At 37.5% G+C, this 67,892-nt stretch overlaps 2 protein-coding genes across 3 annotated transcripts; both read left to right on the top strand.

Annotated features, from left to right (window-relative positions):
- The first annotated feature begins 42,623 nt into the window (after positions 1-42,623).
- On the top strand, positions 42,624-46,683 carry prdm12b (PR domain containing 12b). The gene is made up of 5 exons (XM_058375438.1): positions 42,624-43,057; positions 44,408-44,598; positions 44,689-44,844; positions 45,122-45,236; positions 45,494-46,683. The coding sequence occupies exons 1-5, from the start codon at positions 42,838-42,840 to the stop codon at positions 45,916-45,918; spliced, it is 1,107 nt and encodes a 368-aa protein (XP_058231421.1). The 5' UTR covers positions 42,624-42,837; the 3' UTR covers positions 45,919-46,683.
- Positions 46,684-47,496: 813 nt separating this feature from the next.
- Positions 47,497-66,763, top strand: c5 (complement component 5). 2 transcript variants are annotated; one of them, XM_058375292.1, is made up of 47 exons: positions 47,497-47,653; positions 47,946-48,141; positions 48,370-48,520; positions 48,636-48,706; positions 48,787-48,881; positions 48,988-49,070; positions 49,162-49,252; positions 49,590-49,695; positions 49,800-49,932; positions 50,778-50,893; positions 51,008-51,202; positions 51,356-51,553; positions 51,646-51,852; positions 51,981-52,139; positions 52,316-52,442; positions 52,987-53,055; positions 53,261-53,455; positions 53,710-53,790; positions 53,883-54,077; positions 54,340-54,420; positions 54,535-54,726; positions 56,358-56,441; positions 56,640-56,831; positions 56,942-57,029; positions 57,134-57,216; positions 57,412-57,551; positions 57,738-57,956; positions 58,082-58,142; positions 58,250-58,339; positions 58,477-58,683; positions 59,724-59,802; positions 60,087-60,246; positions 60,658-60,756; positions 60,853-61,024; positions 62,171-62,376; positions 62,558-62,710; positions 62,827-62,889; positions 63,185-63,278; positions 63,363-63,402; positions 63,597-63,699; positions 63,781-63,855; positions 64,005-64,110; positions 64,237-64,320; positions 64,547-64,636; positions 64,762-64,845; positions 64,925-65,063; positions 65,185-66,763. In XM_058375292.1, exons 1-47 carry the CDS (start codon positions 47,586-47,588, stop codon positions 65,321-65,323), a joined length of 5,859 nt encoding a protein of 1,952 aa, XP_058231275.1. In that variant the 5' UTR covers positions 47,497-47,585; the 3' UTR covers positions 65,324-66,763. The 2 variants fall into 2 exon arrangements, 1 of the variants encoding a protein (XP_058231275.1); XR_009203148.1 differs by lacking the exons at positions 63,597-63,699; positions 63,781-63,855; positions 64,005-64,110; ... (3 more) ...; positions 64,925-65,063; positions 65,185-66,763 and having other exon boundaries at positions 62,831-62,889.
- Positions 66,764-67,892: the final 1,129 nt, after the last annotated feature.

The following is a 67,892-nucleotide window of genomic DNA, read 5'->3' as shown; positions in this document are numbered from 1 at the left end:
TAACTGCCAATTAAGCCTCAGCCCCTTAAGAGCAATTACACCCAATTACATGATGTTGTTTCAATATCATTTTGATTTGGTCTTTGGATAAACCAAAATGGATATAAGTACTATGCTTTTCTAACAGGATTCACAGTGTGACTATCTCCTCTATATACAGAACTCTTTTGCTTCATTATTCAATGCACTTTGCATGTACAAAACCATTCGTTTTAGCTAGGGCAACTCATTACTATCGAATTCATATACATGTATGTACACATTTGATTCATCAGTGAACATGAGAATGTAGATAAACACTAAAAGACCAGCTTTACTAATGAATAGGTCAGACACGGCCTAGACTCTACAGTAAATGTAGAGTGTGCTCTTAGGTTAACACAGTAAGGAAATGAACCCTACTCTCCTCCACAGATAAGCAGAGCCTAATTACTGGTTTAAGTTTCCCCCAGCCCCTCCTTGCTCTCTCCCTGACAATCCTGCCCCACATGAACGAGCATGTGACGGATGAGGTGCTATTAGGTGAGATGCGAATCGCAGATTATCAGACCAGATTAGGGTCCTCTCCCTTTCAGATACACACATGTATGCACACCTGCGGAGGAACCAGGAGCTCCCTCCCTTTGCCCACGTTCCTGCCCCGGTCCACTCCTCTGGCTGCTTCTTCCTGCCTCCCCCTGCCTTGGCAGCAACAAAGCCCCTGTGTTCTTGTCCCAGTGCATCTCCTAAACACTGCTGCATGAAGCCTGAAAGGAAAAAAGAGTGGACAATGCAGAGACAGTTCCGTCAGGTCAAAGGTGGCTTCACTGGCAACTGTGCCTGGAGGTTTAGATGAGGCATTCCTCTCTCACAAAAAAACAAAATGTCAGAAGTCTGATTGGGGAAAATGGATAGTGATCACTTCCTCTGGGAAAAATCAACATGTTGCTTGAAATATTCAGCCATTTATATCAACATGCCCGTTCCTCTGTATAAACTGTTTTCAAGAGTGTGATGTTTGATGGCTTTATCACACTCAAAAGATGTGCTGTGGCAGGCATCTGAGCCCTCAATTCATCTAGTTCTACCCATTGCTTAGTGCATTTTCTTGCATACTTTAAGTCATTGTTTCATTACAGTGGCTACTGATGGTATCATAACCCCTAAGCTTTTGCTGATTGTTTGTTTCATTTAAACAGTGTAACTGTACTACAGATATCCCACATAGGATTACGGCAGAACAAAGATTATTAAGGATTATTTGTGGAGCACTCTCAGCAGTCATATGGTCAATAATATTGACAATAGTGGTTGTGTTGGTTCTCAAGTGTTGGCACCTTGTGAGTGGTGGACAATACCTTTAAACTGATTAACTGTGCAAAGCAACAGATGAGTCAGTAATTATGTATTGTCTGTGCACACAAATGGTGGGTACACCTGATAAAAGGACCAGTGAGCGTGAGTTTTAGACTGATTGTATTCTTAATCTGTAGCCTAGCAAACCAGTATTGTTGTATTTATTATGGAGACCTCTAAAGCACTTCTGTAAGTCTGAAAGTGTGTAAGAGACTCTGCCAAATGCAGATTGTAAATGTAATTGTAATTAAACAAAGTTATATATAAGCAATACAGCATTGAACAACTTTTTCAAAAAGTTTGATTTTTGATTACAGACAGTGGACTATCCAGTCTTAGATATCACAGCAGTGGTGGGAATCAAGCTTAAAATACTTGCAGATATTGTTATGAGTCCTGTAGCTGCCATATTACACTCCATTTATATTAGAGAAGATGAAGAATAGATAACAGAAACATTGTCCATTGGCTACTTAAGATATAAACATGTATTTAAGACTGCCTGTCATCTACATTCTATTCATTTGCCTGTTATATTTGTATTTACTGCTTCTTAAAGAGTTTCTAATCATTCTAATCATTAACAATTGTTAAACCAATCAAACTGAAAGGAATATAAATGGAAGTCGAAAAGCAATAGAGATGAAACATGATTCAGGGGTTCAGAGTTAGCAAGACAGTAAAACTCCCTATAGTGCAAATTAAACAGTGGTTTCCTTGGGATTCTCTATCGGATTCTCTGATTGTCTTCCCATCCATGGGGCACATTCAATGATCATGGGATAAGCAGCTTTGAGCCTGTTGAGGATAAAGCAGTTAATGAAGATGAATTAATGAATAAATTCAGGTTTCATGCAACACTGCCTCCTAGTGTACACACTCTCTGTATATGCAAGTATAAAGGCTGAAATCTGTGGTTGTGTCTACACACCACACCTTCCTGATGCAACCTTCCTATTTTATCCAGGCTTTGGACCAGCACTGAGAGTTAACACCACATTGGGTGGGTTGGTTCCCTTCCCAGGAATCAAATCCGGGCCACAGTGGTGAGAGTGCGGGATCTTGTCACTGGACCATCAGGGATTTCAAAGCTTATGATAACGCATACAAAATATATACTTGCTTCTATAAGGTATGACCTTGTCTCTTCTTCCTGTGCAGCATTAGTAAGGTGTTAAGCCATCATAAGCCTCTTGACCAGCTTCAATATTCTTTGGCATCAATTCTACAAGTCTCTGTGTTCTGTTATGGAGAGATGAACACCATGCAATGAAGAATGCTGAACACATCAAACCAAAATCTCTCAAAGTTGTTCAGTTCTCAGAAGTTCTGGCCACTGAAAAAAGGCTATAGCTTAAGATTTTTGCATCATTCTCATCATAGAGATGAGCCTCATTATAGAACCTCATCAAACCACTCAGTGAGTCCTCATAACCTGTGGATAAGAACATGTGAATGTAGAGACCACTACTCTCAGGATAGAAAAGGTTCATTGTAGAATCAAGCTAATCAGTCAACTTTGTACTGATTTGCAGTGATGCTTCTTTTAAAAAGGACAAGTAGACCAAAATCATGCAGGTAAAATGGCTCCAAAAGCATTACATTTTCTAACCATACAATACTATAAATGATGCAATGAAATGAGCCTGAGAAAAACACTTGTGCTAAAATAAAAAATGGAGTATAAGACATTTGCACAGTAGTCTACGTAATATATAACAAATAATCCATACATATCAATTCAGTTCCTGCTGCCAGTTCTCTCTCGCTTCAAGTCAAGTCAAGAAGCTTTCATTGTCACTTGCACACACTTTGCAAGTTTGACAATATTGCTACCATTAATCTGCAAATCTCTGACCCATAAATAAGTTCTTTGTTGTTGTGATGTAATGCTGAAATGATCAATATCCACCTGTCAGCAGGACAACCCAATATTCTGGGGATATCATGAAAATGAGTCACATGAGAACTCACAAACTACTAAATGATCTATATTTATTAAGAAATGTAAAGACTTATACTCACTGTCCTCTTTAATAGGAAGCATATAAATGGGGTAAAAGTATGATCTCTGTGATCTTAACCAGTGCATGGATGTTCCAGATGGGCTGGTTTGAGTATTTCAGAACATACTGATCTCGTGGGATTTTACAACAGTATCACAGTATCACAGCAGGCTGAAAAAGTTTGTTGATGAGACAGATAGTAGAATAACCTGACTGGTTTGAGTTGAGAGAAAAGATACAGAAACCCAAAAAACACACATTACAACCATGGTGAGCAGAAAAGTATCTTAGAATGTACAACACTTCAGACCTTTAGGTAGAACAGAAGACCACATCAGGTTCCACTCCTGTCAGCCAAGAACAAGAATCTGAGCTTATATTGGGCACAGACTCATCCAATGTGTGTGTGTGTGTGTGTGTGTGTGTGCAAATATTTGTTATGCTTTGCCTATATTGTTTTCAGTTCCTCCTGTACTTCCTTCCTTTGTTACCAGGGAATGAAAATGAGAAGATGCAATGCAAGAGAAAAGAGAGAGGTTTACATTTAAATAGTACAAATGAGTGTAAGTAAGGTTTGAGTAATATTCTTAAATTCTGTTGTTGTTTATTAATATTGACTTCAGCATTAAGTCGTCATCTTGTTTCTTGATATTTGTTTATAAGTTCTTTATATTAAAGCAAATGCAGTGCACAAAAATAAACATATGAATTGTTTTCTGGGAAAGGTGATTCTTTGTGTTGGTTGTGCAGTGTTTCTGCTTTCCATAAACATCGGCAGCGAGGCTTTTTGCCAATTGTTCTTGTATTGCTAGCTGTATGACAATCACATAAACAAGAGCTTATCCATTCATTGCACTAGAAATTAACATCCTAATATGGCTGGCTTTGTTTTTAGCTATTTACTGTTATAAACACACACATTGTTTTGCCCACCTTAAGCCAAATGCAGTGAATGATTTTAGCCTATTGTGTTTAAAATTGTGTTTGTCTGGATAGCAATCAGCCCGGCGTTTTTTTTTACAATGACAAATATAAAAAGAGGGAATTTCGCCCCTGCTATTTGAATATTGCATGTGGTTTAATCGAAACAAAACAACACACACAATATGTCAGCCGTAAATATAAAATGTAAATAAGCACAGAGACATTAACGCATCAAGGTAACAGAAAGCATCAAACTGTTCTTTGAAAAAACAAAGACACTAATTATACTTTTCTTTTTACCGGTAGCGTAGCACCTTCAGTGAATTGCCTTTAGAAATGTCTCTCTTTTCAGGCTCCAGTGTATGTCTAACAAATGAAGCAACAGCAATTTGAAGGGATTGTTATTTTAATTAGAGCTATTAATTATGGCAATGAGGGAACTGTTTGCCCTCTGTGTCTTACCAGAGATGCTGCAGCCACCACACTACAACACCACAACGATTATTTTTGTTTTTAATGATTTTAGATGATATCCTTTATCATCAATACGATAATATTGAATCAGGTATCGTTCTGTGTCTGTATTTGTTTGAAAAGCAAGATGTCTGTGGTAAGGTGAATCCTCTCTCACATGCTCTATCAGCTTATATAAGGATATTTCATTTACAGAATTTAAATCAGGCACAGGATAGAAACCAGTAAACGGTGTAATAAATTAATGTAATGTTATTTTGGAAGGTATTAAACAGCAATCTGCAGGACCTGCCATTTTGGAGATGCTCAGACCCAGTCATATAGACATCACAATTTGGCCCCATTTTTTTGGCTTCCAACACATCAGCTTCTGGAGCTGACTGTTCACCTGCTGCCTAATGACAGGAGACAGTGTAACGAGATAATCAGTGTTATTCAAATCACCTATCAGTGGTTTTAACGTTATGTCTGATCTTGTGTAGAAAAGAATCAAATTTAGCTGAACATTATTACACTGTTTATTATTGGCAACAGGATGAATTGCCAGAGGAACCTGAACCAGTTTCTTCGCTGCAAAATTTGTTCAGGAATGATTTGAAGAGAGCTCGCATCTTACAGGGGTGCTGTACAACTCCAGGGGGGCTGTATCATGGCTGAACCTGTGCTTTGACCCCCAACCCTCCAAGAATGGGATACGCTAAGAAAGAATTTTCAGTAATGTATATCTGAGAAATAAAGGCAACTTAACTTAACTTAGAAGTCTGGTGGTTTTATTTATTCGTGTGTGTGTGTGTGTGTTTATAAGATTCTTTTAACCAAATATTTAATATTTCATATTATTAATAAATGCTAAAATATATCAAACTACCTACCAACAGAACAAGAGCATTTTATACTTAAAAACAGTCAAAATATCTGAATAAGACTTTTTTTATTGTAGACATACAACATGATACTAGATACAGAATACAGACCCTAACCTGAGCTCAGGAATAAATGAGCGACAATGGAGCTGTGATGAAGGGAAAATAGAAGGTAAGATGTTGGGTCAAACAGCCATATTTTGACCCTTATTTTTAATTACACATGAAACAAAATGATCATAGACATGAGCATTCCATAGCTTTACAAATGATTGGCCTTGGTGAAGTGTTTAACAGTGGCTTGTGTGTGTCCAGCAAATTGTTGACTCATCCACTGACCTTCTATAAGTAAGAATGCAGCATGCAGTTTCTTTTCTGTGAGAGACGTGCAGCAGGTAAACTTTTCGAATGCTTTAATTGGCCTGCAGCATTTGCTTGTTTCTGTGGTGCCTCCCTGCCACTCGTCTCTAGCCCTGTCCTCCCCCACATTATCAAATTAGCTTCACTCTCTGGAGGAGGGACAATTAAGGGCAAGTGCAAATGTTACTGTGTGTATGTACACGTGTAGGTTTACTTGCAACTTCCTTGTATTCAAATCCATGGTAGGGACATAGGTAAAATAACACCATACATAATACCAAAATGTTGTTTACACATTTCATTTTTGACAATTACATGTTTGAATCAATTATTGAAACAGAAATATGATATTTATAGCCAAACTTTAAAAAATAAAATGGTGTTTCTGTTATGCTGTTGGGGATATTTTACTGTCTACCTCGGTACATTTAGATTTATGGCATTTGGCAGATGCTCTTATCCAGAGCAACGTACAAAAATGCTTTGAGGTCTCTTTCAGTGAATACATAGATACTGGGTGACATAGTACTAGGTTACAGATTAAAGATACTATGAGTCTAAAACTTGGGTGGGAGGAAATAAAGCACACCGACAAATTTTTTATTTTATTTATTTATCTACTGAATATACACCGATCAGCCATAACACTATGACCACTGACAGGTGAAGTAAATAACCCTGATTATCACTTCATCATGGCACCTGTTAGTGGGTGGGATATATTAGGCTGCAAGTGAACATTTTGTCCTCAAAGTTGATGTGTTAGAAGCAGGAAAAATGGACAAGTGTAAGGATTTGAGCGAGTTTGACAAGGGCCAAATTGTGATGGCTAGACCACTGGATCAGAGCATCTCCAAAACTGCAGCTCTTGTGGGGTGTTCTGCAGTGGACAGTATCTATCTCTTTGGTCCAAAGAAAGGAACAGTGGTTAACCAGCGACAGGGTCATGGACGGGCAAGGCTCATTGATGCAGGTGGGAATTGAAGGTTGACCCATGTGGTCTGATCCAACAGATGAGTTACTGTTGAGGCGTTCACTTGGCCTTCAAATTCCCCAGATCTCAATCCAATCAAGCATCTGTGGGATGTGCTGGACAAACAAGTCAGATCCCTGAAGGCCCCACCTCACAACTTAGGTCTTAAAGGATCTGCTGCTACCATCTTGGTGCACACGTGCAGGGATCAAGTGGACTCTATTATGCATAATGTCATAAATATTTAGTTTAATATTAAATAAACACAAAAAAATAAAAATTTAAAAGTGCTAGTTTACTTAGTATTTCAGGAAGAGTATTTCACTTGTCATTTGAAGACTCTAGGGGAAGTTCATTCCACCACCCAGATGCCAGAACAGAGAAAAGTCTTGATGCATACTAAGTTGTAGAGATGGTGGGACAAGTCAAGCAGTGCTACAGGATCTGAGGCAGTGTGGTGCAGTGTGAGGAGTGATAAGAGCCCTTTGAGGTAAGGGGATGCTGGTCCGTTTTTGGGTTTTCAAGACAAGCATCAGTGTTTTAAATCTAATGAGTAATAAATAATGAATATGAGCTCAAAGTGCAAATATTCAGCTTCGATATATATATATATATATATATATATATATATATATATATATATATATATATATATATATATACACTATATTGCCAAAAGTATTCGCTCACCCATCCAAATAATCAGAATCAGGTGTTCCAATCACTTCCATGGCCACAGGTGTATAAAATCAAGCACCTAGGCATGCAGACTGTTTTACAAACATTTGTGAAAGAATGGGTCGCTCTCAGGAGCTCAGTGAATTCCAGTGTGGAACTGTGATAGGATGCCACCTGTGCAACAAATCCAGTCGTGAAATTTCCTCGCTCCTAAATATTCCACAGTCAACTGTCAGCTGTATTATAAGAACGTGGAAGTGTTTGGGAACAACAGCAACTCAGCCACGAAGTGGTAGGCCACGTAAACTGACGGAGCGGGGTCAGCGGATGCTGAGGCGCATAGTGCGAAGAGGTCGCCAACTTTCTGCAGAGTCAATCGCTACAGACCTCCAAACTTCATGTGGCCTTCAGATTAGCTCAAGAACAGTGCGCAGAGAGCTTCATGGAATGGGTTTCCATGGCCGAGCAGCTGCATCCAAGCCATACATCACCAAGTGCAATGCCAAGCGTCGGATGCAGTGGTGTAAAGCACGCCGCCACTGGACTCTAGAGCAGTGGAGACGCGTTCTCTGGAGTGACGAATCACGCTTCTCCATCTGGCAATCTGATGGACGAGTCTGGGTTTGGCGGTTGCCAGGAGAACGGTACTTGTCTGACTGCATTGTGCCAAGTGTAAAGTTTGGTGGAGGGGGGATTATGGTGTGGGGTTGTTTTTCAGGAGCTGGGCTTGGCCCCTTAGTTCCAGTGAAAGGAACTCTGAATGCTTCAGCATACCAAGACATTTTGGACAATTCCATGCTCCCAACTTTGTGGGAACAGTTTGGAGCTGGCCCCTTCCTCTTCCAACATGACTGTGCACCAGTGCACAAAGCAAGGTCCATAAAGACATGGATGACAGAGTCTGGTGTGGATGAACTTGACTGGCCTGCACAGAGTCCTGACCTCAACCCGACAGAACACCTTTGGGATGAATTAGAGCGGAGACTGAGACCCAGGCCTTCTCGTCCAACATCAGTGTGTGACCTCACAAATGCGCTTCTGGAAGAATGGTCAAAAATTCCCATAAACACACTCCTAAACCTTGTGGACAGCCTTCCCAGAAGAGTTGAAGCTGTTATAGCTGCAAAGGGTGGACCGACGTCATATTGAACCCTATGGATTAGGAATGGGATGTCACTTAAGTTCATATGCGAGTCAAGGCAGGTGAGCGAAATACATTTGGCAATATAGTGTATATATATATATATATATATATATATATATATATATATATATATAATTAGTCATTTTAGCAGGTGAAAGATCTGAAAAATTAAAACAAATAAATTGAAGGCACAGAAACAAAATTAGGTGTGACCAAATAAACTATTCTTATGGTCCAGAAGACTACAGAAAACAAATGTGATAGAGGACAGAGTAAATATAAAGTTTACAGCAAAATTTCAACCAAAAAAACTGTAACAACAGCCTATGAATTGATGACACAAAGATCAACTTATAACCGAATAATGGGGCAAGAACGGTATAGAGAAAGGAAACCTGCTCATGATGCATAACCCTATATCTTATGACATGGGAGTGTAGTTCACTTGTATTTGGGAATCAGTTCACTTGTATTTATTGAAGATGTGACTGTTGACAAAAGTAGCAGGATGAATTCTGAAGTGTATATGACTGTCAACTGCTCAGTCATTCTGCCAAAAACTTCAAAACTCATTGAACATTGCTTCACAATGCAGGTGGACAATAACCAGAAGCATACTTTGAAAGCAACTTATATGCCTGGGTGAATCACCTGACCTGAGTCCATTTGCGTTCATTACTGAAAGCACAATTGAGATTAAAAACATTAAAAACAGATTTTCCTTCCATAGACAAATTAGTGGATCAGTTTTATGCTCTTAATTTTAGTGCCTACTTCAGGAAAATACAAATGCTTTGCTAATAAAACACTTTAACAAGAACTGAGGGATCTGGTCTTCTGGTGTTGTATCCAATCCACCTGAATGTTTGTACACGCTGAGATGCTTTTCTGTTCACCATGGTTGGAAAGAGTGATTATATGAGTTACTGTATCCTTCCTGCAGCTTAAATCTGACCATTTTCCCGGCCATCATTCTTTTATTATTCTTGTTTTCCTTTATTCTCATTTTATCCACTCTTATATGTATCTGTGTGTGTGCATGTGTGTGTGTCTGTGTGTGTGTGTGTATGTTTGTTTGTGTGTGTGTGCGTGGGTGTGTGTGTATGTGTGTGTGTGTTTGTTTGTGTGTGTGTGTGTGTGCGTGGGTGTGTGTGTGTTTGTTTGTGTGTGTGTGTGTGTGCATGTGCGTGGGCATGTGTGTGTGTGTATATGTGTGTGTGTGTGTGCATGTGTGTGTGCGTGTGTGTATGTGTGTGTGCGTGTGCATGCGTGTGCGTGTGTGTACATGTGCATGTGCGTGTGTGTATGTGTGTGTGCGTGTGTGTGTATGTGCATGTGTGTGTGTGTGTGTGTTGTTAAAAAAAAATTGTGTATACATACATGTGTTTGAGTACACAGCGGTAGTTGTTTTTTTTTTTGCCTCCTTGACAGTGTTTGTGACTAACAGTGCAGTGACAGGCTCCCCCTGTGCAACACAACACACTGATTGGCAAATTGCCAAGCTTATCCACTCTAGTTCCAGCTCTGTGTGGCAGGTAGAAATTGAAAAATGTGAAGCACACTTTCCTGATGATTGCCCAGGAGATTACCATCTCCTCTCTCTGGGTTATTTTCAGCTTTTTCCTCTTTATATAAACGAAGTAAATACATAACTAGCAGCAACTAGCGTCAATTGTGACAAGCACTCTATTCACTGCCGAAGTGTTAGACACCGACTTCAAAAAGGCGAAGTGTCATATTTGTCATGGTGTTTTCACATGGATGATGGGTTGAGAGAATTGAGCGTCAGCAGCCGTTGCCCCATCATGATGTCAGTCTTAGGCTCCAGTAAAGCCTCTATCTGCCTGTCAGCCACTCTGTCAATCCTCTCATATACTGTGATGTAGTTTATTGGTTTATTTGCTTTGCCATTTTTATAGGAACAAATCAAGTTCACCTCAGTGGGAATGAAACGTCTTCCTCCAGCTCTAGATCTTCAGTATTGTGATGATGGTTGTCAGCTTCTAGGCCCTTTGAGTTCACAGTGGACACTGGCAGCCCCTAATTTACTAAGATTGGTCTGAGAGAATGTGGGAGAGTGGCAGCTTTCTCCCCAGCAGGTCTACCTTTCCTCTATTAAAATTCTCCCCCTAATAAAAGCAAATTTGATAAATGCCTTTTCTACCTGTTCCATTACCGCCCCCCTGCAGTGCAGTCACACAAGAGCCTTAAAAGAGCCTCCTACCAGAGAGCCCAAGCCACCAAGAGAGCAATTAAATAAAGTACATTTACTAGCCTGCTTGCTTCTCTCTCTCGCTCTCTCTCTCTGTCATTTTGCACCTTTAAACATTCAGAGCCGGCCACCTCATGCTGTTCTTTCCAAGTTACTGAAATGTGAAAAGATAGATGGTAATTTTGGAAAGAACTTTGGTCATCATATAACCATGGCACATTTTTTGGTACAAGTGAAAATGAAAATGTTAATGTTTTAAAAAATTTGTGCCATTTTGATTTTCTTCATTGATTATAATTTTTTTTTAATTACTTGATTTAATTTTTTTGGAATAATATTCTAGTTTAAGCAGAGATCCCCAGGCAGACTGCTTACCTTTCACCTTTCTCTTAGATGTAAAACATTACATTCTCACTGATAGATTCCATTGCCAGTCCGTCTGTTTATGTTCTGTTGACTTATTGGGTATAAAGGGGATTTTTTTTAATTGTTACATGATTTTTTTTGAAGAGTTACTGCACAGAGAATTGCTTTTCTCCCCACTTCTGCCATTAGGTCCTTTTTTTCTCAACATTTTCAGACACTTACTTCCTCACTTAGTTCACATTCAGTAAATTACTCTTAATCTCCTTCCTCCCAAACCGCCACAGTCAACAATCAGCAAACACACTGTCTCGTAAAATCATTCCACCAAATGTTCACCTGAGAAAAGACACTCCATGTTGGGAAAGAAGGAGGGTTAGAAAAGTGCTGAAGCAACCCAACCCAACCCCCCCGAATACCCCCCCCCACACACACACACATACACATCCACTTTCTCTCACTTCTATCCTTGTCGTTGTTCATGACACTAAGTTGACAGCTTCATTTTCACACTTAAATTTTTCATTTGACTTATTTTCTCTCTGTGTTATTCCACCCCCATCCCCTCCGTTCAGTCCCCCTCATCGCCCCCTACTCACGGTAGCAGCTTAATTGTAGGGTTACCGGAGCGCAGATCCCTAGATGCTGGGCAGTCGTACATGGCCCTACCCTGTCATTTAGCGACTTCAAGCACCACTGAGCCACAGAGATACTGGAGATTTTCACGGTGGGCCCTAAAAGTGGAGTGGACTTGTCTGCCCCTCAGCGGGGCCATAATGACAGATGCCTTTTAATGACTGCACAGGGAGCGGGGAGAAGGGGGAGAGCCACGGGGGCGCTCGTCAACTTGAAGGGGGATCATTTTTGTCACCAGTGTTAGACAGACATCAGCCCCCCAACCCACTCACCCACCCCAAACTCCAGCTCCTTCAGCTTAATTTTTTACTATATGATTCAGTTGGTTTTGTGTGTGTGTGAGCATTCTTGTAAGTCAATAAGAGCATGACAGCAATGAAAGTCCGTCTGCTTGATATGACAGTCATGCTGATTAATAAGCCAGATACATGAAGAATATTCCAGTGTTTTTCAATCAAATCAATAGATTTAGTCAACATTTGACTGTTTGTGTGAATTTCCCTGAATTTATTTATATTTCCCTCCACACACTTACATGTGAATATATACAGTATATGAGACAACAGAGCAATTTTTTTCCTCACCATTCTTATGTAGCTTTATCCACTGCAGCAATACAGTAAATAATTAAATTTATTACTTATTATAATGACAGGTTTGTGTTATGTTCACTATGAGCTGAACTTACTACACATCATGTCTTCTGTTCTTGTACATGTTCTGCTCAGCATTGTCTCCAAAGCTTAAAATATTTTATTGAACAGAATCTTAACAAATCTTAACTAAGAAAAGTCTTGTCTTAAATAATGATACTCATAGGATGAGATCCTATGAGATAAGGTGTATCCTTACTTACATAGCAATGTGTCAACATTATTATCTGCAGCACATCTCCTGTTATTTTATTTCTAAATTTACTCTAAAGTCTAAAATCTTCAAGAAATATGAATTCAGTTAGACATCAAAGCTGATGATAATGATTATGATTCCATCCATATGCACTACGTTGGAGAAATTACATAAGATAAATGAGAGAGACTGTTGTCTCTGTCCCCAGGCTGTGTATGTATATGCATGATGGTTGCAGCAGGAACTATAGTCAGCTCTGGGCAGCATAAGGAGCCAGATGGCTCTAGTGAAAGCTCCCATTGAGAAAGCCTGTCCTCAGGCCCTGGCCCAGCTGCTGGAGAGCAGGCTGTGGGAGCATAAGGTGAGCTTTACCTGCTTAAGAGGACTACACACAGGCAACATATGTGTCAGATTCACTAAGCTCCTGAAGGAATGGAGCAACAAACACAATCTAAACTTACAAATCTCTCAGGATTCCATAAAGACTCATTCATGCTATAGTAATTCTGTACACTTTACTGTTACTAACTCACCTGCACATTAAATACATCACTTTCCATTCTGTAATGTTTGCACTTTCTGAGCTGTTGCTACACGAAACATAACTGCACATCAGTAACATGTAGCTTATTGCACATTGTAGGAGAAGTGGCTGAGTTTTCATTTTCCTGCCAGTTGTATACTGGATATAGCTGGATGTGTACTTGACAAACAAAAATCTTGAGTTCTGAATCTTCCCCTTTAAGATCAGAATCTGCAACAGGGATTTGCAAACTTATAGCAAATAGAAAATATATGACAGTGAGGGTTAGGGTGTGTTTTTCAATTGTACAGTAGAAGATTATATGAAATACAACACTTCCACCAACTCTTGTTCCTCTGTGAAGTTCCTCTATGAAGAAAAATCATGAAGACTTAATAAAACTAGTACAGATTGTTATTTGGGACTTTTTCATGTAATTCACGTGTCTTCAGTAGCCATTTTATTCAAGTCAGGTTTGTGTTTCACAAAATACATTCCACTTCAAAAGTTTTAGCAATGCCAAGGACATTTTTTTATACACTGAAGACTTGTGGGTTTGAGCTGAAAAGATGAATGAGACAATAGATTAGAATTCAATTTTTATTTCCTGCTATTTACATCTAGATGTGTTAAGTAACTTAAACATGGCACCTTTGGTAGCAGATCACCCAATTTAAAGGAACACATTAAATTTTTAGGAACCAATTATTTGGCTGCATGTCCCTTGCTTGCAATAACTGCATCAGTCCTGTAACTCACCAAACTGTTGCATTTTTTGTGTGATGCTTTTTCAGGCGTTTACTGCAGCTACTTTCAGTTGTTGTTTGTTTCGGGGAGTTTTGAAATGCTGCTCATTTGGGTTAAGGTCTGGTGACTTAGCCAGTCTATCTTCCACTTTTTCCCCCGATAAAGTCTTTTGTCCTCTGAGTTGGCTGTACATTTTGGGTTGTTATCTTGCTACATGATGAAGATCCCTTAATTACATTTCTCTGAAAATTGGCAGAGAGAGTGTTCTTGTAAACTTCTAAATTCACTCTGTTGATAAAATCCTGAGATACATCATCAGTGAAGATCAGTGAGCCTGTTTCAGAAGTAGCCATTACGCTACTCTTTTGGATCATGAGCAGATCCTTTCTTTCTCCACACTTTGACCTTCCCTTAAATTTGTTACAGGTTCTACCAGATTCTTTCTGCTAATGAGTTTTTTTCGTCTAGTGGTGTGGTCTTCTCTGTGGAGGTTGTTGGTGATGTCATTGACTGTTGTTTTGGGGGTTTTCTTCCTAGTTTCTGTGATCAGCTGCTATTGTTTTTTTTTTGCTGACCCGTTCAATGTCTGTTTGCTACTACACTAGCAATTTCTTTCTTCTTCAGGACATTTCAAATGGTTTTATTGGCTATGCCCAATGCTTGAACAAAGCATCAATTAGATTTTCTGTGTTTTCCCATCCCCAAAATGGCTGAAACGTATCTCCCATTAAACAGCACTCTGATCTTCTTAAACAATAAATGCAGTCTTCACAAGTTAAACCTAGCACTCAAACCAAGAGTACACATTCAGAGCTATTAACTGTTTAAATAGTCAGTCAGTCTGAAAGGGTACATCTTGGCAACAAAATACATCTGCCATTCACATATTCCAATATTGTTGATCACCTGACACATCTATGTATATAGCAGAGGAAGAAAAACGTCTGAAATTCAGATCAATTGTCTCAAAGTCATCCTTGGTCCCAAATATTTAGTACCAGTACCTTCTGCTCTCTCTCTCTCTCTCTCTCTCTCTCTCTTTCTCTCACTTTTCAGATATTACTCTATTGATCCTCACCCTCAGGCCACATTAAAGGAGGTTTCATCTGTTTTAAGACCTGTCGAAATTCCTAGGTGTTAATCATTGAATGCTTTCTTTAAAGCTTTATCTAACATAATCACTCCTAAACCTATCAACAACAGGAACGTGTGTTCTATCATCTGCGTCCACAGACAGTATGTGATGTTGGAATACACTGTAGACAGGATGTGAATGTGACCAGCTCCCTTACACTGATATACTGAAATGAGTCTGAAAGCAACACAGAGAAACCTGAACATTCTCCTCACCTTCACTCTCCAGCGATAGGTGCTGAGTTTTAGGTGCAGCAGACTGCTCACGTTCACTCTTGCGATGTTTATCACGTCCTCTGTCTTCTTTGTCCCTCCCTCTTCATCTGTCTTTTGATTTCTGCTTGGCTACCCACCAAAGCCTTTGAGTGACGGCGTCACATTAGGCATGGGGTGATGCCGTCGTGCGGCAGAGGAAGAGAGAAAGAGAGAGAGCGAAGGAGATGTGGGAGCTCTTTGGCACAGTAGGTAGAAAGTACCGTAATTATAGATCACACACACTGGGGAGGAGAAAAGAACCCCATGCATGCGACTCACATTTAAAAAGAAAGGCGCAAATATAAAAGCAAGTGTGTTTTTGCTCCGAAAGAAAAGAAAAGGAGGACATTAGGTGAGAGAAAAGGAGAGAGAAGCTTGGGTGTGTAATAGAGGATGAAGAGCTTAAGCTGAAGCCGAAATGCTTGTTTGTGGCTGATACATGGAGGGCTTTGTAGGATCTCAGTGTGTGTGACAGTGTGTGTTTAGGCTCTTTGGATTGGAGATGCTTTTCTGCTGGTGTAGTGGAAATACTTAAATCATGTGTATTGTAGGCTTTTGAGATAAGTTGGCTTTTTGGTTAAAAAAAAATGAACAAAACAAGAAAACAAAACACATACAGCATAAAAAAACAGACTAATAGTAAATAAGATCAGATTGGTTATTTCCAAGAGTTAAAAGAGAAATGTATGCATAATACACAAAGCAATGTCGTTGTGTCTGATTGATTTTGTATTACAAAACCACCTCCTAATTAAATATGCCTCTATAACCAATAAGTATTATTGCATCCAACATGAAGACTCAGCTCAGCTTATTGGTAATTCCACATACACACTGTGTATTAAAGATGCAAGAACTTAAGGCTTTCTGATGTAACATATAAATGATGTGACCAGGTTAAGCCAATCAGAGGCCCAGGTTAGAATCCAACTCTCTTTGTCAATAGCATGTGAATTTGGATATAAAGGCTCATGTAAGAATTAGATAGATATGTCAATAAACAGAATAAAATCAAAGCATCCGACAGACCTCAGTGACAGGGTTAGCAACCTTGAGGGCAATGTCATATGCTGCCATTTCTTTAGTACAGCCTCTATTCATCGCTGCTCATTCAATCAAGCACAGGGAATCCATAGAGTAAAATACTGTCTGTGAAAAGCAGCCGTGTGCATAAATGAGTTTTGACATTGATTAAACAATGAGCTACTGCTAAATGCTTTTCCAAAGCTAATCAAGGGAAATCAAAGTAAAAATAAATAAAGAAAATAAAGAACAATATACAGGAAATAAACAGCTTGTTATTCAATTAAAATGTGCAGTTCTAAAAGAATACACTGTCAGCTGTCTGTTTCTTTTTTATTTTCTCAGCCATAGGATGTTAAAAATACATGACATTTCATCATTTTTATAAATACAAAAACACAACAAAGTTGCAGTGACTTTTTAATGGTCTAGATTGATTATAAAAGCTGTTTCATTCTCCTCATTTGGTGCTTAAGATATTTAAGTGAATGTGAAGGTCGCTGTTTATAGTGATGGCCTTGACAAGCTCTTTTCTTCATCTCCTGGCCTAATGGCCCTTAGTTGGTGGTGCTTACTCTGTCTGTAAAAGATTCAGGGCACCTGATGCACTTTTGTGCCCAGCATTAAATGCAATTACGGCGGATCTCATAAAAACAAGTTCACTTGTGTAGAAGAGCACCTTTTCATGCTAATCAAACTTTCCATTATAATTCACTATTATTGCAACATCCCTCTGAGCACATAAACATCTCAAAAAATCTCCCATAATCCATAACTATGACTGATAGACGCATCATAAACTCATTGTGTAAGCTTATAGCACATATATTTGAAAATCAAGAAAATATATATTAAAAGCACACAGTACTTGCCAATAAAAATAAAGCTTTTTAACTTGAGTGCCCTTTTCACATAACCGCAAGTCTTGTTTAAGACTTCACCAATAACTCACTGAAGTTCAAAGTCTGTCTCACAGAATAAATATTAAATGGCATCTAATCCAACTGCTTCTTATTGTGCGATTATTGTGTACTTTCAAGCAAGAGCGCTAAGAGTTACATTCTTACGTTTATCATTCGCTAAGTGAAACCAGGTTTCGATTTTACGGGGCAGTCGGGTGTGTATCTGTGTGTAAGTGTGTGAGTGAGATGGAATTGACTGACATTGCATATATCTATATGTATAAAGATGTGGGGTCAGGCCTGGTCGATAGGCAATCTCTCAGCTGTAGCGGAAGTGATGGAACTATTTGAGGCTGGAATGGCTCTGCTCTAGTGGAAGGAAAGGCTAATCTGGTGCAGATGGAAAAGACCCCAGCAGGTGTCCGCTGGTCATGCAACCTGTGCGGACATGAGCTGGGTGAGTGTGTCTGCATGGCAGATCACTCTCTATGTCCTACTCCTCCAAATAAGCTTTTTGGACTGAGATTTTTTTTTTCCATTTGCTTATCTACTTGAGCTTGAATGAAACAATTTTCTTTTGTGTGATTTTCAGTGAGTTCAAAATGCTCCATGACCTTTTTTTGGTTTGTTTGCAGGAGAATTTGTTTGTTTCTTTTCCTTTTCCATAAAATGCTTTTCTCTGGGTGAGGTGAGAATTTTGATTAAGACAGGTCAGTAAGTCAAAAATCAGCACATTCCCTGAGGACTCTCCCTAATGACTCTCCATCTGCCTAATTAAGCTGTAATTAGCTGTCTGATCCTATCTTTCTAGCACCTTATCTCAGTCTTTAACTAGGCTCTCCACTGCATCAGAACATATTATGATTAAGTGGGAGATGCTCTCATTATCTGCTTTACTAATTGAATGTAATCACTTGGACAAATGTTTGAAGTTTGAATCTGTCAAGATGTTGAGTTTTATAAATGAATATTGCAGTTCTTCCAGGATGCAGTGGTCTGGGAAAACCTGTCAGACATTCAATTTCCTGGATACACTGTTGTACCTTTACACAATTATAGAAGAGACATCATTTATTGTCACACTGGTGAGGATGAGGATGGGTTCCTTTTTGATTTGAGGTCTCTTCCTAATATTGTCTCCTTGCCACCGTCACCTTTTGCTCAATAGGATTAAACTGATAAATTTCTAATTTATATAAATTTCTGTAAAACTCATTTGTTAAAAAGTACTATACAAATAAACTTTAACAGAAATGAACTGAATGGATGTCACTGCAGAGGAATTCTGGATAACAGCAGTAAATGACCAAAAATCAGGCTTAGACAAATATTAGGTTTCTCTATCTGGAACACACTTTGATACCTGATCTACTTTAAGAAAACCTAACTATATAATCACAAGAACTATGTACAATTGTTTTATTTAATTTTTATTTTTGCCTAAGCTATTAGTCTGTAAACATTGTTATCTAAATTAGGGGGCAGTTTAACAAATGTGGCTATAAAAACAGTCATTCTGTCTGATTATGATTTATATATTTTATTAATTACATATTAAGTTAACTATAAGTGAAATCATTAAAATATTTTTAGACAATCAGTGTTTTGATGTCTTTCAGTGGAATTGGACTGAAATTTTTAATACAGTGTGTGACAGACAAGCATTTCAAGTTAGGAAAACATTTTCTGAGCTGCATACAACAAATCTGTCAAAATTTCACCTTGGGAAGTTTTCTCCCAGACATCTTTTGCTGCAATGCCGTGTCTCTAATCTGCTTCAATCACAGTTTGAAAGAACTAATAATACATTACACATGTGGCGTCATGGTAAAGCCTGATTGTGGCTCAAGTATAAATTAGTGGGAATAATTAAACACGTGCTGTAGCTCAGAGTCGGACTTACAGCAAATCTCGGTCTTGCTCTCAGGTTGCCTGAAACGCCTGCAGCTAAAGAGCTACCTGTCACAATGAGTGAGAAAAGTGCTTTTGAAAGAGGAATTAATGATGCTTGACTTACATCCATTATATCTCTTTAACAACATCAACACAGCCACTACTACATCTCATGGGAAGCCTTTGAACAATGACAAAGATATTAGGTGCTGTTTTGAGGGGAAATAAAGCTTGAGATAAGACACTTGTGCTCTCTTTGTACATTTCTTTCTCTTGTTTTCCTCTTAGAGATTGCCATTGAAAATGCAATTATTCACACAAAAGCTATATCTCCTGCAGCTGAAATGTTTATTATTAGCTATCACAATTATTATAACATTTATTATCAATTATTATTCATCACTTTGTGTTTTATGTTTGTTTTTATAAGCACAGAAACAGTTAGGCAATGCTTTTATGCTATACAAAATATAACACTTGTTTTAAATACTCTGCATGAAACAGCTTTTGAATGGTTTGTCTGATAAATTCTCAGAAGTATGGGAAGCCAGCCTAGAATCTACAGTAATCATTTATTGGTATTCATTTATTTGCTTAATTTTTTTAAAAAAACTATTTACTCTCTATATTACATGGCTGCTTTGCTGTGCGATTATTTCATTAAAATCTGTTTACAGAGGAGGTCATTATTAGTGCATGTGTGTGTGTGTGTGTGTGTGTGTGTGTGTGGCCCTGAACTATTTCTATTTCCCTGCACAATTTCCCACCATAGCTCCAAGGTAAGACCACTGGCCAGATAGTTGTGTATAAACCTGATAAGGGGAAGAAGATAGGTATACCTGATAAAGTGGCCTGTGATGGTTAACATTATTTAAATGCATGAGGAAACAACTTTTCTGCTGGGCTGCTATGGTGGTGCAAAATAATATTTAATGTGTATGTAATAAACCTTGGAAGACTTTAATCACTTGATTTTTAATTTCAATTTTAAGCAATACAAGGTTTCTTCATTAAATTTCACACTAACCGGTTTTCCTTAAACACAAGCACTGATTTTACATTTAGGAGCTAAGAAATAAAAGATCAGAATGTGATTGAAATTGTGTATAAACATATATATATATTCCACTGTGCATTTTTTAAAGAAAAATTTAGAACCTCCATCTGGTACAAAGCCTAAGGCAAGCAACCCCCTTTCCCCAACTAATGGACACTAAATAATTGTTTTTTTTTTGTTTTTGTTTTTTTATTATTTATTTATTTATTTATTTATTTATTTATTTATTTATTAATCTAGAATAAAAGCTTTAGGTAGTTCCTTTTTTTTTACAAAATGAATTGTAGTAGTATGAATTGAACATTTAGTAGGAAAGAAAAGCATTTTAGATAGATAGATAGATAGATAGATAGATAGATAGATAGATAGATAGATAGATAGATAGATAGATAGATAGATAGATAGATAGATAGATAGATAGTGTGTTGTGAGTCTAGCTGCAGTGCCAAAACAGTATAGAATGTTTGCTAACTGGCTAGCAGTGTTTCAATGACTTCAGGAATTAATGTTATACTGTTCTCAGCAACTGATGCCTTTTTTCACCAGTTTATGCTTTTGGCAGAAAGTGCAATTAAATGAATGAACGATGAAATTAAGATCAAGAAGAATGTTCTTCTATAAAATACTGTTGTTCATGTGATTTCATGTGATGTATACATCATGTTCAATTCAATTCAGTTCCATTTTACTTGTATAGTGCTTTTAGACGATATGAGGATGAAACCTTGAGAGAAACCAGACTCAAAAGGGAACCCATCCTCATCTGGGTGACACTGGAGAGTGCAATTATAATGATTTCTCTACGCTGTGTGGTCAAAAAGTGCAGTTGTGTAACCATTCTAGTTTTAATATGAAGCCTATCTTGTTGAAGTTTCATTTTTTAATTAATATTAAACTTTACGGTTGATCAATTCCTGCAGTACACAAGAAATTAAACACTCCAGGACATGCTGTTACTGGAAAATAATCTGACATCAAAAACAAAACAAACTCATGTCATATACCACCCCATTTTTATTTTATTTATTTATTTATTTATTTTGATAAAAGGTTCACTTTAGAAACTTTTCAAACCCTGTCAATTAACACAGTTCTTCAGTACTGATATAAATACTCTCACCATCCTATTTCAGGATCTGACCAAAGGGGTCAAGTTAAAACAAAACAATGTGTGTTTTTACTCTTTCCTAATGGGGCAGCATATCACAGGGGAAACATTAGCCATTAGCTGTGGTGATTCAGATGAAATCAGCAAGCCATATGGACACCAAAAGAGAATTCTCTCTCTCTCTCTCTCTCTCTCTATCTCACTCCTTTCCTCCTTCTCCCCCAGGACATTCAATCCTGGCTGACCTTCATGTGCCAAGGTCTTAGTTTCTTGACCTCTTCACAGTGTGCTAGATTCCACCAAAGCTAGAGAACAATCGTAGTGGGCAATCAGTTCCTAAATGAGAGTGTTTGGCTGCTGTAACCTAAGCCCTGAGCCAAGGCTGTATGGTTGTGAAGAGGAGATGGCTTTTTGACACAGGGTTCGGACATTAGTCACACTCTCTGCTCTTACGGAACCAAACTGAGGTCATTCAGAAGAAGTCAAAAACGTGATTTTTAGATTTATTTTAATGTTATCTTTCACATTATGAAGTGAGACATCTCTAGTTTTTTAGAAATTAAATATACTTTATTTACTTTCCATCATTTATTTTTTATTTACTCCTTGTGCATCTGAGAGAGTTATCAAGATTATTTTTGAAAATGTGTTTGGTTGCAATGCAACTCTTTTAAATGTGACTTTAAAGCAAGGAGATCTGCTGTGGTGGAATTCCCATGGCCACATCTCAGAGCTCTCATCCAGCGAGAGTAAAATATCTGTGAGGCATTATCAAGGTCACAGATCTTTTCCTTTAGGCCACGTGTGAGGCCACTGACAGAGTCCTAGTGTTCCCCTGTTCTGCAGGGCACAGGTAGATCTTATCAGGCCATGAAGTGCTCCTAATTCCCAACCATCAGATTACTCACCTGCTCACCTACTGGGCCACTAGGGAAGTCTCTGATTTCTCTGGTATTTTCAGTTGTCCTGTTGAGCTAATTTATGATCAGTACCACTGTCTTTATCACAGTTTTTGCCTCTTGATCTGACAAGCTATTTGTTAGTATTATTTTTGTATTTTTCTTTTTTACTTTTTGTGTTCTTTTGTATTTTTTTTTTTACATTTTGTGTTCTGGTGGATTAATATTTACTGTATTTTTACATTATTACTGTAGGTGCTACTTGTGATATAATGTTGCGGTTGTACTTTTGCTTAGGATAGGCCAAATATGTTTTCATGTTCTTTCCCACTTCCTTCCATATTAATGCTGTTATAATATAATCAATAAAATGTCGAAAAAAATAATTACATACCAGACCTGACATTTCATTGCCCTTGAAGAGTTGAGGAAGAATTACAGTTAATCATGTCCTAGAGCCAAGGTTTCATCAGTTTTTTAGCAGAAAGGGAACTCTTTAATTGTAAAATAAATTGAATCGCTCGACACAAGTGTTTATTACTTTATTAGCATTTACCCACTACTGAAATATTAGGGCAATTATTTATTTATATTTAAGTATATTAATTAATATTTTATCTATTTTAGGAGCCTTAGAGCTTTTTATGTTGTCTCAACTATCTGTCAACAAAATGCATTAAGTCAAGGTTGACATTATTTATAGGCATTATTTTTAGTTTTGAGGATTGGATTAAAACTATTCAATTCAAATTATTAGAAAAAAACATTAAAATACTAACTCTGAAAATGGCAGGTAACAAAAGAAAAACAAACAAAATGAAAAGCACAGACCTCCCTGGACCTCCCATGCTTCACCAATCCCTTGGCTCCTTGGACCCTACAGTGAAAATGTGCTGGACACAAATGAACAGCCACAAACATATATGATAAGGCAGAAATCCTATTTCTAGTTCTTATTTTTAATTTTATTTTTGAGTGTAGTTTATTTTATACGCACAGTCTAAGCAGGACTAAGCCGGGGTTTTATTTCACTGCAAATTAAGTGTTTATGTGACAAATCTCAAAAATCTTGAATCTTGAAGAGAAAGTTTTTAAGTTGGCTGAATGACTGAAATCTGTAAGTGATATCTAATCACAAATTAAATGGTTTTTAGGGAACAAGACTGGAGTTGATCTAACTGAACCTCACCTCACCGTCTCTTGATCATGTATTAATTGGAACACATTCAGATTGTGTCATCTCTGACAACAATCAAAAACATATACACAAAACTTTGCCTTGTTTTTTTCCCTGAATTCAGATCTTTTTAATGTACAAGAAGGTCAGATTTTTTTTGTAGCATTAAGTAAATACATCTCTCTCTGGCTTTATGTTTAGTCCATAGTGTTATTCTAAGGAGCACATTATTGACCATTATTTTTCTAATCGGTGCCTTGGGGCATAAAGCATTACTGTAATTTTTGTAGAATCCTGAAATATTAATATTCTACAAGATTGCAGTAAGCTGCCAGTAAATTGACTCATTTACCTCTTTCCTGTTACACACAACCCTCAATCCAACCATTTAGATTTGCTGAACAAGCACACAGCTGTTTTTAAATGCACTTTATCTTGAAACTAATCATACTCTTTTTCTCATAGCATCACTAGCCTAGCTCTCTCTGCCTCTCCAGCAATGATATACGTATCAATCAGAAAGATGTCAGTTCTTCTGTTTCTCTATCTCCCTCCTGCAGAGCAGCCACTCTGATTCTCAGACTAGATCCAGTCTAAACACTCACCCGGACCCCACTTATATGGACTGGAGTGTGAGTGTAGTGTCAACTATTGACCAGAGCCTGAATGGCAGTAAGTGTATGTTGGGGGAGAGCAAGTGAGGGGGCTAAAGAGGTCTCTAACCTCTCGCCAGCTGCTTGGCTCTTCAATGGCTTGTGCCTCCACCACACCCTGGGGTGGTAATAATGCAACACCAGCTTATCCTAATCAATATGCTCATTTCACTTGTGGGGACTTTTCAATTCTCCAGAGTCCCGTAGTTTGTTTGCCTGTTCAATTGTAACAATGTTTGGTTGTGTTTTGTGGGCTGAGGCTCGGGTAGCTGCACTTGAGACAGTTATGCTTGTGTACTTAACTTTTAGAATTGAAAATGTATGTTGTAAATGTTCTGTCTGCTGACTGTATTGTTTATTGATTGAGATTCATGGTTGTGTTTGTCCTTGCTTTGAGTTATTCTTTCTTTCAGGTCCAGTGTTTGTGCGTTGGATTGGATTGTGCATATGTACATTTGTTTGTATGCTTATTTATGTGTTTATGATTTGTGCTCATTAGGGCATATGTCATGTTTATGTTTAGTAACGGCTTGATCAGACGTGTATAAAAAGGCTTTGCCAAGTGGAAAATTGTCAATGGTCAATAAAGTGCTCTTCAAACAAAAGCATGCCAAATGCAAGCATAAGAGTGCCTTAGTAAGCTGTGGGGGACACATCTGACATCAGTGCATTCCCAGTCCTTCTATATCCCCTCAGCTCCTCTCCTGCTCGGAAAAAAACAATCCAAATGAGTGGAAAATAAATGTCATCAATGGCTAAATGCTCTTGACTATTCAGGCATTTCCAGATGGGACTCAGACAATATGAGAGAGACAGTCTGTTAAAGTCACATGTTTCTAAATGATAGAAATAAATAACAAAAAGAGAGAGTGAATACTTGCAGTTTTGGATAGACAATAGTAAGCCAATTACTGCTAACAAATGAGATGTAACGTAGAAAGGCATAATGACTGCACTAAAATGGTCCTTATCTAGGAAATGGACTGACTTCTTTAGAAAACTGTTTCAAGGACATGGAGGCTTCCATTAGGGGAGAAGAATGGATAAACCAAGGATGTTAATAGTCTGAAAAGAATTGGTTGCATATATAGACAAATATAAGTGATATCCTTTGAGGAAGGAAAATATATTTTAACCATTTAAAAAGCATCGGTTGACTGTCCGTTATAATAAAGCAGATTATGGCAAGTAAAGTATGCCTTGGTATGAAGTGCATTAGTCTTTGCCCTGTTATGCAGTCCATTGTGCACAGAGCTAATTAAAAACTGTCTGAAACATTTATTTACTAATCACTTCAGTTATTTAGGTAGCAGAGCCAAGTATAAAATATAAAGTATAAAAGTACAATAAAAAATATTATTGTAGATTTTTTTACAGATAGTTAATGCATGTAGCAAATGTTCATAATAAGCCTTATTACCTAGTTAGTCCAGTCTAACAAACGTAACAAATAACATGGACATTATCACGTGATTTTCACGTGATTTATCAAGTGACATCTTGATTAAGTGATCATATGGACAAGTATAATCATTTCTCCTAGAAACTGTTTCTGGTTAAATAAATGTTAAAAATTATTCTGCACACGTACACACATTTAGGAATATATATATATATATAGTTTTGTGTGAGCATGCATTTTGCAACAGATGGAGCAAAAGAAAGAGGTGAGAAAGAAGACGGGGGACAGAGTGGGTGGGGGGATAGGGCAGGGGCAACCTGAGGTCCCCCATGTCCCAGTCCCAAAAAAGGAAATATGGGGGAAACATATGTAATTTTCACCACAGGGTTCTGGGTAATTGAGTCATTTTAAATACAGATACGTAGATGAATAAAAGGGAAGAGAGAAGGTAATAAGATGGGAGAATACACTCAAGAGATCAAATTGAGGATTTCTTCCAAGAACCGCAACTGTTTTCATTCTTTTCATCTCAGAGCTTTTATATGTTATCATTTCAGCCAGATACCTATCTTAAGTAATTTTGTTTTCATTTAGCTCTCTTTGTAATGCCCACCTTTTGTCAAAATGAAAGAGATTTGTCTTCTTTGGCCTTCTCATTTTTTGGGGCCAGATTTTAGCAACTGATTGCTTCTGCCCTTGGCCTGCCAAATGCATTTATACTAACTGCTGGATATAAATATATAAAATTAAGGATTATTGAAAAGATTTTTCTCTTTGGGACATGTCCTTAACACCATTATCTGTGGATTTACACTGTTTTAAATTTTGTAAATGTAATTTTGTAACATGTATGGATGAAATGATTTATTGGATGATTTTTAGCTTCTTTAATTACTTCTTTAATTACTTTAAGGGACACTCACAGTCAACTTCAACCCTGCCAGTTGCAATCTGTTCATAAACAATATTACATAATATCATTCCTATTCATTTTCTGGCAAAATCAGAGTATTCTTATTCAGACCCACATATTCTCCTTACACACACACACACACACACACACACACACCAATACAGTAAACAGTAAGAATACATCTCTTATCTGCTCTGTCTCTCCCATTAGTGCCATCTGGACCTCTAGGCCAGGTGTCTGACCGGGGCAGGTATAAGGTCAGCTATGTCACGGACATCACACCATGGGGTCAGTGGAGGAGCTGCAGTGGGAACAATTTTTCCCCAATCTGGGGTTGGGTTTCTGACCGCATGAGCGCTGTTCAGGCCTCCCTAATGACAGTTGCTCAGCTACTATAATAAAAGAGACATTGTATTTAGGGGTTCAAGCACCAAAGATGCAGAAGACTTAGTGATTACATGGTAACAATAATGATTATTAATATTAATATACATTCCCTGGGCCTCTATGGAAGCCAATAGAATTATTTCCACACCTTGATCACTGGTTTGAAAGTGTGAGCCAAAGTTTGACACACATTTCCGTCCGTAACCCACAGTATTCTAATTCCAGATTCCTATTATTTTTCTAGTCATGACGTTCCTACAACATTCCTACAAGTAGTAGTGTTTAATTTTTTTTTTTAAAGAAAACGGTCGATGTGTTATTGAGTGTAAATTAATTACATTACTGTTTTTGAAAAGTAAAATAGAGTTGTTTGACATGGTCCTTGAGTTATAGTTACACTCAGCTGAGCTGACACAAATTTTACACAACATTATGCAGTTGCCTGTGACTAATATTACAGATCTAGTAAGTTTGTATCTACAGCACAAATCATTACATAAAATAAATTATTAAACCCATTTTAAAACACACACACACAAATGCAAGTTGAGAATACACTGTTCACCATTCAGAAATGGAACAATGGAAGCATCACATGGAAGGTTTGCACAACTTCGTCACAAATACTGTTTATTTCCTCTAATTTCTTTGGATAATCTCAGCTGTATACTGTACATCTGGATTCCTGCTTTGTGACAATGTCTATTGTTAAAAGTGCCACACAACTAAAATTGAATTGCTCTGAATATAAGACCACTGGCACTGATGTCCATTTTTTTTTTTTTTATAATACCTGAATAGGCTGTTTGAGTCTCATAAGACAAAAGAAGAAAGGAAACAACAGATGGTGTTCAGAACATTTTGTTTATCACACTATCAGGCCTCTGCTGTGCTAGAGTTTGTTTAGATCGTACACAAAAAGAGCTTGAAATGGCAGTCATTTGGAATATGGAAAATCAAGACTCAGTAGCACAGTGAGGGCAGTAGACAGGGAGGGACGGTAATTTTTAAGAGTGCTGAGAGCTGTAAGACTGAGCATTTGCCAGCTCCGTCTCTAACACTTGCTTAACAGAAAGCAAAAAGAACCACTGGGTCTTAAACAGCCATTCTGCTTTCTGAGAGACACACAGAGAGACAGAGACACTTTTAAGTCACCACTGAGTGAAATACTATTATGTGCTGAAATGCTATTGTGCACTATGATGACAAAGTCCTGGGGTCTTCTACTAAATTATATCTTTTCATATATTAAGATTCCTAAAAAGCTTATCATGGGAAGATGCATACTGAGGTAGAGAGAAAAGAGAAGAGGTGCTGTTATAATGTGGGAGAAAGCAGAACCAAGTAGCCAGTGGATTAACTTCACATTAGAGACTCAGTGTGAGGAGACTAGTGTAGGATTTAAAATGAAGGAAGTTTCAAAAGAGAGATTATTGAAAGCACTCAAATCTTGCTTTTCAGCTTGTTTCACCTCTTAGCTGCTGTAGAAATTCCTGAACAGCATGAGTCTGATTTTGAGAGCTATTACTTGATAAGGATAATCAAAGTTTATTTTAGCATGTAAAAAAAAAAAAGTTAAATGCATAAAATAACATGGAAACTGTCACAAAATGCATTTAATAACAATTATTATCTGTACACTTTGATCATCTGGTGTTCAGAACAAAAAACAAATGCTTGCTTAAATAGTCTCGTATTTCTCTGGTAATGTTCTGTAGAAGTGTGCCACATTGAGAAAAAGATGTTTGTATTATGTTACAAATTATTTTCATCCTTGGTACAAAGTGATTTCTCTAAAGGGAAAGCAAGAAACTTTGCTGTAATAACATTCTGAGATGGCTTTCCACCAGTTTTTGGAGCACGGCTGTGGGGATTTGTGCTCATTCAGCCACAAGAGCATTAGAGAGGTTGAGCACTTATTTCAAGTGAGAATTTAGGGGGTTGAGGTCAGAGCTCGGACCACTCGTGTTGTTGCACATCAGCTTTGGCAAACCATGTCTTCATAGATCTTGCTTTGTGCACAGTGTCATGCTGGAACAGGTTCGGGCCTCTCAGTTCTAGTGAAGGGAAATCTTAATGCTACACCATACAAAAATATTCTAAGTAATTATGTGCTTCCAACTTTGTGGTATAAGAATGGTATATGGGTATAATGGTATGGGTCTATGCACCTTATATACACTATATACACAATAGCTATATTGCAACGGTTGATGCAAAGGGAGTCATGTATGTAGCTCTCTGTGCACCTCCATTTTGAATGTAATATCAGGTGTGTTTCTGTCAGACTTAAGTGCTTTTGCTTTTATATGTTCTGTTTATTTTCTTTATTGATCTCTCAGTTCAGCTGTTCCCAATGCATTCAGTTTTTAACTCAGCAGTATAGCCAGTGGTCAGTCTGAAAGAGTCTTTATATTTCACTTGACCTGCCTCAAACTCTCCACTGCCTGGGCTGAACTGATTAAAAATACATAAGTTACACTGTTACACTTCTCCAGAAACTTCTAGCTCTTGCCTTCATGGAGCAGTGGGAAGTGTGAAGACTGCTCGATACACAATCAGCTCAGCTTGCTATCCAATCTATCTGAAACCAGTGGCTCAAGTGTCCAGAGTTAATTCCGCCTAGATATATTGTGTATGTGGGTGAACCAGTGGCTGCACTGGGCTCTCCGACTGAGAGACTGTTATAGAAAATATTGACAAAACCATCTCATTCTATTTTCATTGAATCAGTCCTGAGTCAATACACTTTCAATTTAGCACTTTAGCACCCCGGCCACTAAATTTGTTTTTGTATTAAGTTCTTTAAAGGAGATGAAAAGTTTGATTAACTTGTGATCCAATTTCTCTCTCTCTCTCTCTCTCTCTCTCTCTCTCTCTTTCTCTCTCTCTCCTTTCTATTTCAACTTCACCATCCACCTTCACAGTAGGTAACCAGCTTGAAGTGATAGAATATCAAAAGTAAGTGAAGCGTACTCAATTTACCCAATATACTGCTAAACTGTAAGTAGATATTGACTGAGGAATCTCATGAATTGCTCTCGTCCTTTAAAATAGACACACACAAACATATATACAGCATATTGCTTCTTTATTCTATCTAAACATGGGTGGCCAACTCTCAGTGGGATATTGTGAGACCATATGACAATGAAATGATGTCTTCTTGGCTGCATTGTTGTGCTGTTTAAAGAAAGTATCAAAATAAAATGTATATGTTCATGAAATTGTAATGATTCATGTTAGATTTCTCTTAATCTAATCTGCTTGCTATTGATTCTAAAATGTTTTTGTCCTTTGAAATAGCAGTCATTTCTACATGAAAAACATTAAGTACAGATCTTTTTCAGTATTTCATAGTCATGTGATTTCCTTTAGAGATGGAAAGAAATTAATATCAAATATTTCAAGAATGCAGAGCACTGAAAAGCAAGACATGGCATGGAACGGAAAATTTTCAATACAAAACTTCACTAATGTAGTGCAAGATTTATATTACTAAAATATAAATATAAAATATTTATTTATTTATAAAAATATTTATTTTCTAAATATATATTGATATATATATATATATATATATATATATATATATATACATACATACATACTTTCAAAACTTTCAAAAGGCTTTTATTATGTTAATCTTTCCTAATATGCAGATTTTTTTCCTCACTTCTCCTCTTGTAAAGGAAGTCATTTCAGGTTTAAATAGTGAGACAGAAGCACCTGGGTGGCCATCTTTCTCATTCTGTTTTTCAATCTTTCTCTTTTCTTCCATTCCTGGCTCCGTTCATGTAGATACGGCTTTTAAAAGTTCCAATGGGTCTCTACGTAAAATGCCTAATGAAGGGGATAATGCATTTAAAGTAATGTGACATTAATTGTTTGAGGTTCATAATAACAGCCCTCAATCATCTGGAAGATTGCCTCGGGTTTTTAATGAGAGCCGTTTTCAAGGCAATGGACTCGAATGAGGGAATGACAGAGTCAAATTAGTTGGTTTGCCATTCATGCTCACTCTATTGCCTGCTATTTAAAAGTCATTGACCATTTAGGAATGGGCCATTGGTCGCAGTGAGCGAGCAAGATGCGCCAGTGCTTATGTTTGTGTTGCAGGGTGGAGGATGGATGGTTGGGTGGCAGCTCCACCTATGATAATGCTTTAAAAAAAAAAGTAGTAGAAATGTCAATCCCTTCTGTGTGGAGGAGAATGTGACAAATAGTGGTGATTTTCAGTGGGCCCCATCCCTGCATTAACATAAGAAACAAGCCAATATGGATGGAAGTCAGCCGGTCTGGGCGCTGTCAGCGGCAGCTTTTGGCCAGGAGTGATTAATGTCTTTACGATACCACACACAGCCGGCGCCATGGCCCTCCTACTCGCATCATCCTGAGCTCTCTATAGAGCACACTTACCAGAGCTGGAGGTGCCCAATAACCTGCAGAATCAGCAAATGAGCAAAGTTTAATGTGAAAGAGTGTACTGAAGTATCAATATGCATTACAGATGAAATTTATTCATAGCTCTATTTGTTCTGGACTAAGAGCTTCTCATTGGCCAATCTACTTTTTGTATATCCTTAATTAATCAATTAAAAATAATTGAAAGATAATATCTCAGTTGCTTAATGTTGGCAGCTGAAATTACTTTTTCAGAAGAGTTTTGCACATGAGTTTCTCAGAACCCTGACTTTATGCTTTTTGAAATTCTTTCACAGATTTGTGTCCAGTTCTTTTTGGCTCCGTAAACCCGGTTCATTGAGAGTCTCTTATTATGTCTTCTCGCCAAGACCCACTCCATGAATTGAATAGTTGGTGTCTTTATTTTTCTCATTCTCTGACTGCAGACCTCATAATAGGTTCATTAATGCAGAAGTTGCATTTGGTTGACAATGGGTTAATGGCCCAAGGGTAGTCTATTGGCATCGGGAAAGGCCCAACAGGAGGAGGAGACTTTTTTTGCGGCCCTTTCAGTGTAGGTTCTCCAGGGGTCAACCGAGTGTCACCCGAAAGTGAACAAACATGTAATTGATGTTCGGACATCTCTGGCTGCCTCTTTTGAGCTGTGGCTGAAAAAGGGGCTGCTGTCTGGGCTTTGACTGTCCTTTACAGAATAAGGGGAAACTGATTTGTGAAAGCGTGGGATGAAAAGAGGTGCAATCTGCCAGGCTGCAAAAAGGGGGATACGCTTGAATTTTTCTCCTATGTCTCTTGCTGAAATGATTGTGTTTTGCCTGGTGGTTAATTGCTACCCCCCACACGCAGGTCGTGAAGAGGGGAGGCATACACTGTTGGTGTTCCTTTCTCCTCTGTACTGGGAACAGTGTCTGGTTTTGTCTCTGATTTTCATGGACATTAGGAGAAAATGTAGAGAGGAGTTGCAGCCCTTTTATAAGGCCATGTCAGGCTGGGTGATCTTGTGCCTTTACTATATTCACCTCTGCATAACAACAGACAGCAATTTGTACACTGGAGATCAGTCTAATACGAATGAGAAATGTTATTCTCATGAGACAGGTATGAAAAACGAAACTTTATTCTCCTGACTTTTTTAAATGCTAAGTGACAGTGACAACATTTTCACTTGATTGTTGCCAAATTGGCCTTAGGTTTCCTAAATGTTTTTAGCCTTTCTTAATAATCCTCGATGTTACTCAAAGGCCATCAATTAAAAACCCTGGAAACATTCTGGTAATATCTTAAAACAAAATGAATTTGTGAAGGGTTATTAATGGCATTAGAGTTCAAAAATGAGTGTTGAAAATGAGTTGTTTTTTTGAAGAAAAAGTCACTGTGTCTTGTGGCTGGTTTGAGCTGCACCCACCTGCCACCCCACTTTACCCTGCGGTCGGAGCAGCGATGATGTCAGACGGCAAGCCCTTACCAGTAATTACACATCAGATGACAACAACTTAAAATTGATGTTCAATGCAGGAGAGCTAAGTGGGCATTTTAAAAGTTAGAGACAGGAAGCTAGAGAGAGGGAGGGAGAGCCCACAATATAAGAAGGGTAGCATGGGAATTGCTGGGGCAGCTGCACTGTATGCACACTACACTAATAGTCATGGAGAACCCATTGCTAAAAGCGCATTTGGCATCAATAGCAAATGAGTATTTATTCGGTAATGACCCAGAAGGTGTCCCTTAATTGAATAGTGAGAGTGGTGCCAAGCAGTAATAAAAGCAGATAGATTAGGGCAGGAAATATCTTCTTAAGTGGAACTGTAAATACATAAGAACATGCATTTATTTACTCTGACCTTGAGCAAGATAACCACAGATTAAAAATTTAGCTGCTGGTGGGATAAATGGGGATTTTGCTTTTAGTTCTTGACTTTTTTTCTATTGCACACAGTGGACCACTTTTGGCTGCCTTGAATATTGAATCTCTTAAGTGCACTAGGCGTTAAATTGACTTGTGCTGAAAAACTTTGAACAAGGGTCTGTAAGCACTGCTTTGTGGAATGAAAGCTCTTTTGTTTTGAGAGAACATTTACCACATATTTCTTGCCTTGTAAATGTCACAATCACATGAATAATAAAAATGATCAGTGGCTACCCATCTTAGATAAATGATAGGTAAATTATGTAAATGTGAGGGTCATGTTTGCTGGCTTTTACCTTTTCAATCAAAGGAATTCTTCCTGTGAATTAATGCTGCAACCAGCTTTGCAAGCAGCAGCTGCTCTCTGTGAACCCAAGACTAACTGACTCCAGCATCAGTAAATCAGCAAATAGCCTTATAGGTGTGGACTGTATTTATTTACCGAAAGGGGGGAAAGCACTGTGCAATAAAAGCCACTACATTTCCATACACATCTACAGCTGACATAATGAATAGCAAACATATATTTCACAAAGGTTTATAACATATGTTTATCTGTCTGTTTTTTAAACGTCCATGAATTGTGTCATTTTGCAGGTCACATTGGAGGTTGTGTAAGTTGTGTTTGTGTGCCCTTGAGTCAGTGAATCCTTTCAGTCATGACTGAGATTCCCTCTTCTCTTGTTCTGCAGTTCCACGTTGGAGTCGGTGAATGTTCTGATCATGATAAAGATTCTCTACTGATAAAGATTCTCTACTCACTCTTCCAGGGGATCAATCAAGTCAATACATTTTTTCTTTTGCATCCATCTCAAACAAAGGTAAAGTTATGGCATTTTAAATGCTGTTTTTCCTCAGAAGCACGTGATTGCATTCCAATTTCACTGAAAGACACCAACATACTGGTTGACAAAACTGCTATTTATTGATTTAAAATGTCATTACTTTAATATGGAATAAAATATTGAAAATATTGAAAAGTGACCCTGTAACCTGTGTCTGTCTGTTTACCAGAATTTATTTTATAACAGGCCTATACATTCTTATCCGTAAAAGGTCGGTGTTGGTGCAGGTTTTCATTTCAACTAGAAGCCACACCTGAGTTTACTGAAGGCCAAGGTCAACTGATTAAACAGGGGCACTCAGGTGTGGATCCCTCTTTACTGAAATGAAAACCTGAACTGTGTGTGTGTGTGTGTCTATCATCACCTGAGTTAAAAGTCAATCCAGACATTTGATGCACAGGAGCATCATCAGGACTCTTCACTCTCTAATTGTTTTACATTTGTTTGACATGATCACTGATTAATTGAGTGAGTTTAAACATTACAGCTTTTATTGCCATCTCCACATAACCAACAGCTGATATGCATCACAAATAATTGACAGACTGATTATAAATTGCCTTGATTATATATATATATATGTACATCTTGCTATGGCACATAACAACTCAATCTGAGTATTGCATTCACTGCATATGGATAGCATGCTTAGCTAGAAAGCTAGCAGCTACGGCATCTTTCGGCTGACATTTACAGTTTTATTTGTTAAGCTGGCATCTTACCAAATTTAGACAATTTTAAAAAGTATATACAAGCATTTTATTCTAGGGAAATATATCTAAAACTATAAGCATAGCCAGAAATCCTTAATTGTAGATGTTTGGCAGAATTTAGCTTCTGCAACATGGTCTAGGTCTTCATGCTCTCAGGACTTAATGAAAGATCTGGTTAGCGGAGTAGGTCTGTTGAGGACTGTATACAGCCTCTATCACATCTATTGATCTATTTGACAGCACCAACAAGCAACATTCTGGAAAGCCTTCAGCTAGATGATTGCTGAATGTAGCTTTTACTTAAATAAATATTTGTTATTTGATGGCCTTTGTATGTTTCGGCCACAAAGCCACTCTAATACTCTAATATTGTTTTCAGTTTTATCGTGGCTGTTGTTATGGACTGAAGAACAGCAATTATAGGTTCCACTGGTGTCCCTGTCCCTGTGTTTTTGTCTCTGAGGAGCCCCATGAGACTGCTGCTAATGCTGTGAATGAATCTGCCCCTTTACTTACTGATTATGATATTGTTTAAAAGGTTCCAAGAAGCTCCACATAATCCACATCAAGGTGTATATATGAGTATAAGGTCGACATGTACATTCACAGAATAAATTTTTTGATCATAATTTATCAATAATTTTAAACGTACCCTTGTTCAAAGCATCATTATCCCTTGTTTTAGCTATTAAAAATAACTGAAATCACAAAAAGTGATTTCACAAAACGTGCTTCTGTTGCCACAATTAAAGCAGCCATTTTAACCAGCACCACTAGACTAGATATTCCAAACTTTATAAATGATCAATTTACTTAAATACTTTTCTTTTACTTTCAGACTTCCTGTAAAATATTTTATTAGAAATAATTAAAAGAATAATTGTATTCATGCTGGTATGATTAATGATGTGTGTTTGAGATGCTGAGATTCCAAGCACAATAAAGAATTTTCCATTGAAAATATTCACTTCAGGTGCCAAATGCTTTACCTTCCTTTGTATACCGTGGATAACCGAGTTGGTGTGCACTTCAGCATAGCTCACTTTAGTTAATATATTTGTTAGTTAATATTATTGTTTACTCTGATGTACATTCCTCAGATTCAGAACATTTTCTGAATAGTTGTGTCAATTGCAGGCATTTAAAATGTGAATTATTACTATAATAGCAGTACCTTTACACAAGTATGTATGTTTTCTACACTTTCCACTATTGGATGTAGCATTGGATGTAACAACTAAGCTCGTATTTGTACAAGAATCACTTGTATTTAAGCCTCCTCACAGTACTGGGGCAGCACTGGTTAAAGTAGTTGATGACCTGCTACTGGTCTCTGATCACAGTCATGGCTATTTTCTTGCATTAAATGATTTCTTTGAAGCTATTAATAGCACAGATAAAAATATTCTGATGAAATGGAAAATGTTGTCAACCTTAAGGGAACAGCTGTTTCCTGGCTCAGGTCTCACTTTAATGGCTAATGTTAATGGTAACATCTCTGTGCATTAAAAAATGAAGTTTGCTTTTCCACAAGGCTCTGGTCTAGGCCAACTGTCTTTCCCATTATATACTGAACTAGCTCTGGGTATTAAATTTCTCTGTTATGACTAATCAGACTTTTGGGATGCTCCAGTAAGAGTAAAACCTCTGGTTAGTCCAGAAAGCATGAGCCAGTGCTGAGTAGAAACAGAAAGTTGCAAAATAACCATATTATTCCTGTTTAATCCACACTACAATGGCTCACAGTATAGGTTTGCATAAATTATAAAATAATTCCAGTGACCTATGAAGCACTTGATCGTCTTGCTTGTTTTTATCTACACTATTGTGATCCACAAATCTCGCTTTGAATTTATAAATGCATCTTCTATGTCAGCATCTAGAACAATGAAAACTACAAGACAAATAAATAGTGAATATTTTATCTCGTTAAGGATCCTTTGGTTTCCCCTCTGAGGGTACTGCTGAGAGTTCTATGTAGAACTCAACAACAGGGTGTTTCTCCATCACAGCAGACTCAAACCAGAACCCTTTTAGGAGGCTAAGAACCGTATATGCTATTAATAACCCTGTACATGACCTCTGAAGTATCCTATTTTTAAGAGGGTAAGAGCGTACCAACCATCCCAACTAAGGAACAGCATTCTAGTTAGTGCTCAGAAGCAAGAAACTGTTGCCTCCATCAAGCAGTCAACCAGGTTTGTTGGTGCTGGAAGGACTGGTTGCTTTATTTCTCTCTGTGCCCTCATATTTGTGTTACTTTCTATCTCGCCCTTTATTTATGGTGTCAGAGCTCTGTTTACAATGTACCCCCTTTTACATCACCTGTAGGTTAAGAGCATACCTAATAATCTTCACTCTCTCTGTTTAGCTGTACCTGACCCCTGCTGCCTGATGCTAGTATCTGATCCTGACACAATGCTACTGCTGTGGCTCCTCTTATCCACAGTCCTGTGTAATTCCTCCTGAATGACTACTTCTACTCCTACGTCATTTATCTGGATATTTTGCAGTTGTGACTCATGTCCTGCTGCTATGGATGATCACACATTGATACTCCAATAATCTGCACTACCCAAAAATGATTAATACCCATGACTCAACCTGTTGATTTTGTGGACAATCTGTAGGTTTGTATCTTATAAGAACTACTGCTTTTATCATAAAGACTGTCCTGTGCTCATCCCAAGACTCTTATTTACAATATATTCATAGTCAAGATCCTGTTTGCTCTTTTACAGCAGTTTTAGTATAATGATATAATGACCTCACTATCTGGTGTCACCATGAAGAGGATGGGTTCCCATTTCAGTCAGGTTCTTTCCAACATTTCTTCCTCATGTTGTTTCAGGGATTTTGTCTTTGACACAGTTGCCTCTGGCTTGCACATCTATAGCTGGATTTCTTCAAGCCACTTTGAGTTAAACAAATAGAATTTATTTTATTGCATTTTACTCATGTGGACTTATTTGGCTTTTTTTCCAAGTTCTTTTTATTAGGAACTCTATCATTTTTATCGCCTGCAACTGTCCCATATTTCCTGTATTTAGCATCTTTTTCCTTTTTTTGATTTTGCATATGCCTACCATTCTGAACCACTTTAATGCTAATCTTATACTCTATTTTGTTATTAAGTATTCAACTTTCTAATTCTTCTGTGTTGATTCTGCTTCCTGGTTTCAAGTACTTGGTGTGTTCAACTGCATGTGTAGCTTCTTCATTTTCTGCAGCTCTGTTGTGTTTTGTAGTTTGAGGTTCAAATGTGATTAAACTTTCTTTAGTGCTTCTAAGTCTTTGACTACAACCGTGTGCAATACAGGAATCCTTTCCTCTGATGTTTTTGTCCAGGTTTATTAAACTACAATACTATTTACATTTTATGTTTAATGTGTATTTCAATATTTCAGTCAGATTTGATAATGGTTGATGTTGTGTGATACTGAAGATGGTTATGTTAGATATGAACAGTGAACAGCTTCTTTATGGAGAAAGAATGGTGACAGATTGAGAATATTCAACCAAAATGCCACATTTTCCCTTTTAATATGTCATGGTGATTTGCTAAATCCATCCACTGTGAGCACTGTCGTGTTCACCCACTGAGCAAGTCTGTCTCTGTCTCCCTGGACTCTGTTGGCAGCTGTTTCCAAATGCAACTCTTCAAATAGCATTCTCTTTAGGAATAAATAAATGTATTGATTAATATTAAATTAAATCGTATCTCAGATTTGTATGCTATGGTCTGACCAATGTGAAGATATACGTTCTGTGTTTGTGTGCTTGCTGTATGTAATGTGAAAATTACTGTTAATGTTTGTACAGTCTGATCTTTTGAACACAGCACCGAAAGAGTAAAATTATTATAGCTAAAGTAATACAAGGCTTTATTTTCATACTATGCTCCAGGGCTGAGTCTATTCATTGCTTTGAAACATTTCTCTACAATACAGGAAAAACTAGTCAGAAGTAATTAATCTCTTTGCGTGTTGCAGGAGTGGACGTTTATTTTTCCCCCAGTTTGTTCGGGTATTATTATTTTTTTTAATATGGTAGGTTTAAAAAGCAGGAATAAAGGATCTGCAAAAGGATGTGAATAAACTTTTAATGTTCTCTGCGCAGTTTTATGAAGAACCTTGACAAGTTCAACAGTTCCATCAAGGTTCATTTGGGAGATTTGTTATAGGAATCATGGAAATAAGGCTTAAAAATAAATAAAGAGCTGTTAAGAATAAAATAGTGAAAATAAAATAGATTTTATAGCATGATTTGTCATTTATTTGCGTTAAGGGTTCTGGATAGATCAGTCATTGTGTTTAGAAATTAGTCTTAAACACCGCTTATTGTTGTATTTTAACGTATTTGCACGCCAGGTATTTTATTGCCAATGAAATACTGCTGTTTTTGGATTCCACTTGTGCTTTTTTCACTGTGCTGCATGTTAACTGCAGGGATTCTTTAAATGTCGCACTGCTCTGTGCGTAGTGCTTCGTTAAAGTGCCTCTGTACCCGGAGATGAATCGGTTTGCATTAAAGCACTAAGTACATTGCAATAAATGTCTCTGCAAATTAATTGGTGTAGAATTGACAGGTCGTGACAACAAAACCAGAATTCAGAATTTATCAGGCAAAAAAAAAAAAAAAAAAAATCCGCGCATATTTGTATTCTTTTAGTATTCTTAAAATTTTTAATGCACAAATTTCGTTTGCAAAATATTGTTGCAACTAAAAAGGCAAGACACTTAAGCGTACAAATGCCCACATTAATGAAAGTAATTAAAACACTCCAGCCAAACGCAGACGCTCCTCTTTTTGAAACGGGTTCATGCGATTTGAGCACGTGCTGCAACACGGTCCCTTCGTCAAAAAACGCTCGACGCTTTGGCTTTATTGTTAGAAAAAAAATACACCTCGAGTGATGAATATGCATTAATTGTCGCGTGATGATATTGCTCGTCGGTGTTAGTCCACCATTTGGGTGCGTTCCCAAGAGCGCGCGTGCGGAGTCTCCGGGCTTTCTGTTTGTCCTCCTGTTTCTGTTTTATTCGCGCTCTCCGCCTCAGCTGGTCTAAGTGGCTCAGACCTGAAGAAACCTCTATTTTGTTTTGCTGTGTCTCCTCTCTCTTTCAAATAATCAGCTGTGTGCCAAAAGTGTCCCCCCTTGTTTTTGCGCGTGCCAGTCACCTGCCGTCCGCCTCGGTCTTTTCCCCGCTTTTCTCTGAAGCTTCTCTGAAAAAAAAAAAAGCTCGCCTTTCTCTCTCTAATTCTTTTGACTTTCCGCGGTCTGGATCCCAAGTGAGATTCAGATTGGGTACGTATTGAACCCCCCATTGTCTTTCAAGGGCTGTACTACGCTAATTAAATTTTATATCCAACCATATAAAACCCACCTCTTCTCCATGCTCCCAATTCAGCTTTGCAGGCAGACTCTTCTATTTTTCTTAGTCTGAAAAAATCCAGTGTTCATTGAGTCAGATCAGTTGAAAAACATTTGCAAATCTCTATTATTCCGGGATTTTTGTCCCCTTTCTTTTGTGATAAAAGCAGCCCGAAACAGCTTGCTGCTTTGTGCAAACTGAAGCGCTCTGGGAAGCGCTAAGGCCATGAATGCTAAGTGCATTACGCGCAAGGAGAACGTCTCTTTATCCCGCTATTATTAGGCTTACATTTATATCCACGTTGTCATTTGCATCTAATTTTCAAATTAAATATTAATTCGAGTCTTTTAAGCGCAATGCTTCAGTACAAGTCTTTTTCTCTGTCTCGCCTTTACTTCGTATGTAACTTTTTTCACCAGTTCCGTTTAAGACTTTTCAGAATTCATCTACCCTTTAGCAGAATTTTAGGGCGTCGTTGAGCACAAGCAACTATAAATAATTATTGTGTTTTATTTTCACCAACAGGTGCTTTATTAAAATTAATCTTACATATGTGCTACTGTAGTATACGCGTATGACCATAATCATTTTTGAATCACTAGAAATGAGATTATAAGAGTCATGTGTGTGATGTAAACGCCAGGATCATTGCAGTGGGGCTCTGTAATAATTTTAAGAAGCATCGGAAAAGGTTCGGTTTCTTTTTATTCAGTTTGTTTCAGGTTCAGTTTGTTTTATCTCAAAACTTCAGAAATTAACTGCGCCTTTTACGCATTTGTGAATTCATAAGCGCCATGAACACTGCTTTATAAATGGTTAATATGCACAAAAGTAAATGTATTATTCTAATGCAATGTCTATTCCCTCACGATTTCAGAGCTTTATGGGTTTTTTTAATCTAAATTTGGAATATATGTATATTTATTAAGTGGCCAACTATATTTGCTTGCCTCAGGTCAGCTTACTATTTCAGATTTTCAAGAACAACCTCTTGAATCTTTATTTGTTGTATGAACCCAATAAAAGTGCAATAAATATTTAATTACAATAAATATAAATCAATCTAAGTGTGTGCAAATCCTGTTCACCGAGGAGGGGCACATGCCTAATAAGGGGAGAAACCTGGAGGGGGGGTTAAGGTCCCACAAAAAGCAGCTGTTGAGTCCTAATCTGTTTTCATGCCCTGCCACTCACCTACTGTCTCCCTCTCTGTCTCGCGCTTAGGTCTAAACCAGCATCGCGCTCTCGCTCATGTCCCGTTTCACCCTCTCCTCTCTCCCAGACCCCAACCTTGACCAGACTTTTTTCGGACCTTCCCCTTGTAGTCCTCCCAAAGGAGAAGAAAAACACGAGTGCACGGATGTCAAATCGCCCTCAAAGAACACCGTGAAAGATTGATTTTTGCGGCCGACATTACATCGGAGAGAGTTGAATGGGAAACCCTGCAAGCCGGGGGACGGAATAAAGATGTCCTCCCTGTTGGAAAAAGGGGGGAAAGCGGCCCATTTAAGCTCAGTCCATCAACCTTGAAAAAGAGAAGGGAGAAAGACGTGGAGCTATTCAAAGAAAAGCCCATATTCCCCTCTTACAATACCTAAAGACTTTAAATTAATATCCATGAATATTAAATCACTTTGGCCTGAAAAAGAACGAAATAAAAGACTTGACCCAAGCGGCTTTACATATTATTGAGCTTAAGAACGTCATTAAAATCTATTCAACTGGAATATATGCTTTTAATTTCGGTATGTTTACTAAGATGCTGGATATAACATTCAGTTGTTCTGTGAATATATTTTTCTTTTTCTTTTTTGTCTTCTTTTTTAATCGTTTAATTTTTAAACTAATGGTTGTCTTGGATTGGGATAACAGTTTGCAGTGTTTAGTGTTTATTAGAAAATTGCACTAAAACGAAAAATTAAATATGAACGCATGTTAAACTGCTATGTTCATTTATAACATGTGTAAATTACTTTTTTCCTTACCGTTTCAGTGCTTTATTTTTTTATTTTTTGCCGTTATTTTTATTTTCTCTGACAGTAATAATTGCTGTAAATATAGTCTACAGCATATCAGTCAAATAAATAAGCTCGGCTGTCAGATTGCTTAACTTCTAACTTTTTTTAGACGTTTCTGCCAAAATTTAAGTAGCATCATTTTTCTGGTAATCCATCCATCATTCCAGCTTGTTTTCATGCAGAGACTCCATGTTGTGTCTCTGGTGTGCTTAGCGTTTTCCCTGCCAGGAGAGCCAGTGTGGGCCATTTTCACAAGTGTGACAGAGAGGCTGCTTCTTTTAGTAAAAACGAGCTTGTTGAATGTTGAACACACACACACACACAGCCCCCACCTGATGGCCACTCAATAAATAGCGTGCGTTTCCCCCATGCTAGAACAAGTCTACAGACACACAGCACACAAGGGGTGGGTCATTAATAACTAATTACCGCAGGTCAGACCCTCACGCGTATATAAAGCCCACTGGGAGCCTGCAGAAGAGAAACATTTTCAGCACTGCGCTCCACGGAGACAGATCGAGTTTAGATAGAGATTTCTTTTCTGACAATATAAAAATAGTCACATGATTGTTTTTTAAATAAGACTTTGTCTGGTTGTATAACCGATTTATTTCCAGATAAGTGACATTTCTAACGAAGGGTGTTAAATCGTAGTGAGATCAGAAATTATGGGTTCCGTGTTGCCCGCTGAAGCGCTGGCCCTGAAGGCTGGATTTAAGCCGCACACACTGGCTCTGTCAGACATCATCACCTCAGACATCCTGCACAGTTTCCTGTACGGTCGCTGGAGAAACGCGCTCGGAGAGCATCTGTTCGAGGAGAAGAGCAGCGCCGCGGGACCCAAAACGGCCTTTACCGCAGAGGTGCTGGCGCAGTCCTTCTCCGGAGGTGAGTGTCACTGCTGTGCTTTTACCAACAGTTTTCCCCGTCGTTTGTTTTCGTACAATTTTATGGAATACCTCTTGTCAAAATAGTTGTCTTTTTTTTTTACCTCACAAAAAATCCTAAATGCTATTTCGAGTGATGCTGAGTCTTTCTCCAAAACTTTTTAGTGTGTGTGCCTAGTGATTATTTGGGTATTCTATAAAATTGTTTGAGAACCAGATACTAAAAAGTTCCTTCGGAAAAAAAAAAAAAAGTTAGTTTATATTATTGTCCTTGTTTGTGACAGCTCAAAATATATTTATTCACGAAATTAATGAAACACTTACTTACATTTAAATGGACCTTGTCATATTGTCGCTACATATTAAAAAACACATAGGGCGTTCAGAGCATCCTCAGTCTAATACGAGCTGACTTAAATACGACTTTAAATTCATATGGTTAAAGTTGCGCTTGACCTGAGTAAAAAAAGTATTACAGGCAAAGAATAGGTCTATTATTCAAATTATCCTTCATTCTTCAGCCCTTGGACGGGATTCTCTCTCTCTCTCTCTCTCTCTAAAGTTGGCCGTAGAGACATTATTACAGCGTGAAGTTCTGATTTCAGCACTGTTCACACCATGTCAGCTGTCTAATCTCTTTTCTATTTGACATTTTAAAAGCCCTCGTTTTCAGTGCAGATTTATTGCTGAAACGTCCTTTAATGGATAACGAGTATGAAATGAGGCATTTCTTTCAAAGCGTGTGGAGTTGTTCATTCACATTCCCATTGAAAGCATAACAAATCACCCTTTTCATCGTTTTAAAGAGGTATTTCACATTCATTTAGGACCGGCTTTTTATGCTATAGCGGGATGTTGGAGCAAACCGTGCAGAATTCTTTAGACACTTATTTTACTGAAACATATTAATTGAAAGTCTTTTTTTTTCTTCAATAGAATAATAAGTAGGCCCAACCTGTGGAAGAATGAATGCAAGATTTGTGTGTGTGTATGTGTGTGTTGTATAGATTTATTTTATTATTAATTTCTGGAATTTTATTTTGCAGTTGTTTTGTATCTACTCTTCCTTTTCCAAGACTGTATTCCTGACATATTTTGTAGAATCTTTTTTAGTATTACTAAAGGCTGTAAATTCTCCTTAGCTAATATCTTTAATATATCCTCTGTATTCAATACAAAATTTGATGAATGGAAACTGTGGCTCCAAAAAATGTCTGATAGAAAACCAGCATAATTGGCTTTTTAGATACACATATTTATGCCCTTAGATTTAAATAACTATCCGAACTTTATAGATAATGTCTTTGGCTGAATAAACTTATTTATTATATATTTTGCATATATTTTGCAGAGGTGCAAAAGTTGTCAAGCCTTGTGTTGCCCAGTGAGGTGATCATCGCACAGAGCTCTATTCCTGGTGAAGGTCTTGGCATCTTCTCCAAGACATGGATCAAGGCAGGCACTGAGATGGGACCCTTCACTGGCAGGGTCATTGCACCTGAACATGTAGACCTCTTTAAGAACAACAACTTAATGTGGGAGGTAAGTGCTACAGGAGACTGCTGGCTGTCATTGAACAGGGGTTTTGAATTGCAAACTTAGCATCAATTTTTTGTTCATGTTTGTTCTCAGGTTTTCAATGAGGACGGGACAGTGCGCTACTTCATTGATGCTAGTCAAGAGGACCATCGCAGCTGGATGACCTACATCAAATGTGCTCGGAACGAGCAAGAGCAGAACCTAGAGGTGGTGCAGATTGGAAGCAGCATATTCTACAAAGCAGTAGAGGTAATAAATAAATTAATTAATTACTTAATTATATAAAAGTAAAACAATAATAATAATAATAATAATAATAATAATAAAACAAGAATAATAAGAAGAAGAAGGAGAAGATGAAGAAGAAGGAAAGTTTAAAACACATTTATATATTTAGTTATTAATATCTAAACAGTTATAAGATCATTTGGTGATTTCAGTAAAATTTTAAAGTACATTTCATTTCTGGATAAATGATTGATAATTAATCTGAAAGTAATCTGATTTTTTTTTTTGCTCTCTTTAGACAATACCACCAGATCAGGAACTGCTGGTATGGTATGGAAATTCCCACAACACATTTTTAGGTATTCCTGGGGTTCCTGGCATAGACGATGAACATCAGAAAAAGCATAAAAATGGTAAGATGCTTCAAGATTTCATTAAGGCTATTCCTGTATGTAGAGTTAAAATTGAGTTACATACAGTGACTAAACAAACATGTTTGAAGCATATTTTTTGTCATTAACTTTGTGAGGAAACGAATAAATCCATCACAAATTTTCTTTCGCTCAAATATATTTTTAGATAACTGTGACGCCATGCGTGTAACAGTTCCCCTGATCATTCTTGCTGTGTAAATTGTTACTAACATGTTCACCTGCCCCTTTCCTTCCAGACGACTTCCACGTGTGTGACACCTCGTCGTCCAACACAGCCCTGGCCACGGCGGGCCGCATGCGCTGCGTGATCTGCCACCGCGGCTTCAATTCACGCAGCAATCTGCGCTCACACATGCGCATCCACACACTAGACAAGCCCTTCGTCTGTCGCTTCTGCAACCGCCGGTTCAGTCAGTCATCCACGCTGCGCAACCACGTGCGCCTGCACACCGGCGAGCGCCCCTACAAGTGCCACGTGTGCCAGAGCGCCTACTCACAGCTGGCAGGTCTGCGTGCGCACCAGAAAAGCGCAAGGCACCGTCCTCCCAGTGCCGGGCCCGTGGTGGGGCTGCAGACCCCCTCACCTCCTCCTCCTCCTCAGATGGCAGCGGTGCCTCACCCGGCCTCGCTGGTGCACCACATACCCACCATGGTGCTATGAGCTGTGAAAGTGTCCCTCTGCTTTCAGACTTTACAGCCTCATAGAGCACATAACGCTTTCTGAAGTTGCACATCCTCTTAGTGGATGCTGTGTCGTTCATGCTCTTGGTTGTGTGCTGGAGACTCGGTGTACTCGATGCACGGGGCTGAACAGCTCAAGTTATGACAGTACTGACATGTGCAAGAGAGTGTGGGTTTTGTACGCTTATTGTGTTGAATTCTCCGAGGCAGAAATAGCAGAAGATGCCGAGTAGAAGCCTTCAGTCTACTGATATCTGTTATATGTGGCTCCTCCAAGAGCAAGCAATGTCAATGAGATGGTCAGTCAACGTGTTTAATCGATTAAATCTTGCATGCAAAATTGTTCCAGTGTAAAAAGGAGTGCCAGCATGCTATAATGCCCTACAATAATTAGGTGACAGAAAAATAGTCACAATATTTTTTGTCATAAAACTTCAAAGAATGCACATTAAGGGTGCCGTTGTGTATCAGTGAATATGAGGACGGTCTGAAACCAAGAGATTTTTAAGCCTCACTGTCTCCACCTACTGACCTGCATGTCGCCTCTAGAGAGTAAAATTCGGGAGCACAAAATTGTAAAATATCTGTGTAAGGTTTGTAAAGTAATGTGAATATAATTTTAAAATCTACTACTTCTGCAATTTACTGAACAGTCACTTTATTTGTGTATGTATGTAAAACGTAAATAAGAATAATTGGCTATATTATATTATGTACTTTTGTTTTCTGAAATAAACTCTTTGAATATTCACATTGTATGCAAATAAATGATTACATAATCACTTTCAGTATAATGTTTATTTCTGCCTTCTTGCTGCTTGCTTTGTCATCATTAATAATAATCTATGCTGGTTCATCTATTTCATATAACGTTCATATTAAAGTTAGTTTTTAAGAGGAAAATAATAAAGACACCTAAAAGATGGAAAGATTTAAATCAAATGATGAATACCACATAAAAATGGTCTATCTTTAACAGTAGATAGAGCAAGTCAATAATAATAAAAGTTTAGGTTGTTAGAGTAGCTGTTATATATCCACATTTGGCTCATTTCCAGTCAATCAATAGTACAACTGACTTGATGTCCAGAAAGTCATGTGACTATATATTGCACAACACTGAAAAACCCTGTGCTACAGCAAATACACCAGTAGACTTTTATTTATTTTATCTTTTTTATATGGAACCACATATATGTTAGGTCATTTTAGACATATATGCATTGCTTCTTGGTACAAAACCTTGCAAACTTAAATGATTAGTGTCTTACGCTGATTATGGACCTTCTAGACACTTATTAAAGTTGTGTGAAACTAACATTATCATCAACAATAACAACAACTTAGCAACTTCTTCTTCTTAACATAACACAATATAACAACTTATTATTATTATTATTATTATTATTATTATTTTATTGTGAGATGTATATGTTAAAGAAATCTGCACAGTTACAGTTATTTTGGTTTCACTGTGTGGGATTTAGACCAAGGTCCATGCACTCAGCCCTTTAGCAGCATTTTCTGGTAGTTCTTGCATCATGAGACACTCTGGTTCATGATTAACTGAAAACAAGCAAAGAAAGCCTAAAAGCAGCAGCATTTATCTAAGCTTTATCTTTCACTGAGTGGATCTACGACAGCACTATGACGGGCCTTTTATTTCTGCTTTGCGTTATACATGTGCTGTCAGTGGCTGAAGCTCAGCAAGGAACGTAAGTCTATCAACAAAGAGTTCCACTGCAAAATTCAGTTTAAAGCAAGGCAAATAATACTTTTCAAAGAAATGTCATATTATATTTGTATATTTGTAAATTATCTATAAGGTATTATTATTATTATTATTATTATTATTATTATTATTATTATTAATAATAATAATAATAATAATAATAATAATAATAATAATTTTGTGTACCAGCTTTATTGTTGGAAATGAGCTGAATGTTAATTAGATGCAAAACCCTGGTTTTTACTACAGTGAGATTAATATTGAGTTTTTATTAGGTATCTCATTACGGCACCCAAAGTTCTGCGAGTTGATGCGTCAGAGACTGTGCTGGTGCACTTGTACGACTATGACCAAGAAACCACAGTGAACCTTTACCTCAAAGACAGTCTGGCCTCTGAAGGCAGAATTTATGCGTCTCAGACTCTTAAACTCAACGACAAAAACAATTACCAAGCTGCAGCTACTCTACGGGTAACAGTGCTGCACACCTTTCATCTGCTTTAAAATGCTGATTACATGAAAGCCATTGTGTTATATTAATGTTATAGGATATTATTATATTAAATGCGAGCTTGTGAAGAACTCTGAGTCAGTAACTTCACAAATCCACAATGTTGTGCTACGTATATATAGTGACACTACATAAAAATTAAATTTCCCAGCATCAGTATTTTACTTTGGTTTACTCTTTGCCCTCAGATTTTACCAAACATTGCACAAGAGGTCACCCATCTCCACCTGCAGGCCATATCTAGTTCCTTCACCAGGGACCAGAAAATACCACTCATTCGTAACAACGGTTTTCTCTTTATCCAGACTAATAAACCACTATATACGCCCGAACAGCAAGGTGAGTGATGGGAATAGTGTGTGTTATATTTGTAACTCAAAGGGAATATGTGAAAAGCACAGAGAGACATGTATGTGTGCGTATGTGTATTTCTCTTACTGTTATGGTTGTGCAGTTGAGGTGCGAGTGTACTCTTTGAATGAGGAGCTGAGAAAGACTAGCAGACCTGTTTTCCTCACGTTCAAGGTGAGTTTCTTTCTCCACATTCATGTCTGATGTTAGACTAAGCATATATACCAATATGAACACCTATTAATGTGCTATAGGACCCAGATGGCATCAAAGTGGAAATTATTGAGATGAATGACATCCATGGTGTGAAACCATTGCTTCCACCATTCAAAATACCCTTGAAACCTAAGTATGAATAGGTTTTGTGGCTTTAGTACACCATTAATTATCAGTCAGTGGCAGTGTCTTTTGCTAAACGTCTGAGCATGTTGCTTACGGAAATAATTTATTCTCAGGTTTGGGATCTGGACAATCGAGGCTGCTTATGTTACAAACTTCACTACAACTGCTGTGGCTAAATTTGAGGTCAAGGAATATGGTATCTATCATTTACAGTTCTGTGTAATATTCAGAATATTGTGTCAGCTGTTCCTCTTGTAGTAAATAGCACTGAAACATTTGTTTCTCAGTGTTACCCAGCATCTCAGTCCGTATCCAGCCTGAAGCAAACTACGTCAGCATAGTAAACTTTGAGGCCTTCAAACTAAAGATATTTGCCAAGTGAGTTTTCCTGGTCCACTGAATCCAATGCTATCACACCAGACAGCTTCCCCAAAATATGATATTACCCTAACATTATAGACATTTTGGCATTTTGAAAATTAACTGTATGCAATCTATATAACCAATGTAGACATTTATTAGGAGAAAAGGTTCCCTATAGGATACCAGTAGGAAACTATTAAAGCATACAAATAAAATCCTATTTGGTTTCCCTCAGACATGGTTCTATGTTGGACTTTAAGATGAAGATCATTTAAGATGAACAAAAGAACCATGAGCAAACATTTATACTAATAGTTTTTCTAACAGTTTGATTTTTTGTTTTTCACTGCAGATATGTCAGTGGGAAAGCAGTCAGTTCAGCAGATGTCTTCGTGAGGATCGGATACATCAATAATAATGTTGTGGTCATGATAGCACAATCATTAAGACTGTATAAGGTAATGACAGCAAACATTTCAGCCTATAGTTATGAATGAAGAAAGCAAATAAAAGTAGAAACAGTGCAACTCAATGAATCATATGAGGTTATTTGTTATTTCAGATGTATAATGGTGAAGTGGAATTTGAGTTAAATATCAAACGTGAGCTGTCCAAGGCAAACTCTGGGCCTCAAGACCTGTGGGAAATGCAAGACCATTTCCTCCGTGTGGCTGTTTTGCTAAAAGAGTCTACCGGTCAGTCTTTGCAATCTGATTACATGTTTGATTTTCTCACTGTTTATTGATTGATTTTCAACACGGTTTTGTTGTGACACTGGGCCACAAACCAACTAACTATTCATGCTAGTCAGAGGGGTTTAGTGTGGGTTTAGACAGACATTCTCCCAGTGCACATGCAGGTATTTTCAAAGATTCTTAATGCATTACATTACTTAAACAATATCACAGGCGCAAGAGTGTTGTTAGACAGAATATCAGCGTAGCTTTGATTCAGCATTACTGTATATAATGCATAAATGTTTGGAATGTTAACAGAACATTTTAACTCTTGTGTCTACAAGAGTATAATGGAGCTGAAATGAATTGTTATTCGTTGGGAATTATTTGTTACTGGTTATTCAATTCATTTAAATGCCAAGCACTTTTAATAATAGGCATTGTCTCAAAGTTACACAAAGCAGCATTACAGAAATATACAAAGTCAGAATTAAAATAACAGAGGGTAAATGTAATTAAACTTGAACTAAAATGCAAACATTTAAATGTATTTTTGTTTATCTATAATGAGCAAGCCAGTGGCAACATATCTAGGTACAGTATTTAATTTTGTTTTTGGAAAGAGTCAGAAGTTGTTCAAGTGTGTGTGTGTGTGAGAGAGAGAGAGAGATTTGTTCATGGAGTTATCTAATCAGCCAATAATCTGGCAGCAGTACAATGCATAAAATTATGCAGACCAAGAACCATGTTCACATCAAACATCAGGAAAAAAACGGTGAGCTCATTGACTAACTGTGGCATGGTTGTTGGTGCCAGATGGGACGGTTTGAATATTTCAGATACTGACTCTCTCTCATCATTAGGTGGCATCTCCCAGGAGGCAGTTCTGTCTAACGTGAAGTTTGTTCATTCTCCTTTCACCCTGAGTCTGATCGCTACTCCGCCTTTCATCAAGCCATCTTTACCATACCACATCAGAGTATGTTACATCAGCTAAGAGCTAATAAAATGATTTGAGTCAATGTTGAACACATGAGCTGGTTTTTGGATATATTGCAGTTCTTTAGCATTTTGCTCGTTTTCTCATTTTTAGGTTTTGGTGAAGGACCCACTGGGTGAATCAGTGAAAGATGTGCCAATAAAGGCAAGAATAACACTAATTAACAATAATAATGAATATGAAGAGCTCCACGGACATCAAAATGAACTCAGACAGACATCCAGAAACGATGGTATCGCATATTTTGTTTGCAATATTCCTGATAATGTTGCAAAAGCTGAAATTACTGTGAGTGAACATTTGCAATACTACACTGAACAAAGCTTGATGTAGGATTATTATAAGCATGTTTAAACTACACAGTATGTTTTTAAAAAGTTTTTTTTTATGTTAACTATTTAACATGTCACATCATGAGTTTTAAATGATTTTGTATTTCAGATTGAAACAGATGATTCTAAATATCCACCACAGAGCCAGGCTCAGCTTAAACTCAACACTTTGGCCTATGAGTCTATCAATCAGCGCTATTTGTATATCAGGTTACCTTCACCTTCATTCAATGTAGACGATTATCCCTCTATCAAAATTAACTTTCAGTATCGTGACTATCTTCCATTGAAGACCTTCAGTTACCAGGTAAAAGATAATCTAATATCAAATGTCTAGAGTCGTTCAGTGAGGGAAGTAAGCTAATTTTATAATTGTTTATTTCTTTATTTGTCAAATAGATCCTTTCAAAGGGGAAAGTGGTAAAGTTTGCCACAGAACAGCGGATAGCTGATAAAGTCCAGAGCATTAACTTTAAGGTGACTTCTAACATGGTGCCATCTGCCCGCCTGGTGGTCTATTATATCCTTTCTGGAGAGCAGAGAGCTGAACTGGTTGCAGATTCTGTGTGGTTCAACGTCAATGCCAAATGTGTCAACGATTTAGATGTAATATTCTATTGCATCATTAGCTTTAGTTATTTTATGAAGATGATTAAAGGGCAAACAAATATAAGTTATTATATAGATACTAGGCAGAGTTATATAGAATTGTTTAATTTTCCCTTCTGTTTTAGGTGAACCTAGCCTCTCAATCTAAGGACTACAAACCCAAAGACAAGCTTATGTTGTCAGTACAGACTAAGAGTATGAACGAAAAGTCCCTGGTGGCGCTGTCAGCTGTAGATACAGCCCTGTATAACCTCAGAGCTAATGATAAAGACCCACTAAACAAGGTCAATATGTGCACTTCCATTTATGTTCTTTTGAAAGAGCAGGTTTTGATCATTTTCACAAAAATACTTATGAGGGGCATGTGCATGCTAGTTATGGATGATGGATGCTTCATGATGACAGTGGTGATGATAAAGATGTTGTAGTATGTATTTATGCTGTGATGTCCTTTTTACAGGTAGTGCAGCAATTTGAGCACAGTGACCTTGGCTGTGGAGGAGGAGGAGGCCAAAATAACGCTGACGTCTTCAGCCGTGCTGGACTGACTTTTCTTACAAATGCAAATGTTGAGGCCTTTAACACAGGTAAATATTCAATTTTATTTCTGGAATCTGGATGGAGATTTATATAAGTGTCTAGGAAAAACTCCTTGAGACAACATGAGGAAGATGAGGACAACCTTGAGAGAACCCATCTTCTGTGTGATATCAGACTGTAGGATAATAAACCATTACACTATACAGGTGTAGAAGAGTTAGGCTTAACAGAATAGGACAGGCTTTATGATTATAGCAGTAGTTCTTAGACAAGAGATAGACAAAGATAGAATCCAGGTGATGAAGCTGGATACTTCAGGATGGGTAGGGTCATTAGAGCATGTACTGGACAACCATTTTAGTCCATTATGTCTGCTGTTGTATTTATTAGTGATTACATGGAAATTCTGTAAATTTATTCATTCATTTATTTTCAGTAACCTTGTTATCCCAGGCTGGTTTAGTTTGGAGCCTATCCCTGAAACATGGCTGCAATTTAAATAAAGTAAAAAAGCAAACAGAGAAATAATGTTTTCTAGAGGAAATGTTTGTAGGGTTTGTATTTAGTAAAGAAGCTGTCCTTATTTTACAGATGAGACCTGCACAGCTGTGGTCAGACCCAAACGCTCCACTCTTTCAGAAACGGAGATGCAAGAACATGGTCAGCTTTATGTGTGCTCAATTTGGATCATCAAAACTATTTGCCCCGATTATCTTAGCTCATGAAAGTGTTATGTATTGGATGCTTTCTCAGAATCTAAGAATGGATTTCAATAAATGAAAATTCTATAAGCAATGTGAAAAACTGGAAATAAGTTTAAAAAAACACAGTAAATCATTTTGAATAAATTGTTTCTTCTTTGCAGCCAATAAGTACAGCTATTATAAACCATGCTGTCTACAGGGACTGCAAGCCAACCTTTTTCTAGACACCTGCTTAAGTGCAAGCCAGAAAATTTCAAGTGAACATGCTCTATGCAATGAAGCCTTCCGTCGATGCTGTAAATTTGCAGAACAACATCGTATAAAACATCAGGGTCCAGTCCTTCTTCATCGTCCAGGTATACTTTGTTTACTTGGCATAATGAAAAACATTAGTTTTATGCAAATGTGAGAAATAAAGTTAAATTATATGATTTGTTGTACAGTTGAGAGGTAAAGGGTTTGTCTGAACAATTTAGATGCACCATCATCCAGTGATACATTCTGTAAATGAAAATCAGCATAAACTCAGCATAAAGCTGACCAGGACTTTTTGGTAGCAGCCTGAAGATTTCTGTTTACTAAAATATAACTGCTTTATTTCATTGATCAGCACATAGATTAGACATACCGTTACATCACGTCCAGAAAGATCACTCTAATCTTTCTCTGAATGAAAGCTTTGAGGAACATGGTGGGTATTCCTGTTGGTCTCTGTAATATTAGAGCCATCTTAGTGAGATTTTCCAATATATTTAAACAAAATGTACTATTTCTTCTCTGCAGCCAAACAATATGAAGAACATAAATCATGCTGCCTGCTGGGAACTGAGAGTAGTCCAACTTCAGAGACCTGTGGGGATCGTAGCAATAAATTACAAAACAATGATGAACTGTGTAAGATAGCTTTCCACGAATGCTGCATTGTTGCTGAAAATTTTCGGAAAGAAAACAAGAGTATGGGCACTCTTGATCATTCAGGTATTCTTTGCTTGTTTGGCATCATAAAAAAAATTTGTTCCATGGAATTGTGACATATTGTAAAGATAAACTAAGATTTTTTCTAATGTCAAGAAGTAAATGGCATGTTTTGTCTAAAAAAATGTGAACTCAGATTCACACTCCCTGATAAACTGTGCAAATAATCTGTAAAATCTGAACAAAGAGAGGTCCAGGACTCTTTGGTAGCAGCCTGAAGAGTCCTATTTACTAAAATATAATTTTGTTTTATTGCATTGATCAGGAGATAAATTAGACACACTGTTGCATGCTGTCCAGACAGATCGCTCCAACCTCTCTCTGAATGAAAGGTTTGAGGAACTCGGTGGGTATTTCTGTTGGTCTCTGTAATATTAGAGCCATCTTAGTGAAATTTTGTCAGTATATTTATATATATTGTCAACATGTTTAAACAAAATGTACTATTTCTTCTCTGCAGCCAAACAATATGAAGAACATAAATCATGCTGCCTGCTGGGAACTGATAGTAGTCCAACTTCAGAGACCTGCTGGGATCGTAGCAATAAATTACAAAACGATGAACTGTGTAAGATAGCTTTCCATGAATGCTGCATTGTTGCTGAAAAACTTCGGAAAGAAAATGGGAGCATGGACACTCTTGATCATTCAGGTATTCTGTTAGCTTGGCATAAAAAAAAAACATTAGGTTTTGGGAAATGTGACATAATCTAAATTGTTAGACTTAAATGATATGTAAATGTCTAAAATAAAATGACTTCAGATCTAAACTAATAAACTTGTGCAAATGAACATAAGCAAAAATTCATCCAAGAGCATTTCAGGACTGTAACATGATAAAATTAAGTTTTATATATATATATAATTGTATTGATCTCAGACACTGGCACTATAGGTTTTGATTAGTTGAATTTATATTATTATTATTATTATTATTATTATTATTATTATTATTATTATTATTATTATTGAATATTTCAAAACAAGCTATCTGCAATTTACTGCTACACTCCACCATCTGGAAGCAGGAACTGAATGCTTTCAAGCTACATAGTGGTGGAAAACAAGTATGCCTCCATAAAGGAATGTGTTTTGTTGGCAACAAACATCACCTAGCTAACATAAGTGATCATGTGTTTATGATGTTATCTTAGCACAAAACAAAGGACTGGTCAATATTATAGATTTAAGACAGAGATTTAATGCCTGAATGCACTTATCTTTGACACTGTACATCAATTTGAGGGTGACTGATTCTTTAAGTAGCAGTGTGCAAGAAATGCCATGAAAAAGACCTAAAAATAATCCAGAAACTGGGCATTGAAAACAGACTTTTCTTCTTTTTCTTAATCACTATGTAGTTCATCATGATGAATAACCAAACTTTTTTTTATTCACGATATTTGCAATATGCCTTTATGTTTTTGCCTGCATTGGACAGCAGTTGTGGATATGAAAGAAAGAGAAATTCTTAATGGTGATATGTGACTAGTCATATTTTAATTCTACACTGGGTCAGAAAGTATTCACACCACTTCAGTATTTGCTGTAATTTATTTATTTATTTGTTTGTTTGTTTGATTGTTTGTTTGCATTAGACATTCATGGGGATACTTTCTTTTTCCCAGTGACTCATTTTAAACTGAATAAATTGCTACTTGCCATTCATCTAAGCATAATAATCTCTCTAGCGTTTCCACTTTCCACAGTCTACTTGTGGAAGATTCAGTTGATTGGGAATGAGTAGGAGGCTCCTATGTTTATAAGGTCCCACAATTCACAATGCATGTCAGACTAAAAACTAAGCCGTGATGTTCAAGGAATTCTTTGCAGAAGACTGCAATCAAATTTTGTTGAGACAAAGATTGGGGCAAGAGCATAAAACAATTTCTAAAGCTTTTATATTCCCAGGAGTACTGTAGGCTCCATCATTGTGAAATGGAAGAAGTTTGGAACCACCAAGACTCTCGCTAGAGCAAGCTGTTCGGCAGTCTAGAAGGGATGTATAGAAGGGATGTTCAGTAGTTTTGGTTGGCCAGGGATGTAATGAGAACTAAATTTAATATAAACAAAATAAAATAAGCAAAAACTGAAGTCTGAATACTTTCCAAAGTTATTATAAAATTCTGCAATGTGAATTTTGACTAGTAAAATTATTCCTTTCTAGTTTAAAAAAAAAACCATAATTATGCTTAAATTTCCCTTATCTTGAATTTGAATTCGGGCAAATGTTAATTTTTACTAGAATTATTCTGTATTTTTATTTCACTTTGCTTTAATCAGGGTTCCTGATTGTTGACAAACCTTTGACTGCTGTCCGGACAAAGCGCTCTGATCCCTCACTGAATGAAAAATTAAAGGAAAAAGGTGAGTTGGTATCTGTATACTTTAAGTATTAATTAAAAAAAAAAAACCTAAGCTGCAAACTCATCAACTGATACATTTTGTAAATGAGATTCAGGTTTAAATAATAATAATAATAATAATAATAAATAAATAAATAGTTCAGGAGTGGCAAAACTGAAGAGTTCTTTTGAAAGAAAATTAACTATTTCTTCTCTGCAGCTGAAGGATATGGACATTTTAAAAAATGTTGCCTAGAGGGAACTGACAGTACCCCAACTCTGGAGACTTGCAGAGAACGTACCCGGAAATTAAAGACCATTCATATACCATGTAAGGTAGCATTTCGTGATTGTTGCATCTATGCTGAAAAGCTTCGGGCAGAAAGTATCAGTGTCACCCTTGCTCGTTCAGGTATTCTCGGATTGCTGGGAACCATTAAAGTTTCCTAACCATTGAGTTACATAAAAATGTGAAATATTGTACAGTTAAACTCTAACATTTCATGTCTCATTTGAGTGCAGAAATAGAATTTCTGCAGGAGGTGATGTTTGAGCAGGTCCGAAGCTACTTCCCAGAGAGCTGGTTGTGGGAAGAACACGAAACTGAGAGGTGGGAACAATTTTGACATTAACATTATAACAGTAACTTGTGAAATGTTCCTTAAATACTTGAATTTTACGATGTATATTAAATTTGAATAAAACACTGTTTAGGTCAAAAGCACTAACGATCACTAAAAATCTTCCTGATTCTCTGACTACATGGGAGGTCCGAGCTGTTGGGGTGTTCAACAATGGTGAGATAAAGCAACTGCTTTGTATTAGCACCATCAGGTGGTAAATGAAGGCATACCACAAGTAGCAAAACTAATAAATAAGGACATGTGAGACAAATTAATGTAGAATTATCAGAGAAAACACCATTTGGTCTGTTTGGTTGTTATTTTTGATGCTGTGTGCTAATGTATCTTATGTTTTGCATCTCAAAACAGGAATATGTGTCGCAGATCCCCTGCAACTGTCAGTTCAGCAGGCAGTGAGTTTAGATGTACCTCTGCCTTACTCTATGGTGCGTGGGGAGCAGATTGAGCTCAGGGGCTCAGTCTACAATGAGTATGACAGAGATATAACAGTAAGATTTCTCCTTTATCAATACCCTTTTATTTATGTTTAATCTTTTAAATATTCTTGGGACTTTCAGTCATAATTTGGTACCATACCGAAATTCTGATGGCTTAAAAAATAATTATTATCATGGTCTATTCATAATGGATACCCATTTCTGGGTCCCTCTCCCTCTCTTTCTTTTAATGATTAGTACAGTGTGACTTTGTCGGCATCAGAGGGTGTGTGTGTGTTTCGTGGAACTCTTCTAGCAGAGGATGGTCACCCAATGAACAGTGGCCAGATTGAGGGCCATTCTGTGGCACTAGTCCAGTTCTTCATCATGGCATTAGAAGTGGGCAGTCATAAACTCAGCTTCACTCTTAAAACCTTACGGCGAAGTGAGACAGTGGTCAAGACACTCAGAGTGGTGGTAAGACAGCAAGAAATATTTTTCAAGTGAAAAGAATTTTTAATTGGTTTTTGCACATCCACATGCTCACATAATACACATACTACAGTGCAATATTCCTGACAGATTATTTGATTTCTTAATAGCCGGAGGGCATTAGGAAGGAAATATTTGTTGGAAGAAGGCTTGATCCAAATGGCATCTATGGTAAGAGCTCTCATATAAATTCCATTTTCTCTGGAAAGATGTAACTTTACATGTCAAGGAGCAATTTCAGGGTACCTACAAAAGAAAAACACTGCTGTTTTTATCAGGCACAAGTGTGACACGTATTGAGCTCAGAAACTCTCTTCCTCCAAACATTGTGCCCAAGTCCAATGTGGAACGTCTGCTAACAGTAAACGGTGAGTTGTCTCAGACAGAATGTCTTAGCCAGTGAAGTCAAGTGTAGAAGTTTCTCAGAAGTATAAAAGAATTAGTCTTGTTTTTTTATCATGCCCAAACCAAAGATATTCAACTATCCTACCTTTTCTCTGTTCAGGTGAGGTGCTGGGAGAGTTGCTGTCCATAATTATAAACCCAAAAGGCATCATGCAGTTGACTAACCTGCCCAGAGGCTCTGGAGAGGTGGAGCTTATGGGTCTTCTTCCCATCTTCTATGTGTATGATTATATTGAGCAGTCTGAGCAGTGGGGGAAGATAATGGAATTTGGAAACAACATTCTGCTAAAGAGAATGCTAAAACAGGGTAGGTCATATTTTATACCAGACGGTGGACATAAAACCTTCATGTCTCAGACGCACTAGCTATGTTGAAACCTTATGAGGATTTGATTACCTGAAGGTCCAAAGCCTTTTAGAAGTCCTAAGCCTCTGGTTATTTCATTTTGCTGTTGCACTCCTAACAAGGCATTTAAAGTCATAAATTTTGGTTCAAAAGGCTGAAGGGATTTTTATGACAGAATGGTTGCTTCTGTGACAGAGGTGTCCAGTCACACCTGCAAAGGGTCAGTGTGGGTCCAGGTTTTTACTCAAATTGGGCAGGATCCACACCTGTTTGTTTCAGTAGTATTAATGATATGATATTGATATGATCAATGTATATTGACTGTTTAACAAGTTGATCATGGCTTTATGTAAGCTCATGAATGGCTGGTATTGGCTACAGCCCTTTCTGGAGAAACTTGGACACATCTGTTCTACTATAATATACAGATGTATGCCAAATTAAAGGAAAACCAACATAAATTGCATTTGGCCTCCACAAGTCACACAGAAAGCTTCACTGCACCTTGACATAGATTCTACAACTCTACAGAACTGTAGAGGAGAGATAAACACCATTTTCCCCTCAGTTTTTTTCTCTCAGTTGGTGTTTTAATAATACCAGTGAGAGTACTATCTGTCACATCAGTGACTGAGAAAGCCATAACATGACATCATTTCATTATTTATCAAACTATTCAGTGAACAGTCTAGCCCTGTGGATGGGGGTGGAGTCATCATGGAGGTGATTGCTCAAACTAGGAATTTAAACATTTCCTCACTAGATAAGGATGTTCAGTTACAAGAACTTTGTATTGATATGCAATGACTATTCCGTCTAAGGGACCCTGTGAACCAAATCCATGCCAGCAAATTGCCCTCCAGGGTATAATAGAGCCACTCTTTTTTCTTTATTTTGTCACCCATCTGTATTACACAATATTAATAATGTAAGGGCAAATATTGACGCTGATTTCTCTTTTCTATAAAGATGAATTTAGAAGCATCTTTTGTTTTTCTCAGGAATCACCAGTATTATGTCATTCAAGTCTAAGTGGGAGAACAGTTTCAGTTTATGGAAGAACAAAGAACCCAGCACATGGTAAGTAACAGCCTGAATATATATTGGTTCTATGCTTAAACCCAGTTACCTAAACCCAGTTTTCCATTATGCCGGTTAACCCAGTTAACCATAATGCCCAGTTTAGCATTATGGTTGATGGCTTGTAATCACTAAAATAGTTTAATTTTCATACTCATAATCTAATTTTTCTAAATATCATACAATCTATTGCTACTGTTTCCAATCTATCAGTTCTTTAATCCAAAATAGACTGATATGCATTAAACTGCAATTAAACACACTGAAATTGAACTCCTATACAGGCTGACTGCTCTGGTGGTGAAGTCTCTGGCTTCTGTGGACAAATATGTCACAGTGGATCGTGATCAGCTTTCTGGCACTATTCGCTGGCTGATTACAAACTGTCAGAATCCAGATGGCTCTTTTAAGGAGACATCCAGTTACAAGCCTGTAAAGCTCATGGTAAACTCATTACACTCATAGCTGCATATGTTTTAGGTGGGATTTAATGTGAACAATATAGTAAAACTGTAACGGTAAAAATAGGGGAAGCACAGCTGTCTGATGCGGACAAATATATACGTTGATCAACTATCTCATTGAAACTATTAAAACATGACATTAATAACATGGATTATCTGGGGAGTATACTAGGCAGTAAGTTTGGAACAGTAAGTCTGTTGATGTGCTGGAAGCAGGAAAAATGTGTTGATTTGGCCTCCAAATTTCCCAGATCTCCATTCTATCAAGCTTCGGTGGGAAGTCCGATACATGGAGGCCCTACCTTGCAACTTTTTGTTGTGGTTATAATATTTAAATATTTATGTAGTATCCTGTATACATTGTATGTGGTCTTTTTCTTGGTTTTTCAAGGGTGCTGGGGCAGATGTCACTGAACAGTCTGTGTTTCTCACATCGTTTGTAATAATCGGGATCAAAAATGCTTTGACCATTCCAAAGTCAAACTTACAAGTAAGAATGTTTTGTCATTACTATGAGTTGCTAAATTAATATTGTTTAATGATAGCAACTCTAATAAAAGTACATTGTATATACCTCTCTCTCCAGATATATGAACATGCTGTGGAGAAGGCAACATTATACTTGTCCTCACACGTAACAAAGGTTAAAAGTTTATATGTGAGAGCCATAGCAGCATATGCCCTGACGCTTATTGACCTCAGCAACCATCATGCTGTCATGCTCTATGGAAAGCTTAAGAAAGAGGCAAAAGTTAAAGGTGATGTGCAATTGACGCGGTTTTTGTAATATTGTCTCTGTATGCCACCACAATGGATTTGAAATGAAAAAGCAGGATGTGATTGACGTGTAGACTTTCAAACTATAAGCATGTAAGAACCTTGGCTAAGACACAGAGACAGGAGGCAGCTTAACTACACAAGTGAACAGATTATTAAGTCAAAAAAAGCAAAGCAAGGTGATGAAAAATTCCCAAACGAAATGACAGTTCATGGCATGAGAAGCATGGAGGTAGCAGCACTGGCAGGCAGCATCGAGCACATGGACTGTCATCTTCAGTATTTTCCTCTAGAAGAGAGAGAGAGAGAGAGAGAGAGAGAGAGAGAGAGAGGGGGGAAAATTAATATGCAACATTACTTAACATCTTACCGACCCCCATTTTTGTCTCTCTGTGTCTCAGTGAGGGTAAGTGTAGTTTTCCGCTGTTCTGATTGGTTGCTGCATGGTGTGCCTTGTAGCTCCACCCTGCCGCTTCAGGAGCTCTGTGTTAGATGCTGAAATGGCACTGAATGTTCAGCATTCAATGGCAGTTGCACAAGAAGCTCTGTTTGTGGGCTCCACTGTCACAAAGTGGGAATAAAATATTGCATTAAGCAGGGATTTAGGAATCACAGCCATCTTTGGCATACTCCCTCCATTTTCATAGGCCAATCAAATATTTGGACAATTAACTGATGAGCAGTTTCATGTGACCTGTTATTTTATGTCAAGTGAAGGAGATACAAGGTCTGAAAGGAATCCAATAATAGTGTAATGTTAAGGCGTAGTAGTATAATGTTCCTAAAAGGCTGAGTCAGTCAGCTGACCTCAATCCAAATGAGTACTCATTTCACTTATTGAGGACAAAACTGAAGACAGAAACTCCACAAAAACAGCTTTGACCTATTGAGGCATGGACTCCACAAGACCCTTGTGCTGTGGTATGTGGGACCAATTTAAAGCACTTGAAGGATCTGCTGTGTCTTGGTGCCAGATACCACAGTTCACCTTCAGAGGTCTCGTGAAATCCACGCCTTGATGGGTCAGAGCTGTTTTGGTGGCACATATTATGGCTGATCAGTGTGTCTGTGTCTGTATGTCTGTATGTATGTGTCTACATAATGTATATGTGTGTATATATATTTAGGAAACCCAGTAACAGTCCGGTATTGGGAGGACGACAATGCCCCTCAGGACCCACTAAAGCCAAACAGGGCCTCTGCACAGTCAGTGGAGACCACTGTCTATATGCTCCTCAACACTTTATTCAGAGGAGACCTAACATATGCCAAGCCGATCATCCAGTGGCTCACTGATGATCAACGATATGGAGGAGGTTTCCACTCAACTCAGGTACACAGCCACAGTACAAAAAAAAATTATGCAATGCAAAAAAGAAATATGACATGAAAAAAGCTTACATAGCTAAAAATAAATGAAAGCAAGCAAATGGCAACAAACATTGTGCAAATAAGACATTTTAAGACATCAATTGAGATTATATAAGCCATAACTTAAAATCTCTGATCACCAGGACTCCATTCTAACACTTGAAGCCTTGACCAAGTACAGTATCATAGTTCGTAGAGCCGTTTTACAAATGGAGGTCGATGTGTCATATCGGAAGAAAGGCAGTATCAGCCGCATTTCTCTGACCCAGAGTAACCCTGTGGGCAAACCCATTGAGGTATGATTCCTCCGGTCTGTGACACAATTTACTGTTCTGAAAAACTGTGGAGCATTTCTGTCCTAAATAGTGTATTTATTCATAATAATTAACATTCTGACCTGTTCTCTGATAAGATAGAACATGCTGATGATGTCATACTGAAAACTGGATTCAGCGCAGGCGTGTCATTTGCTAATGTAAGTGCCATGCAAATTTCTAATCTTTTTTGATAGGCACAGTGAGATGTCCTTCAGGTGACATTGTCTGTCCTTTTAAGTTATTTAAATATTTCTGCCAGATTTGCTTTCAAACCATGTCTTGTTTATTTTTGACGGGCTTTCTTTTGTGTATATATGTTTGTGTGTGTGTGTGTGTGTGTGTATGAGAGAGAGAGAAAGAGAGAGAGAGAGAGAGAGAGAGAGAGAAAGACTTTCCTTTAAAACATTAAAACCATAAAAAACAGTTCATTAGCTTATGATTTTTCTTTCACAGTTGAGAACAGTCTATTATGAAATGGCAGACAACAATATTAACTGCAACTTTGACCTGTCAATAGATGTTCATCCCCGAAACCCAAATTCACGAGGTATGCTTATATAATGATATTTAATAGCATTTCTCTTTAGAAATGAATACCATTTAATGTAAAGATGGCCTTCTATTTCACCAGATCCTATTGTTCTTTCACCAAGGATAGTTGCCTGTGCCAAGTGAGTACACTGTGGTAAAGTCTGCAGAACATCAAATTCTGTGGTCATTTTAATAGGTATAATCAAAGGTTTCTAAACTTTCAGGGCATCCTAAAACATCTACTTACTTCCAATTCTAAAAGTCTGAACCATGCAAAAGCTTGCTTAATGGTAATAGCCATTTATTAAGGCCAGAACATATTGCTATTTCATAGATATAAGCCACGTAAGAATGAGGTTGAGAACGAGGCAGGTCACACAGTAATGGAAATTAATCTGCCCACTGGTGTGAGCCCCATCCAAGAGGACCTTAAAAGGGTGAGAGACGTCCATGAGTTTTTTCCATGCTCTGAACTCCAGAATTTCCTGGAAATTTAAACTGTTCTTTTTTTGCTGCAGTTTAGGGATGGACTCGAGAGTCGTATTTCTGACTATGAAATAATAGACAACCAAGTGATTCTCCAGATGGATTCTGTTAGTATACATTCTCACCATCTTTGGATGACTTTATGTAATATTATTGTTACTACTACTACTACTACTACTACTGCTACTAATAAAAAATATATAATAATAATAATATCTGTTTTATTCTGAATAGTATATATTTTCATTATTTATAGGTACCTTCAGAGGAGTTCTACTGTGTGGGTTTCCGCATTCAGGAGGTGTTTAGAACTGGCATGAACAGTGCCTCTGTGTTCAAAGTGTATGAATACCATGAGCCAGGTAAAGTGTGTGTCTACAGGGGGTCTGGGGTCCATTCATCTGGACTCATAAATTATAAATTCATAAGCATATCTTTGGAATATGTACTAAATAATAATGACAAATATTCCAAATTTGTTTTTCCAGACAGCCAGTGTACACAGTTGTACTACAGTCAGAGCCGCAGGCTCCTCCGTCTCTGTGATGGAGACCAGTGTCAGTGCATGGCAGGTAAACCTCAAACACACTTTCTTACTCACTCTTGGAATTAGATCAGTTTGTGTGACTATTGTTGTTTTAGAGAAAGCAAAGTCAAACACAAAAAGATTAACAAAACCCTAGCACTGATAAGATTTGTTGTATTTTTAAGCATAAGTTATGAATAATAAATGTCAACAAAAAGTGTCAAGTGTCTATCCATGCTGTCTTACTGTCTGTTGCTCCTCCCATTTCACAGCTGAATGCTGCAAACTCAAGGCCAACATTGACCCAACTCTTACTGTTGAACAGAAAATACAAGACATATGCAAAGGCAACATCAAATATGGTAAACTCAATATGTTGATAATATGGAACCCAATGATAATATGCCGGAGTAATGAAATCAATCATTTGAAACTGTAGTCAGACATTTTAAGTAACTGCTTATCAAAACTGTTCTCTTTCTCCCAGCTTTAAAAGTTAAAATAACATCAACTGAAGCAGAAGGCGAGTTTCTGTCATACATTGCAAATCTGGAAGCAGTCATTGAGAAAGGCGAGTGCACGTGTCTCGGGCTTCTCATATCTTCTAGGATATTACATTCTCATGTAACCTTCTAATTTCTTCACCACAGGGTCATTAGACATTACAAGGAAATCTGAGGTCAGCTTTGTAAAGAAGGCAACTTGCACCTCAACAAATTTAGAAATCGGCAAGCAGTACCTGATTATGGGTGCAGAGATCATGCAGGTTCGAGTAAACCGTAGTTACAAGTAAGTGCACCATTTGTTCTACTTAAAAACCTTATGGAAGTGTATGGAACGTCTTCTGGATTTTCATGTATATTTTTGAACAATAATTGAGTTACATTATGATTTGTTCTTATATAATCAGGTACAAGTTTCCACTGGATTCACAAACCTTGGTGGAGTGGTGGCCCTCGGATTCTGACTGCCAAACTAGCTCTTGCAAACAATATACAGATGTTTTAAGTAATTTTGAATTTGATTATCTTAGTAGCGGCTGTGCTTAGGGTGGCTGTTCTACATTTATAACATCTATAGTTTCATTCATTCTGGAACATTTTGGCATTTGTTGAAGATATTTCTATTTCCTTTTACAAGCTCTCATAACAGTTCCTGTTTTGGACAGGCTATACAAATGATAGTACATATGATTTATACATAATATACATATAAAAAAATAATCCACAAGGCACCTGGAATAACATGAACACCATAAACAACAGGGCATATTTTTGTTAAGCCTGCTAACATGTAACATTTCATCTCACATTTTAACACAAATTTTAGCTCCTTTACGCTTCATAAACATAATTCATCCGAACATGATAGAAAATATTGCATATTCTCATACATATTGTGCATTAGCAAATTAGTCTTTGACAATAGTAAAGTTTTTTAAATGTTACAGTAGATACCCTCTTGCTGCCTGTTAAACAAAATCAGGTGTATATAGTTCCTGCTACTAACCTCTATATCATGTGACCTCTGTATCATGTTCTCAATGAATTTGAAAAATTGCTTAAACAACCAATCAGACTAACTAAGAAAACACATCAGGTTTTGTGATTATTAGACATACACTAAAGGGCAAAAGTGGATCTCCAACCTCTTGTAAAGTTGGAAGCAATTTGCAATGCAAGTCTTTGTATGCTGCAGCATGAAATTTCCATTCACTTCAATGATTTGCCATGGTTGCAGTGGAAGAGCACCTTGAGGATGAACTCGAGCACTAACTGCACCTCAGTCCTCCTCACCAAACATCAGTGCCTGATATCAATAATGCACTTGTGGCTGAATGATCACAAATCCCCACTGCCATCCTCCAAAATTCATAGTAAAGCCTACCCAGAAGTTATTATAACAGCAAAGGCTCACGGTAATTGGGTGAAAAAAACACATATGGGTGTTATGGGCAGGTGTTTGGCCATGTTAGAATCTACCCAAATCTGTTGCCACAAAAGTACTTAGAATACCTATACCTAGAATGCCTTATGTATGCTGTAGCATTAAGATTTCCTTTCACTGGTACTAAGAGGCCCAAACCTGTTCCAGCATAAGAATGCCCCTGTGCAGAAAGCGAGCTCCATGAAGACACGATTTCCCAAAGCTACCAATTTGTAAATTGGAAAAAAAAATAAGTAAGATACAAATGTATTCCTGTCCTGTGTGGTCCTTTGCAATATTTGCATTTTTTTTTGGGTCCAATTTGGCCACCACCCATTGCAATCATTACAGTGACAACACTTACTGTATTATCATTCATGTTAAGAGTCTATCTCTACTCATTCATATTTTTTTCCATCATTCCATTACCCTGTTGCTCAATTCTTCAGATTGTTGTGTGTTCCAATATGTTAATGCTTCTATAGTAACAAATAATTGGACATGCGACATAATCTAAGCCTAATAATTACTCATTTTAAAAAAATTAAAAACATATAAACATTGATGTATGATTTCTTAAAGAAGTTTGGTATTATGTGACATTTCTGGAAGGCTTCACCAGTGTGAGTAAAGCTGTAAAGGTTATCCTCAGATGATTGTATTCAGGATGGAAGATTTTGTGCTTATTTTTGACAAGCATTTTTTGTCTGTTAACTTCTAAATAGAGAGAGTATTAAGTATCTGCTACGCAACAGTTGATAACTGATACCAGGAACTTTCTTGGGGAAATACAGGTTAATTAAATTCACCTGGAAAATATATAACATGTGTTTTGCCTTTAAATGGAATTTATCTAAATATTTACACTCAGTGGTCACTTTAATAGGAACACCTGTATACCTGCTCATTTATGCCAATCACGTAGCAGCAGTACAATGCATAAAATCATGCACATACAGATCAAGAGTTAATGTTCACATAAAACATCAGAATGGGGAAAAAGTGTGATCTCTGTGACTTTAACCATGGCATGGTTGTTGGTATCAGATGGGCTGGTCTGAGTGTTAGGAATTTGCCCAGGTGAGGAGAGATCATGAATGTTTTCTTCTGTGCTCAGAGAGAGTCCTGACACACACATACAGCTGAATCATTATTTCTCTACCTTAAAGATTTTACAGTCCACTTAAACATTCTATTAGAATGTAAAAGGAAAAAGGGACAAAGTGTTAGTAAAGACAAAGGAGCAAGTTATGTGTAAACATTCCAAAATGGGAGCAAAGTAACCCTCATCTCTGCCCTTCTCACAGAACTAAGACAAGAACTCAACATTTAGCAACCAACAACTTCTTTAAAGGTCAAACAGTATGATCATAAATCACAAATTATGAAATAAAGGTTCATGTATAATGTAATTAGGGGCCCTTTTAAATCTGAGTATTTCAGAAACTGCAGACTTCTGGTATTTTCCCCACACAGTTGCTTTTTTGTATTAGTTGCAGTTGCTTTAGAGTTTACACAGAAATGTGTGGGGAAAAAACAGAGCAAATAAAGAGAGCGAAGGATCTGTAACACCTTGTTGATGAGAATGATTAAGGGAGAATGACCAGACCATAGATATGAGTTGACAGGGAGAATACACTAACTCAAATAAGCACACTTTACAACCGTAATGAGCAGAAAAGTATCTCAGAA

Source organism: Hemibagrus wyckioides, linkage group LG22, assembly GCF_019097595.1.
Source record: "Hemibagrus wyckioides isolate EC202008001 linkage group LG22, SWU_Hwy_1.0, whole genome shotgun sequence".
NCBI lineage: Eukaryota > Metazoa > Chordata > Actinopteri > Siluriformes > Bagridae > Hemibagrus > Hemibagrus wyckioides.
Note: the sequence above shows the minus strand (reverse complement) of the source record. Positions and strands in the feature narration are given on the sequence as shown.

Excerpts from the sequence above, each read along its gene's own strand:
- c5 (XM_058375292.1), top strand. The coding sequence starts at position 47,586 with ATGACGGGCCTTTTATTTCTGCTTTGCGTTATACATGTGCTGTCAGTG. Across the intron at positions 52,140-52,315 it reads ATAAAGACCCACTAAACAAG|GTAGTGCAGCAATTTGAGCA; the intron begins GTCAATATGTGC and ends TCCTTTTTACAG. Across the intron at positions 62,711-62,826 it reads CTGTGGGCAAACCCATTGAG|ATAGAACATGCTGATGATGT; the intron begins GTATGATTCCTC and ends TTCTCTGATAAG.
- prdm12b (XM_058375438.1), top strand. The coding sequence starts at position 42,838 with ATGGGTTCCGTGTTGCCCGCTGAAGCGCTGGCCCTGAAGGCTGGATTT. Across the intron at positions 44,599-44,688 it reads ACAACAACTTAATGTGGGAG|GTTTTCAATGAGGACGGGAC; the intron begins GTAAGTGCTACA and ends GTTTGTTCTCAG. Across the intron at positions 44,845-45,121 it reads TATTCTACAAAGCAGTAGAG|ACAATACCACCAGATCAGGA; the intron begins GTAATAAATAAA and ends TGCTCTCTTTAG.